The sequence below is a fragment of the Ambystoma mexicanum genome, chromosome 3p, assembly GCF_040938575.1.
Source record: "Ambystoma mexicanum isolate Mex_15411 chromosome 3p, UKY_AmexF1_1, whole genome shotgun sequence".
Taxonomy (NCBI): domain Eukaryota; kingdom Metazoa; phylum Chordata; class Amphibia; order Caudata; family Ambystomatidae; genus Ambystoma; species Ambystoma mexicanum.
Genome location: NC_090925.1, coordinates 444,356,401 through 444,428,489, shown reverse-complemented (window position 1 = coordinate 444,428,489; position 72,089 = coordinate 444,356,401).

Genomic DNA, 72,089 nt, shown 5'->3' with positions numbered 1-72,089 from the left:
CGGGCCTGGGACGGGGCATCCCTGCTGGTGCATGGTGGTGCACTCACAGGGTCAGGGACAGCGACATGCACAGGCCCCTCCACGGTGACCTGTGCTGCCTCCTGCCCCTGGCCCTGGACTGCACCACTTGCACCAGCAGGGATGCCCCCACCAGGCCCCATGTGTGCCCCAGTGGCGGCCTCCTCCTCCTCTGTGCAAACCACCAACCTGGATGGCTCCTCACCGTCTCCCACCGTAGCAGGCCCCTGTGGGGGCTCACCCACCCCTTCCGCTGCAGCCGTGGGGGCATCCCCGCCGCCTTGCTCCACAGCGCCGTACCCACCCTCTTCTTCACTAGCCGCTGCGTAGAGGGAGACAAAGAACACAAGCATCAGGGTACTGTACAATGGTCCCCTAGACAGGAAGCAATAGCAGATGACCACCACTGTCAAAGTACACTTCCATCATGTCCCTCCACAACACATGGGTCAGTCCAGGCAAAACACACACAGTAACAGGCATGCTGCATGCCATGGACATTTCCATGCATGTCCAATGGACTCTTGAAACATTCAATGATATGGAACTCACATGCATCATGGCTCATGCATTTCACATGCACACACTTCACCTCAGTCACATCCATCTGGCCCCAAACACAACAAACACAGCGGATACAAGGGCAATTTGGCTGCTTCACTGAATCTGTGCATTGTCACACACATGTGTCATGCATCCATGGCATGCACAAGTCACAGACACGCAGGTCAGCCACACAGACATGGCTACCACATATGTACCTTGCATCGCCACCCATCCCTCACCCCCACCCATGTCCCGGTACAGAGACTGGCATGCTCTCATGTTCAAAATCTGCATAGGGGTCCCCATGCGGCATTTGAACACATGCAACAACCATGTGGGTCACACATCACTGGTTGCACATGCATTACCATGATGTCCATGCACACATACATGCATACATGGCCTATGGCACACATACAGGCAAGTATCATAGACCCAGCACACAGCAACATGCCCTGTGTCACACAGTAATGCTTGGACACTTACCGCTCAACTCCAGACGGGCCTCCCTCTCAAGGATCTGGGCATGGAGCGCTGGGCGTACGCGTTCCAGGACCCTCATCTGGATGGAACTCATGTGGCCCCGGCCCCCCTCCACGAGGCGCCGGGCCTTCACAAGGGTCCTGGACCTCAAGTCCTCCCAGCGCTTCTTGATCTTCTGGACGTTGCGGGTTGCCACCCCCTCCGCGTTGATGGCAACCACACAGTCGGCCCAGATCCTCTCCCGTCCATCCTTGCTGGCGCGGGACGATCCAAAGAGGGCATCATACTGCCCCAGGACATGCTCCACCAGGACACCAACTTCGGTGGCAGTGAAGCTGGTGCCCCTCTGCCCCTCTGGCCTGGGGTTGCCACTGGTGCCAGATGTGGAAGTGGCCGACATGGCAACCCCAGAGGCAGGTGTGGGTGGGCAACTGGGTCCTGGGGCTGGGCTGTGGAGCGATGTAATCCCAGTCGGGAGTCTTCAGTTCCAGCAGGGGTGGACACAGCAACTGGACCCCTGCAGATGGCTGATGTGCAGGCACCAAATGGCAGGGCACGTTGGCAGCAGGCAGGCAGGCAGGCAGCAGCAGATGGCACGTGGGAGGCTGCTCGGGGCACGGGGGGCAGTAACTCGGCCTTCTGGGCAGGAGCGTGGTCTTCCGTGTGTTTTCGCGTGGCCAGCTTGATACGGAGTGATTTGGCACGTGAAAATTCGGCACGTCAGCGTGAAATCCGAGGAAAGGCCCTTAGCGCGTAAGCGCGTAAGCACGCATACGCGATTCCATTGGTCCAGAGTCCCTCAGCACGTAAGCGCGTATGTGACATGACCCGCACGGGTGTTCTCCACCCAGCACGTGATGACGGAGCACACGTGTAAATACTGCACGTCAGAGTGTCATCGCGTGTAATTGGACAAAAGTGCGCGTACACGCGATTGGCCTATGTACGTGTATTTCAGGGGTGCGCGGGCACTTACACACGCAAGTACGTCAGTGCACCTGTATCCCGTTGTGCGTGTGAATTTCCACACGCTATTGGACTGGGAACTGGATTCCAGGGGTGCGCGGGTCACACGCTCGCCTAGAACACGCGCAAAGCATGAATTTTTCGCACTTAAACAATAACAAGCCAGACGCCAGGATGAACATACCGTTCCTAGCAGCAGTGGCAGTGGGCTACCAAAGGAGGAGGAGGAGGATAGTCAGGGCCAGAATATTCACACCCAGAACCAGCCTTTTCGGGATGCCTGATGACCAGGTGTATGGAAGGTACAGGTTTCCACCACACATAATACTGGACCTGGTGAGTGAGTGGGAGGATGACCTCACATCACCCACCCTGTGCTCCCAAGCACTCAGCCCCCTGGAGAAGGTCCTCAATGTACTGCACTTCTTAGCCACTGGATCATTTCAGCGGACAAGTGCCATAGTGGGTGGGGTGTCACAGGCCACCCAGTCACGCTGCCTACACCAGGTCTTGAACATCATCACTGCACGCCCATCAGTCCGCAGGCACATATACCTGCCCAGAACCCCTGCAGAAAGGCATGCTGCCGCCCTGGATTTTTACGGTGTGGCACGATTCCCCAAAGTGCTAGGTGCCATCGACTGCACCCATGTGGCTCTACGTCCCCCCAGGGCATCTGAGCACATCTATAGGAACCGCAAGCACTGGCATTCCATCAACGTGCAGGTAGCATGTAATGCCAAGGGAATCATCACCTCAGTATATGCCAACTATCCCGGGTCAACCCACGACAGCTTCATTTACCGAATGTCCACCCTAAGCCGGGACCTAGAAGCTGGGCGGCATGGCGATACATGGCTGCTTGGTGAGTATGTATGCCACTGCACATGCATGCATGTTGGATACTGAGCAAGGTCACAACCCCACCAATGATACCAATCACCACCTCCACAGGGGACAGTGCCTACCCTCTCAGCCCCCACATGATGACGCCAATTCGGAACCCCACCACGCCACCCGAGGTAAGATATAACACAGCCCACATTACGACCCGGGGCATAGTGGAGCGCACATTCGGAGTGCTAAAGTCACGCTTTCGCTCCCTTGACCGTTCTGGCGGCCAGCTGTTATACGCTCCCCCAGTAGTGTGCAGGATCATAGTGGCAGCATGTGTCCTGCACAACGTTGCAACACGCCGGGGCCTGGCCGTGGACATGGTGGTGGCCCCACATCCCCAACCACATGCACAGCCGCTGCGCATGGGAGGGGAAAGGGCACGTGGGGAGGCAGCCCGTACACAGCTAGTGGCTAATTACTTCACATAGAAATCACACCCCTGTGGAGTGCACACTGCCCTGGCACATTCCATCTGACAATCAATGATGACTCAACCTGACACTGATCCTGAATGTCTGGAGAATGAACCGTGAATACCATATCAGCCTGAGATTGTTCACCTGGAAGTGTCACAATGTGTGCATCCCTACCCACACAGACACCACCAATGCAGTTTTGTGGAGTTACACATTCAAGCAGCTAGAAAGAATACCCACTTGCAAAATGCAACAAGAGGACAGTGCCATGTCAGCCAACCCCAGCACCGCCACACGACACACCGTGCCATGTCATGCTATTTGCAGGTAAACAAAGTAATCCCCACAACATGACACTAGTGTCAATATGTACAGTGTCCCTATTAGAAACCTGCAACACCTGAAATGCTCACAGCAATGCCGGACCAACAACATACTTGAGCACGTACTACCATTAACATGACATCACAAATTTTACATATTAGTAGTCTCACCACCTGGAAATGCCTGCACTCCCACCACCACCAACTGTGCAGTGTTGGCGCCATGTAGAGTTGTAGGTGCACTGCTGCCAACATGGACCCCATCTCCAGACTAGAGGTCCTTGTGTAGACATGAGGAAGGGACCTGCAAATTGGGAGGTAGACACAGAAGATGAGTTACACATCAATGCAACATGCAGTGTACAACACAACAGCAATATGCACTAGGAATGTATACACAGTATTGACTACAGACTGCCCACACAGCTCATGGGAGTCCAACGTCACTGTGTAATTCACTGTCACTTGGGCACACCCTTTGCAAGCCATGGAAACGGGAAGCAGGAGGGGTGTGTGTGACTCAAACCCAAGCATCTGAACCAAATACATTACAAGCCTGCATGTGCCCAGCCACAATGCAGCGTATGCCCACAGGAACCACGGAAGCCAACAAATCGTCCCAAAAAAATAGGGAATAAAATAAATTAAAATAAAAATAAAAATAAGAAACAATCAAAAATGGCCATTGATGGGCCCGGGGGGGTTGGGGAGGCCACCCAGGAGGTCCGAGGACAGGATGCACACCAGAACCCACCTGCGTGGATCCTGGGAAAATAAAACACCTCCATGGGCTCATGGCCCACACGGCTACCCTGTTGTGGGAGTATCACTGCTGTCGCTATTATCACCCTGTGCAGCTGCATCCGGAGGTGGTTGCACTATGGGAGGCAGCCCACGCAAGGCCCTAGTCTGCTCCTTCATGGCTGCAAGCATGCGGGTGTGGTAGGTCTGGTTCTGGAGGATGAGTGTGCGGAGGTCCCCATGCAACAACTCACGGGATGCCCGGACCTCCGCCCTCGTTGCCTGCATCTCAGCTGAGAGCGTACGGGTGAGACGCTCCAGCTGCTGTTCTGTCCTTTGGTGTGTTGAAGCCTCAAGCTCAACAAGAGTCGTCCTGAGGTGAAGGAGCTCCTGCCTCAGGGCTTCCCTGTGGCCCTGGGACTCAATGGAGATGGCCTCCTGCAGAGTCGCCAGTGCCGCCCGCCTGTCCCTGTTGGACCCCAACATGTCCTCCCTGTGTGACTGGCAGATGGAGTCGGTTGCCTGCTCTAGTCGCTCCATCAGCCTTTCTGGGGGGACAATGGAAGTGGCCACCCTATCCATGGCCTGAGCCATCATCTCGGATGATGCAGCCTGTTGGGTTGCCATACCGTAAATGGATTGCTCCCATGCGGTATTGCCAGGTGGCGTACGGCCACCACGTCGGCGGGCACCACACCTGTCTGGGGCAAGGCGAACTGCGCCTTGCTGTGCCGGCACTGCCTGAGGCTGCAGGACTGCATTCCCCCTCTGATCTGCTGGCCCAGGAACAGGATCAGATGTCGCGGAGTGTGACCCTGCATCCGTAACCACCAAAGGCGTAGCTGCTAACACTGACATCCCCATGGAGGGTTCTGACCCTGGTGCAGGTGGATGAGACAGAACAGAATCCCTCCCTGGAACACTCACCTGCGACGGCACGTAGGTCTCATCCGAATCAACACCTGAGTACAGCTCGGGGGAGGTGCAGCCAGAGACACCCCTTGAGAGCACGACCTGCAGCACTTGTGGGTTCTCCCCCACCACCACACCACGTCCCTCACTGGTGGTTGGTCGGCCCTCGGACCCCTCCTGGGTCTGCACCATCTCCACAACCCCAGCAGTATCAGGTGCGTCTTCCCCTGCAAAGACATAAAAACAAAGAAATGGAAACAGGCATTAGCACCATGGCACACAATGAGGGCTGAGAAGCAAGAGAACCAGTACTTGATTGACACATGTCCCACATGACTAAAACCCTCCCATGCATGCACCCTCACTGCGTATGAAGTGCAGGCAAATGGCACACACTGATGACACCAAGATGGAAAATGAACACATTTTCTGCATGCTGCCTGGCAGTGGCATCACACATTGGCCTGTGATTGCCAGGTGAAACACACATGCCATCACACAGATGGCATGTACCATTGCTATTGAGTGAAGATGGAGAGGAGGGCAGCACCTATTCATTCAGTCCAGTTCCCGCATGTAATTGCTTTTCTAATTCTAACAGGTCAGATTTTTCACCTGGAGCTGCCAGTCTGAAATGGTCCAATTGCACAGGGACATGTGTGTACAAATGATATCCAGGTAACAAAGTCCCTCCACTTTACCATAGCCATGTCAGACATGTGACTAGTGGACAGCGACATGACTAGTAAAAGTGGGGGAATGCAAACAATCTGACTGAATGAACAGTGAAAAATAAGCAACAATGTTGTGGCAAGGTGACACTTCAAGGGCAACTGGCGTGCAGTTGGGCTAGATGTCTATTGTTGGCAGAAGGGATACTGCTATGGCCAAATGCAGCTGCGCAGGAAGTATTGCATGAAGCACATGGCTGACCCATACGACTCAGGCGCACACACTCTCACCTGGCACACAAACAGAAGCCCTCACACACACACACCATGCACATGGATGACACACACATGCATGTGCACTCACCGGACAATGCCTCGTAATCAGCCAGATCTCCCACGCCTTGGATCTGTTCCTCCGTGACGTAGGTCCCAGCGACTGACTCATGTGGAGTGAGTTCCATGTCTACTACTGGAGACCCACCTCCAGTCACTAGAGTTGCGGCATGACTTGAGGCCAGCTTACTCTTTGCCCTGCGCTTTAGGTCATTCCAGCGCTTATAGCAATCATTGGCTGTGCGCCTCACGATTCCAAGGGCACTTACGATGTCCGCAACGGTCTGCCAGTGTGCCTGGCGTTGTGCAGGTGTGGTCTTGGATCCTGCAACAATGACCATCTCGTTGTCATGTCCGGACACATACTCGACAAGTGCATTCAGTTCGTCATCTGTGAAGCTGGGCTTCCTGGACGGGCCGGACTGTGTAGCCGTGTCTGGGGCATTAGCCTGTGCCGGACGAGCACTCTTCCTCTTCCGCTTGGAAGGTGGTGGTGATCCTGAGTGTCCTGCGCCGCTCTGGACACTAGGGGCAGGAGCCCTGGTGGACTCTGTATCAGGAGTGTGGGATTGCACACTCAGCATGGGAGTTGGTGCAGGCATTGGCTCTAGTGTGATGGTGTCAGGGGGAATGTCAGCAGCATGGACTAGGACCGACACTGTCCTGGCTGGGTGTATGAGGGCTGGGGTGGATGGAGCCGCAGCTGCCCCTGCAGCCTCTCCGCCCTGCCTCCTTGGTGCAGCAGATGACCTTGCTGCCCCAGATCCACGTGGCATGATGGCATCAACGTGCACCAGCGCACGTGTCGTAGCCCTGCTGACCTGGAAGTCAGCCATGGAGTCAGCCAGGTCTGGTGCCACAATGGGCTGGTCCAACAAGGGCTGAGCATGGATGGTGTCAGCCACATCAACCTCAACGGGAGGGGTTGAGGGGGGGATTATGGGTGCCCGTGACTGGTCCTCCACACATGGGGGGACAGGCTCACCCTGCAAGTTACGACCACGTCCCCTACCGGATCCACCACGGCCACCACTTGTGGCTCTTCCACCTTTGCCACCCTTACGGAATCCTCGCCTCCCAGCCATGGCACTGATGTTAATGTGCGTATGGGAGTGGATGTAGACTATTGTCCTGGGCAATTGGGGGTCAAAGGGGTTGGGTACCAGATGGTAATTGTACCCTAGTGCTCTAGCAAGGCTGAATGTAACCCCTGGGGAAAGATGACGGTCACGCAACGCACAGGAGGCGCAAAAAAGGGAGATGACGTGCACGCAACCCCTCCTAGACCACGTGTGCAGAAAGAAAAACCTGCACTACGCTGTGGCACCCAGTAACACAAGAATGAACGTATGCGTGTCACACGCAGCCTAGAATGACCTCTGAAGGGGTAGGCTACACACGGGGCACGCACAGATGTTAGATACGTGCGTGACTCACCGTCTGCCAGGTAAAAGAGCGTGAAAAATGAGCGCGTTTGGTTGGCAACACCCCCGCCAAAAGAAGATATGTACGCTGTCTGAGGAGACAGGACAACAGTAGAAGGGAACACTGTTTCAGGGAACAGGCCCAGGTAAACCAGTACAAGAGAAAAAATAGAAAAAGCTGTCAGAGGTAACAGGGAGTACGAACTTGAAACGCCGTGAAGTAAATCGCGTGTGAAACGACAAGAAGTACAGAATTCACCCACTCGCTCTCCACGAAAAGCAGTACAAGGAATTGGTGTTCTACACGTACCTTATATGCAGGCCCACACGTACAGCGTCACTTACGCGGCGTGTACGTGCTAGGCCCATTCCCACCAATTACACGCTTTGTCACTTCTGCGTGTAGGTCCATTTGCACCAATTACACGCTTTGTCACTTCTGCGTGTATGTCCATTTGCACCAATTACACGCTTTGACACTTCTGCGTGTAGGTCCATTTGCACCAATTACACGCTTTGACACTTCTGCGTGTAGGGCTATTTCCACCAATAACACGCTTTGACACTCAGACGTGTCACGCAACTTTTTCCTACGCGTGCACGTGACTTCATAGACGCGCATACGCGTTTACGCGCTAAGGGCCTTTCATCGATTTACACGCAGACGTGTGGGATTTTCACGTGCAAAATCACTCACTACGTATCAAGCTGTCCACGCGTTCACACACGAAAGACCACGCTCCTGCCCAGGAGGCCAAATTACTGCCCCCCAGAGCCCTGAGCACGCTCCCACCTGCCATCTGCTGCTGCCTGACTGCCTGCTGCCCACGTGCCCTGCCATTTGCTGCCTGCACATCAGCCAGGGGTGCTGTTGCTGTGACCACCCCTGCTGAAACCAAAGGCTCCCGACTGCTTTTCCGTCGCCCCACAGCCCAGCCCCAGGACCCAGTTGCCCACCCACTCCTGCCTCTGGGGTTGCCATGTCTGGCACTACAACATCTGGCACCAGTGGCAACCCACGGCCAAGGAGGCAGAGGGGCACCAGCTTCAGTGCCAGGGAAGTTGGTGTCCTGGTGGAGGATGCCCCTGGGGGGTGGGGGTGGTGGGAGACATGGGTTGGACGTGGGTGGGGGCCTGCTGGCAGGTGCCCCACAGCGCTGGGGGGTGGGGGTGGTAGGAGACATGGGTGGGGGCCTGGTGGAGGCTGCCCCTGCACTGCTGGGGGGTGGGGGTGGTGGGAGACATGGGTGGGGGCCTGGTAGAGGGTGCCCCTGGATGCTGGGGGTGGGGGTGGTGGGAGACATGAGTGGGGGCCTGGTGGAGGGTGCCCCTGGTGGCGGGGGGGTGGGGGTGATAGGGGACATGAGTGGGGGCCTGGTGGAGGGTGCCCCTGCACTGCTGGGGGGTGGGGGTGGTGGGAGACATGGGTGGGGGCCTGGTGGAGGGTGCCCCTGGTGGCGGGGGGGTGGGGGTGATAGGGGACATGAGTGGGGGCGTGGTGGAGGCTGCCCCTGCACTGCTGGGGGTGGGGGTGGTGGGAGACATGAGTGGGGGCCTGGTGGAGGGTGCCCCTGGTGGCTGGGGGGTGGGGGTGGTGGGAGACATGGGTGGGGGCCTGGTGGAGGGTGCCCCTGGATGCTGGGGGGTGGTGGTGGTGGGAGACATGAGTGGGGGCCTGGTGGAGGGTGCCCCTGGTGGCTGGGGGGTGGGGGTGATAGGGGACATGAGTGGGGGCCTGGTGGAGGGTGCCCCTGCACTGCTGGGGGGTGGGGGTGATAGGGGACATGGGTGGGGGCCTGGTGGAGGGTGCCCCAGCACTGCTGGGGGTGGGGGTGGTGGGAGACATGGATGGGGGCCTGGTGGAGGGTGCCCCTGGTGGCTGGGGGGTGGGGGTGGTGGGAGACATGGATGGGGGCCTTGTGAACGGTGCCTCTGGTGGCGGGGGGGTGGGGGTGATAGGGGACATGAGTGGGGGCCTGGTGGAGGGTGCCCCTGCACTGCTGGGGGGTGGGGGTGGTGGGAGACATGGATGGGGGCCTGGTGGAGGGTGCCCCTGGTGGCGGGGGGGTGGGGGTGATAGGGGCCATGAGTGGGGGCCTGGTGGAGGGTGCCCCTGCACTGCTGGGGGGTGGGGGTTGTGGGAGACATGGATGGGGGCCTGGTGGAGGGTGCCCCTGGTGGCGGGGGGGTGGGGGTGATAGGGGACATGAGTGGGGTCCTAGTGGAGGCTGCCCCTGCACTGCTGGGGGGTGGGGGTGGTGGGAGACATGAGTGGGGGCCTGGTGGAGGGTGCCCCTGGTGGCTAGGGGGTGGGGGTGGTGGGAGACATGGGTGGGGGCCTGGTAGAGGGTGCCCCTGGATGCAGGGGGGTGGGGGTGGTGGGAGACATGAGTGGGGGCCTGGTGGAGGGTGCCCCTGGTGGCTGGGGGGTGGGGGTGGTGGGAGACATGGGTGGGAGCCTGGTGGAGGGTGCCCCTGGATGCTGGGGGGTGGGGGTGGTGGGAGACATGGGTGGGGGCCTGGTGGAGGGTGCCCCTGGATGCTGGGGGGTGGGGGTGGTGGGAGACATGAGTGGGGGCCTGGTGGAGGGTACCCCTGGTGGCTGGGGGTTGGGGGTGGTGGGAGACATGGGTGGGGGCCTGGTGGAGGGTGCCCCTGGATGCTGGGGGGTGGGGGTGGTGGGAGACATGAGTGGGGGCCTGGTGGAGGGTGCCCCTGGTGGCAGGGGGGTGGGGGTGATAGGGGACATGAGTGGGGGCCTGGTGGAGGGTGCCCCTGCACTGCTGGGGGGTGGGGGTGGTGGGAGACATGGATGGGGGCCTGGTGGAGGGTGCCCCTGGTGGCGGGGGGGTGGGGGTGATAGGGGACATGAGTGGGGGCGTGGTGGAGGCTGCCCCTGCACTGCTGGGGGGTGGGGGTGGTGGGAGACATGAGTGGGGGCCTGGTGGAGGGTGCCCCTGGTGGCTGGGGGGTGGGGGTGATGGGAGACATGGGTGGGGGCCTGGTGGAGGGTGCCCCTGGATGCTGGGGGGTGTTGGTGGTGGGAGACATGAGTGGGGGCCTGGTGGAGGGTGCCCCTGGTGGCTGGGGGGTGGGGGTGATAGGGGACATGAGTGGGGGCCTGGTGGAGGGTGCCCCTGCACTGCTGGGGGGTGGGGGTGATAGGGGACATGGGTGGGGGCCTGGTGGAGGGTGCCCCTGCACTGCTGGGGGGTGGGGGTGGTGGGAGACATGGATGGGGGCCTGGTGGAGGGTGCCCCTGGTGGCTGGGGGGTGGGGGTGGTGGGAGACATGGATGGGGGCCTTGTGAAGGGTGCCCCTGGTGGCGGGGGGGTGGGGGTGATAGGGGACATGGGTGGGGGCCTGGTGGAGGGTGCCCCAGCACTGCTGGGGGGTGGGGGTGGTGGGAGACATGGATGGGGGCCTGGTGGAGGGTGCCCCTGGTGGCTGGGGGGTGGGGGTGGTGGGAGACATGGATGGGGGCCTTGTGAAGGGTGCCTTTGGTGGCGAGGGGGTGGGGGTGATAGGGGACATGGGTGGGGGCCTGGTGGAGGGTGCCCCAGCACTGCTGGGGGTTGGGGGTGGTGGGAGACATGGGTGGGGGCCTGGTGGAGGGTGCCCCTGGATGCTGGGGGGTGGGGGTGGTGGGAGACATGAGTGGGGGCCTGGTGGAGGGTGCCCCTGGTGGCGGGGGGGTGGGGGTGATAGGGGACATGAGTGGGGGCCTGGTGGAGGGTGCCCCTGCACTGCTGGGGGGTGGGGGTGGTGGGAGACATGGATGGGGGCCTGGTGGAGGGTGCCCCTGGTGGCTGGGGGGTGGGGGTGGTGGGAGACATGGATGGGGGCCTTGTGAAGGGTGCCCCTGGTGGCGGGGGGGTGAGGGTGATAGGGGACATGGGTGGGGGCCTGGTGGAGGGTGCCCCAGCACTGCTGGGGGTTGGGGGTGGTGGGAGACATGGGTGGGGGCCTGGTGGAGGGTGCCCCTGGATGCTGGGGGGTGGGGGTGGTGGGAGACATGAGTGGGGGCCTGGTGGAGGGTGCCCCTGGTGGCGGGGGGGTGGGGGTGATAGGGGACATGGGTGGGGGCCTGGTGGAGGGTGCCCCTGCACTGCTGGGGGGTGGGGGTGGTGGGAGACATGGATGGGGGCCTGGTGGAGGGTGCCCCTGGTGGCTGGGGGGTGGGGGTGGTGGGAGACATGGATGGGGGCCTTGTGAAGGGTGCCCCTGGTGGCGGGGGGGTGGGGGTGATAGGGGACATGGGTGGGGGCCTGGTGGAGGGTGCCCCAGCACTGCTGGGGGTTGGGGGTGGTGGGAGACATGGGTGGGGGCCTGGTGGAGGGTGCCCCTGGATGCTGGGGGGTGGGGGTGGTGGGAGACATGAGTGGGGGCCTGGTGGAGGGTGCCCCTGGTGGCGGGGGGGTGGGGGTGATAGGGGACATGAGTGGGGGCCTGGTGGAGGGTGCCCCTGCACTGCTGGGGGGTGGGGGTGGTGGGAGACATGGATGGGGGCCTGGTGGAGGGTGCCCCTGGTGGCGGGGGGGTGGGGGTGATAGGGGACATGAGTGGGGGCGTGGTGGAGGCTGCCCCTGCACTGCTGGGGGGTGGGGGTGGTGGGAGACATGAGTGGGGGCCTGGTGGAGGGTGCCCCTGGTGGCTGGGGGGTGGGGGTGATGGGAGACATGGGTGGGGGCCTGGTGGAGGGTGCCCCTGGATGCTGGGGGGTGTTGGTGGTGGGAGACATGAGTGGGGGCCTGGTGGAGGGTGCCCCTGGTGGCTGGGGGGTGGGGGTGATAGGGGACATGAGTGGGGGCCTGGTGGAGGGTGCCCCTGCACTGCTGGGGGGTGGGGGTGATAGGGGACATGGGTGGGGGCCTGGTGGAGGGTGCCCCTGCACTGCTGGGGGGTGGGGGTGGTGGGAGACATGGATGGGGGCCTGGTGGAGGGTGCCCCTGGTGGCTGGGGGGTGGGGGTGGTGGGAGACATGGATGGGGGCCTTGTGAAGGGTGCCCCTGTTGGGGGGGGGTGGGGTGATAGGGGACATGGGTGGGGGCCTGGTGGAGGGTGCCCCAGCACTGCTGGGGGGTGGGGGTGGTGGGAGACATGGATGGGGGCCTGGTGGAGGGTGCCCCTGGTGGCTGGGGGGTGGGGGTGGTGGGAGACATGGATGGGGGCCTTGTGAAGGGTGCCTTTGGTGGCGAGGGGGTGGGGGTGATAGGGGACATGAGTGGGGGCCTGGTGGAGGGTGCCCCTGCACTGCTGGGGGGTGGGGGTGGTGGGAGACATGGATGGGGGCCTGGTGGAGGGTGCCCCTGGTGGCGGGGGGGTGGGGGTGATAGGGGCCATGAGTGGGGGCCTGGTGGAGGGTGCCCCTGCACTGCTGGGGGGTGGGGGTTGTGGGAGACATGGATGGGGGCCTGGTGGAGGGTGCCCCTGGTGGCGGGGGGGTGGGGGTGATAGGGGACATGAGTGGGGTCCTGGTGGAGGCTGCCCCTGCACTGCTGGGGGGTGGGGGTGGTGAGAGACATGAGTGGGGGCCTGGTGGAGGGTGCCCCTGGTGGCTAGGGGGTGGGGGTGGTGGGAGACATGGGTGGGGGCCTGGTAGAGGGTGCCCCTGGATGCAGGGGGGTGGGGGTGGTGGGAGACATGAGTGGGGGCCTGGTGGAGGTTGCCCCTGGTGGCTGGGGGGTGGGGGTGGTGGGAGACATAGGTGGGAGCCTGGTGGAGGGTGCCCCTGGATGCTGGGGGGTGGGGGTGGTGGGAGACATGGGTGGGGGCCTGGTGGAGGGTGCCCCTGGATGCTGGGGGGTGGGGGTGGTGGGAGACATGAGTGGGGGCCTGGTGGAGGGTGCCCCTGGATGCTGGGGGGTGGGGGTGGTGGGAGACATGGATGGGGGCCTGGTGGAGGGTGCCCCTGGTGGCGGGGGCGTGGGGGTGATAGGGGACATGAGTGGGGGCGTGGTGGAGGCTGCCCCTGCACTGCTGGGGGGTGGGGGTGGTGGGAGACATGAGTGGGGGCCTGGTGGAGGGTGCCCCTGGTGGCTGGGGGGTGGGGGTGATGGGAGACATGGGTGGGGGCCTGGTGGAGGGTGCCCCTGGATGCTGGGGGGTGGGGGTGATAGGGGACATGAGTGGGGGCCTGGTGGAGGGTGCCCCTGCACTGCTGGGGGGTGGGGGTGATAGGGGACATGGGTGGGGGCCTGGTGGAGGGTGCCCCTGCACTGCTGGGGGGTGGGGGTGGTGGGAGACATGGATGGGGGCCTGGTGGAGGGTGCCCCTGGTGGCTGGGGGGTGGTGAGAGACATGGATGGGGCCTTGTGAAGGGTGCCCCTGGTGGCGGGGGGGTGGGGGTGATAGGGGACATGAGTGGGGGCCTGGTGGAGGGTGCCCCTGCACTGCTGGGGGGTGGGGGTGGTGGGAGACATGGATGGGGGCCCGGTGGAGGGTGCCCCTGGTGGCGGGGGGGTGGGGGTGATAGGGGACATGAGTGGGGGCCTGGTGGAGGGTGCCCCTGCACTGCTGGGGGGTGGGGATTGTGGGAGACATGGATGGGGGCCTGGTGGAGGGTGCCCCTGGTGGCGGGGGGTGGGGGTGATAGGGGACATGAGTGGGGTCCTGGTGGAGGCTGCCCCTGCACTGCTGGGGGGTGGGGGTGGTGGGAGACATGAGTGGGGGCCTGGTGGAGGGTGCCCCTGGTGGCTGGGGGGTGGGGGTGGTGGGAGACATGAGTGGGGGCCTGGTGGAGGGTGCCCCTGGTGGCTGGGGGGTGGGGGTGGTGGGAGACATGGGTGGGAGCCTGGTGGAGGGTGCCCCTGGATTCTGGGGGGTGGGGTGGTGGGAGACATGGGTGGGGGCCTGGTGGAGGGTGCCCCTGAATGCTGGGGGGTGGGGGTGGTGGGAGACATGAGTTGGGGCCTGGTGGAGGGTGCCCCTGGTGGCTGGGGGTTGGGGGTGGTGGGAGACATGGGTGGGGGCCTGGTGGAGGGTGCCCCTGGATGCTGGGGGGTGGGGGTGGTGGGAGACATGAGTGGGGGCCTGGTGGAGGCTGCCCCTGCACTGCTGGGGGGTGGGGGTGTTGGGAGACATGGGTGGGGGCCTGGTGGAGGCTGCCCCTGGATGGTGGGGGTTGGGGGTGGTGGGAGACATGAGCAGGTGTGCAGGGTAGTCCCCTGTTTTGTGGGCTGCCTGCAGGGGCCGTGGAGGGTGTACAGGGAACACCTGTGAGGACCCACCCAGCCTAATTGCGTGTGATAATTCCCGCACACCCCTGTAATACACGTACCTAGCCAAATCGCATGTGAGAATTCCCGCGCACCCCTGTAATACACGTACCCAGCCGAATCGCGTGTAGAACTTCCCGTGTAGCCCTGTAATACACGTACCCAGCCAAATCGCGTCTGATAATTCCCACGTACCCCTGTAATACACGTACCCTGGCCAATCGGGTGTAGAACTTCCCACGCACCCCTGTAATACACGTACCAAGCCAAATCACGTGTGATAATTCACGCGCACCCCTGTAATACACGTACCTGGCCAAATCGCATGTGAGAATTCCCGCGCACCCCTGTAATACACGTACCCAGCCGAATCGCGTGTAGAACTTCCCGTGTACCCCTGTAATACACGTACCCAGCCAAATCGCGCGTGATAATTCCTGCGTACCCCTGTGATACACGTGCCCTGGCTAATCGCGTGTAAAACTTCACGCGTACCCCTGATATGCACGTTACCCGCTTTGCGTTCCTTGTTTGGCAGCCCTGTAGACTGGTCCAGGGTTAGCACAGCCCTTTGCGATGATTTAGCGATTTTGATGGCTTTTCCTTGCGCGAGGGCGTTCTTGGGGGCGTTACTGGCGCTGCTGCAGGGTCGCTGCGATACTCTGCGCCACGGCTGGTTTGGGAGCCTAAAATCCATGAATACGCTGTGCGCGGAAATCGGTTTTAGCGCACGTGCCTGGCGCAGACAATCGCACGCAGACACTCTGCGCCAGCCGCTTGCGACACTTTTCTGCGAAATTCTATGAATTACCCTGTAAGTTTCTGACTATTTGCCTGTACTTTGAATATGACAGTGCATAGGACACCAAATATAATGGGCAATTTTTTGGAATATATACATCTGTGATTTCACTGGGAAATTTAAAGTGGGAACCAACCAATGACAGTTATATATTCAGTGTTGCTGTTGAAATGTTGACTACAAAAGGAAACTAAAGAAGAAAGGCCTATGAAGCAGATGTGACTATACTGACATATTAGGATTGATAATTCTGTAGTAAGCAAAACAAAACATATAAAAGAAAACGTTTTTTCAGAAGAGAACACAACCACATCACTTAAATCCCAACTATGCCACATAATGTTATATTGTTTTATCTTCGTTTTATCTTTTGGTGAACAACACCCATGGGATACCATTATGGCACCCATGGTTGGGGTTACAACCTTTTTATACTATACACCCTACTATAATACAGTCAGAGTTCCCAGATACTGACAGACAATCTATGATCAGGCTAACAAACTGAGTCAAACTGTGTCACATAACTAATTTTAAAAAATTGAGATTTAAAAAAATGTAATATGGCAATAAAAAGATGTAAGTCCGCAAACATTGGAAATAGCAACTTCAAAGTTGTATATATCATTAAACATAAAAGTAACATTAAAAGTAAACAATGCACAATGTACAAATTGCATTAAATCCAGCATTTCTGTGCCCTTAACTTACTCAATTTTTTGGTGTTAATGTGTCATGAAAATCATGAATTTAATGTAGTTTTTTTGGCTTTATATTGCTGTTGTGTGTTTGCTTGTTTGTCCTTAGACTGTGGAAGTTAGTTTAAGTTTGGTGTGAAAAGTAGTATACAGATGGTAATAAGATTGCATGCTGTTGTGATCTAGTGATTTTAGTAACTCTCGGTGCATGTGTTGAATGAAAAATATATGTTAATATGGAAGATGTTTCTTTTGAAATGATGTGATATGATATTTTATTTATATCGAGCTCATACACAGGTGTTTCAGAGCGCGACCAGGTGAAGGGAGGGGAGAAACAAACAAATGATCTTACTAGGCCCAGTAATTTGAAGTAATTTGGTGTAAGGTGTGATTGTAGGTGTACGTTTTGAGGTCATTTTATATACGTTGGGTATCATGGATATGATAATGTAGTTCGTCTTTGAAAACTATAGCATATTTGTTATGTGTATTTTTGCATATTTTCGTGAATGCAGTAAAGGTATAGATATGAGATGGTGTTATTCTTCTAGTTGGTTTCTGTTTGTGAAATGTGAGGGTGTGTTAAGGTTACAGCAATGATGGTTTTAATCTACATTTTATTTCATGTTATTTTTCTTGAAAAATGTTACCATTTAGTTAAAAATATAATACAATTTACCATTGATATAGTGAACATCTGTACACATCACATGTTATATATGTAGTTGTAACGCTCACCTGATTCCCGTAGAGGCGCCGGTATTGACTGGGCGTATACCGTATCTTCAAAGGTGATGTGTAACACACGGCTGGCTCTTTGGGCTGGACCTCTGTGCACTGTATGTCTGACTCGAAGGGTAAGATGTCTTAGGTAAGTGAACGAGGTGCTCTCCATCTGCCTCGGGGCAGGGTGCTGTAACCAGTTTCTTCACTGGATAAGGGGAGCAGGCCTCTTGACTTCAGAGGACTGCTGTCCGTCGTTTACTGCACGAACGGTAAGTTTCGAGTAATTCTAATATCTTTAAAGTCTTTAGTAATGATTTCTTGTTTTGCAGGGTTCCGGCGATGGCGGATGACGGGCTGAAGTGAGTTGAAGATGGAGCCCGTGTGATGAATAGAAGCGCCTGGAAGCACGTAAGTAAGCGCTTGTTGCCTGCTTCACGATGCTCTCTAACTGTCTTTTTATTTTGCAGGTACAAGTTCGGAGCGGCTGCAGGGTGCCGGAATACCCACTGGGTTAGATGTGGAAAGGAGTAATGGCACGTGAGTATTAAAGTTCCCCAATGTCTTTAGACGCACCTTGTTTTGTCTTTCAGATGCGGGATGCAGCGCCGAAGGCCTCCGGAGGGTGCGAAGAGTTGGTAAGCTTTTGTCTTTCAGATGCCGGAATGCAGTGTGAAGACCTCCGGAGCGCACGAAGAGTAGGTAAGCCTTTGTCTTTCAGATGCCAGAATGCAGCGCGAGGCGTTGGTGACAGCCGATGGACCAGGTAAGTGAAGAGCTGTCACTGAAGACCGTAATGCTAACCTGTTCTTTCTTGTCTTTATAGGTGTTGCTGAAGACTGGATTCAGGCTGGTAAGTCTTTTTCCTTAGGCCCAGGATCAGATGCAGAAGACACGATGAGCATTCTGCTGCAGAGGATGCAGAATAACGCAAAGCAAGATTCATCCATCGGGTGTGGTTTAAATAGCCTCCTGTAGTGCTTAGGTGTCTCCTTCCACAGCCACGCCTAGGTAAGAAAAGAGTTCCTGCTTTCCAGAAGAGTTCCAGTGTTCTGAATCTAGGGAGTGGCTCCTGCCCCACCCAACAGGAAAAGTAGTTCCAAAAGGAAGAGGATCAGAGGCTCAACTGGCAGGCAAGTAAGCAGCATGGTCTGCTGCAGGTAAGTCCACCCAAGCATTATGAGCCCGGCGCTTCCAGCGCTGGGACTGGGCATATTTATGAGCCTGGTGCCACTGGCGCCAGGACTGGGTCCAAAAGGTCCCAATTGGGACTGGTTGGCACTCGGAACCTGGGTTATGGATCTGCTTCCAAGGGAGTTGGGAAAACCCTGACCTTTTGGAAGCAGAGATCATGACAGTACCCCCCCTCAAGGCCCCTCCCAAACCGGGCTTCTCCGGGGGTTTTGGCTTGTCAGGAAATGTTCGGTGAAATCTTTTGATTAGGCGAGGAGCGTGGACATATTCAGCAGGTTCCCAGGATCTCTCTTGGGGGCCGTAGCCTTTCCAGTCAATTAGGTAAAATAGTTTAGATTTGGAGATCTTGGAGTCCAGAATGCTTTTGACTTCAAACTTGAGTTCTCCATCAACTAGGATAGGTTTTGGAGATTTAGTTAGTCGGGTTTGAGGTTGCACGGGTTTTAATAGAGAGACGTGGAAGACCGGATGTATCTTCATGTGCGGGGGCAAGTCCAACTTGACCGCTACTGGGTTTACTATGGTAGTGATGGAATAGGGACCAAGGTATCTTGGGTTGAATGTCCGTGGCCCTTTTAGAGGTAGATATTTGGTGGATAACCAGACTTGATCCCCTACTTGATATTGAGGGGCTTCCTTCCGATGTTGATCTGCTCCTTTCTTGTATTGTTCTTTAGCCCTTTGAAGGTGAGAAACAGCTTCCTTAAAGGCTTGGGTTATTGTAGAATGCAGGTAGTCTACTGCTGGTGTTTCAAGATCTTGGAGGGGATCCAACTCCGAGGTTCGAGGGTGACTGCCGTACAAAAGAATAAACAGGGTTTTCCCAGTTCCCGAATGGACAGAGTTATTGTAGGCATATTCGGCTATCCAAAGGATGTCTTTCCAAGTTTTTTCAGTTTGTTGCAGCATGCAGCGTAAATACTGTTCCAGAGTTTGATTGGTCCTCTCGGTTTGTCCGTCGGTCTGAGGGTGGTGACTGGTCGATAGTCTCACATCAATTTGAGCCGACCGACAGCAACTTCGCCAAAAATGAGAAATAAATTGACTACCTCGATCCGAAATTAGAACCGAAGGAAAACCGTGCAGTTGGACGATGTTTTTGAGAAATTCTCGGGCCAGAGTTGCTGCTGTTGGCAAGCCTTTGAGCGGAATGAAATGCGCCATCTTGGAGAATAAGTCCACGATTACTAGAATCGTATTGTATCCGGAGCATGGAGGTAGATCGGTGATGAAGTCCATAGAAAGCGTATGCCAAGGGCGAGGTGGGATGTCAATAGGGCGTAAGAGGCCTGCTGGTCTTTCCTTTTGACTCTTGTTTTGGGCGCATACTCCACAGGACATTATAAAGTCTCTGATATCTTTTTTCCAAGACGGCCACCAGAAGTAGCGCTTGATCTTTTCTGAGGTCTTGGCCATACCGGGATGTCCTTCCATTAAAGAATCGTGATAACAAGAGATTACTTTTTTCTGTAAATCTGTGCTGGGTAGGTATAATCGTTCTTGGAAATACAATAAGTTGTCCTTTACTGCAAAGTCCTTTCCCTGCAGATGCCAATTCTGTATGTCTGCTGGAGTTACAAGTTGCCTGGCTTTATCCTTAACTTCCTCTATGGATTCTGTAGCGATTACACCCAGAATTCTTTGTTCGGGAATGATTGGTACAGGTTTAGGGTTGATCAAGTGTTCTTCCACTCCCATCCGAGAAAGGGCATCAGCTTTACCGTTCTTTGTACCAGGTCGATAGGTAATTATGAAGTCAAACTCGGCAAAGAATAATGCCCAACGGAGTTGTCTAGAGGATTGGGCTTTTGCGGTTTTCAAATATTGCAGGTTTCGGTGATCCGTAATCACAGTAACGGTGTGTCGGGCCCCCAGCAGATAATGCCGCCAAGCCTTAAAGGCAGACTTGATAGCCAGAAGTTCCTTGTCAGTAATCGTGTAATTGATTTCAGGAGGCAAGAATTTGCGGGACCAAAATGCCACGTGATGCAACTGATTGGTTACCGGGTCCTTTTGTGATAGAACTGCCCCCATGGCAAGGCTTGAAGCATCAGTTTCCACGATGTAGGGGAGTTCGGGGCGAGGGTGTTTTAAGATCGGTGCAGAGATAAATTTAGTCTTCAAATCCTGGAAAGCTTGTTCCGCCTCGGTAGATCATTCAAAACGTTTGTTTTTCTTTAACAAGGCAGTGATGGGCTGGACTATTCGAGAGAATTTGGGGATAAACCTGCGGTAAAAGTTAGCGAAGCCTAACATGCTTTGCACACCTTTTACGGAGGATGGTGATGGCCATTTGAGAACTGCATCGACCTTCTTTGAATCCATACGCACTCCGCCAGGTGATAATATGAATCCCAAGAATTCAACTTCAGTCACGTTGAAAACACATTTTTCCAACTTAGCGAAAAGTTTGTGTTGACGCAATCTTTCGAGGACCATTTTCACGTGTTTCCGATGTTCAGATTCCGATGAAGAATAAACGAGGATGTCGTCAATGTAAACAACAACACATACATCTATGAGCTCGCTGAGGACATCGTTCATAAAATATTGAAAGGCGGCCGGGGCATTGCAAAGTCCGAAGGGCATGACCTGATATTCAAATAGCCCAGACTTGGTGCGGAAGGCCGTCTTCCATTCATCGCCCTCTTTTACTCGTACCAAGTGGTAAGCTCCTCTAAGATCCAGCTTTGTATATATGCATGCTTTTCTGACTTGGTCCAGGAGTTCAGGGATCAAAGGTAACGGATATCTATTCTTAACAGTGATCTGGTTCAGGGAGCGATAATCTATACAAGTTCTAAGGTCTCCTTCCTTTTTTGGAACGAAGAAGAAAGCTGAAGAAGCAGGGGACTTGGAAGGACGAATAAACCCATTTGCCAGGTATTGATCCAGGTATTGTCGAAGGTGAAGGTTCTCAGGCTCGGTGAGGGCATAAATTCTACTACAAGTAGGAGTAGATCCAGGTATCAGGTCTATCTGGCAGTCATAAGACCTATGAGGAGGTAGAGAGTTAGCCTGATCCTTCCGGAAAACATCTTGGTATTCTAGGTATTCGGGAGGTAACCGGGGAGTCTCTGAAGAAATTGCTGCCAGTGCAACACCAGGTGGAGGGTGACAAGTAGAGACACATTCTGGAAACTGGACCGTTCTTGCTCGCCAATCGATCAGAGGATTGTGTTTCTCTAACCAAGGTATTCCTAGAATAATCTGAAACTGAGGGGCCTTGATCACATCGAACACGATCTTCTCATGGTGTCCATCTTGACTTACTAGCGTCACCTCTTGAGTGGTATGCGTTACTGGCCCGGAGGCTATCTCCGTACCATCCACCGTAGTAATGACGTCCTTTACAGCCTTGGGACAAAGAGTTAGATTCATCCTCAAAACCATCTCATGATCCACATAATTGCCGATGGCACCGCTGTCGACGTAAGCTTCAATTGCATGTAATCGATCCGGATTATCAGGGCTAATGAGGACCATAGGTATCACAAAATGCGAGGTCACGGAACTGGTTTTCACGCTCGGCAAGAGAACCTCTATTCTTGTTGGGCGAGGTCGTTTCCCTGCTCAGAGTTTGTAACTTTGGTAACTGCAGCTCCTACTGCCTTCTTGGCAGGTTTCACCGGACAGTCTCGAAGAAAGTGCCCTGAGTTTCCGCAATAGAGGCATAATTGCAACTGTTTTCTCCTTTCCCGCTCCTTTTGTGTTAGAGGACCTTTCAGACCCCCTATTTGCATGGGTTCCCCGGAGTCTACTCCTTTGGAAGGAGTTGGCGGTTTGGAAATACTCGAGCATCAAACTTGGAACGATCGGCCTTCCTGTTCTGCAGTCTGTGATCTATTTGAACAACTAAGTCTATATAGTCCGAACTATCTTGTGGGGGATTCACTACTTGGGCTAACACATCTTTGAGCTCTCCACGTAGACCTCTATAAAACAGCGTAATCCTTTTGTCCTCAGGCCATTGAGTTTCCACTATCAGTCTGTTGAAAGACCCAATATAAGCCAAAAGGTCTTGATTACCTTGTCGCAACGAAAGAAGCTCATTGTCCAAGGCCTGCCCCTGTGAATGTCTTGCGAACAGTTTTTCCATACTGAGCTGAAAAGCTTGAAAATCATGGAGGACCGGATCATCTTGATTTACTAGAGGGATCGACCAGTCTGCCGCATTGCCACTAAGGTACGAAAGCACGAAAGCTACTTTAGCTTGATCAGTTGGAAAGGCTGCTGGCCGGCATGAGAAATGCAACCGGCACTGATTGATAAATACTGCAAACCTCTTTGGGTCACCAGAAAATCGTTCGGGCGGAGCCAGAGGTACATTCCCAGGTAGGTTGATCTGCACTGGATTCATAGAGGATGTAGAAGGAAGATTTCCCCCAGATGCGGGTAACGGGGTCTGTCCGGCTTGTGACTGTAGCAATTGTCTAGCGAGATCATCTGTTCGCTCCTTGGAAATAATCAGTTCCCTTCTTCGAGCGTTCGTTTCCTGACGGGCTGCATGCACTTCTGCCCTTAGTTCCCCAAGTAACTGGGCTAGCTGGTCGGTATCCGAGGTTTCCATAGCGCCTGGACGGGAGTTTTGTGGTAGGCTTTGCGTTCTGTAACGCTCACCTGATTCCCGTAGAGGCGCCGGTCTTGACTGGGCGTATACCGTATCTTCAAAGGTGATGTGTAACACACGGCTGGCTCTTTGGGCTGGACCTCTGTGCACTGTATGTCTGACTCGAAGGGTAAGATGTCTTAGGTAAGTGAACGCCGTGCTCTCCATCTGCCTCGGGGCAGGGTGCTGTAACCAGTTTCTTCACTGGATAAGGGGAGCAGGCCTCTTGACTTCAGAGGACTGCTGTCCGTCGTTTACTGCACGAACGGTAAGTTTCGAGTAATTCTAATATCTTTAAAGTCTTTAGTAATGATGTTTCTTGTTTTGCAGGGTTCCGGCGATGGCGGATGACGGGCTGAAGTGAGTTGAAGATGGAGCCCGTGTGATGAATAGAAGCGCCTGGAAGCACGTAAGTAAGCGCTTGTTGCCTGCTTCACGATGCGCTCTAACTGTCTTTTTATTTTGCAGGTACAAGTTCGGAGCGGCTGCAGGGTGCCGGAATACCCACTGGGTTAGATGTGGAAAGGAGTAATGGCACGTGAGTATTAAAGTTCCCCAATGTCTTTAAACGCACCTTGTTTTGTCTTTCAGATGCGGGATGCAGCGCCGAAGGCCTCCGGAGCGTGCGAAGAGTTGGTAAGCTTTTGTCTTTCAGATGCCGGAATGCAGTGTGAAGACCTCCGGAGCGCACGAAGAGTAGGTAAGCCTTTGTCTTTCAGATGCCGGAATGCAGCGCGAGGCGTTGGTGACAGCCGATGGACCAGGTAAGTGAAGAGCTGTCACTGAAGACCGTAATGCTAACCTGTTCTTTCTTGTCTTTATAGGTGTTGCTGAAGACTGTATTCAGGATGGTAAGCCTGTTTCCTTAGGCCCAGGATCAGATGCAAAAGACACGATGAGCGTTCTGCTGCAGAGGATGCAGAATAACGCAAAGCAAGATTCATCCATCGGGTGTGGTTTAAATAGCCTCCTGTAGTGCTTAGGTGTCTCCTTCCACAGCCACGCCTAGGTAAGAAAAGAGTTCCTGCTTTCCAGAAGAGTTCCAGTGTTCTGAATCTAGGGAGTGGCTCCTGCCCCACCCAACAGGAAAAGTAGTTCCAAACAGAAGAGGATCAGAGGCTCAACTGGCAGGCAAGTAAGCAGCATGGTCTGCTGCAGGTAAGTCCACCCAAGCATTATGAGCCCGGCGCTTCCAGCGCTGGGACTGGGCATATTTATGAGCCTGGTGCCACTGGCGCCAGGACTGGGTCCAAAAGGTCCCAATTGGGACTGGTTGGCACTCGGAACCTGGGTTATGGATCTGCTTCCAAGGGAGTTGGGAAAACCCTGACCTTTTGGAAGCAGAGATCATGACAGTAGTAACCTTAACTTCAAGTAAATATCAGTTTTATTAGTATTCCTTTTTTTTAAAACGTATTCTCTAAATGTTATTTGTCAACAGCTAATAATCCTACATTTTCTTACGGATTTCTTTTAATGTGTAGGTTACTTGTTAAGTGCATATCATAATGAAGGTTATTGTATGGGATAGCAAATTAGGTACAACGTTTCCAGCCGTTTTAACCAACAACAAGTAATGGCAGAATTATCAGCGTTGCCAATGCTTGTTAGATTACGTTTCTTGGTATATGTTTTGTAAGTTTGTTGTATATCATGTTGCACTTTATGAAACAAGATATGAAACTACAACCTTATGTTCGTTAATGAACAACTACTAACACTGAAACTATTGCCTTTGGTCATTCTTGTCATTTTATAAATGTCTGAGCAAAGTGATTGGTTGTGGAAATGGAAGCTTATAGCCCTTCTGTTTGCAAATGATGAATTTCAAATGGCAAAACCTTTGTCTTTGCCAATGCTTGTATCTTGATGCATTGTTTATACTAGTAATTGGTTTTACTAAATGAAGATAAAAGCATTTGTTTGCCAGTGGGCAATTGCACATGCCAAAACTATTGGCTTATTATTTCATATGTTCTTGCTAATGTATTGGTTGTTGTAATTGAAGATATGACTATTTGTTTATGAAGGGACACGTACAGATATACAAATATAGGGTTTGCGACGTCTTGTTATTTTGTAAATGTTTACATGGGCGATTAGTCATAGTAATTCAATCAACACGCATCTGTTTGTCAATAAACAAGTACAAATGGTAACGGGCCAGTTTGATATTTGTTACGGTTTTAAGGGTTGTTTTGTCATACTAATTGAAGGTACGACCCTTTATCAATGAACAACTAGAAATGGCTAACGCTGATGGAAAGCATTGTATAGAAACATAATTATAACAGTCCGTAGGGGTTTGGATAGGTGGGATGGGTGGTTGCCATGGGTAACAAGGAGTAGATACGTCTTATTGATTTATAGAGACATCCATATATAGAAAATTCTTCAAAATACAATTAAAAAACACACATGTTGTACTCATTATTTTGTGATGTCTTTATACTTCAAATATGTATGTATATTCAAACAGATATGCTGTGATATGCCATGTCTGTGACCTTGAATTGCTTTCCTTAGAATGAATGTGTTGGGCAGTGCTTCATTGTGTGTGCATGCACTCTGTATAACAGATGGCGCCATGTCGGTACACTGATGCTCTCATTCGTTGTGTAGAACTGTAAAACATGTTGATGCATTTACTATGGGGTCACAGAATGTTGTTTTCTTGTAAGTTGCTGTTTCCCTACATTACACACTATTTCTTTACACCTCGTGTTGAGATAATAAGCATGCCTAATTTGTTCTGTTATTGCACATGTTTTTTTTTTCTGAGTTTGGGTTTTGCTAATTCTTTCAGCATGTTTAATGTTTAAACAATGATATTCAGCCGTGTTGGATATAGGAGCCAATAACCTACAGGTTAATGGACATGGCAGCCTAACAGTCTAGAAAAGGCAATAGATGCTGTGAGACAGTATTAAACTCTAATCATCATTATTTTTGACTGGCTAGGAGCTTAACTAACAGGCAGAGATAAGTTCACTGTTGATGCAAAGCTTGGATACCCATGGACCCTACCTGAGTTTTGCACCAGTAAAATGCAGGTGGAATCCAAAGGAATGCATTCACTGTAAGGTTCTGGTAGTTAGCATTACCACTTGCTGTGTGTTGGGGTGTAAAAAGGCAAGAGAACCAGAACTGTCTGTATTATCATTACTGTTTTAACCCCCTAGCACAGCACTATCAAAATGACATGGAGAGGGTTGCAGACACGCAAGCGTTAACGACTTTAGTACCCTCTGTGTTATTAACATCTCACAAAAAATGACCCTGTACATATTAGAAAAGCACATTTAATGAATACATAGTATATGACTTGAAAACCAATCCAGTTTAAAGTCTAATGAAATCATGAGCTATATCGGTTTGAGGGCCCAATTCAGATGTCCATGTGCATTAGAAAAGTATTGTTCCGTGGAGGAAGAACACTTTTCCTAAAAGCACCATATTCTGGAAAACAATGAGGTGCATTGACATCAAAGCCTTCGCTCTTGGATGACCCTGATTTCCGGCCTAATAACGGTCCAATAGACTGCCACTAAAGCATGGCAGACACTGCAATGGCATTCTCCTTGCAGAGCCCTACTTTTGCTTTAGACAATGGAGGAGTTAGAATACGGAACCTGTTTGGTGTCGTTAGCAGCTACTGATAAAGAACGTATTTTGTAAAGTATTGCATTTTATGAAAGGTTGCTTCACTTATCAGTTTTACTGACCGAGTCACGATCATCTAAAGGCTCAGCAGCACATCTTTCAGAAAAGCGCCAGACTTTCCGTGGATGCTCGCAGTAAGGCTGGTGCCCCAGCCGCCAGCACAACAGATGAGTGCTCCCCTACATTCATTCCCCCCATCTCAAAATAACGGTGCTGTAAGCGGAAGGGAAGTATGTCGCCTTACACGCCAGTGTTTGCAACAGCTCAGAATCTGGCCCTAGGTCTGGGGTCAATGCTTCCTGTGGTTGATTAGAAAACCTACAGAGATACGGGATTGCTAGTACATCTAGCAAAAGTATTTATGAGAGCAACAACACACTATTATTAGCAATAATGTGAAAACAGATTGCATAGGAACAATTCTCCACTTTGAAGATGGTATGTTCAAAAATATAGATGACTAAGATGTTTCCAAAAATATAAATAATAACACAAACCTAATGTTTCTTTTAATTAAGATGATTATATAATATTATATTGCTGATGTGAAAAGAGAAAGCCATAGAAACATAAATGCATTCCTAATGTTTTAATTGCTATTCATAAGGAAGTGATAATTGACATTTCCATGTTTTTCTTATGCACTTTTTCATGTGGAAGTTATGTTGGCAAAAATATGTATTGCTTTAGCTCCCCTGCAAGGTAAATAGTGAACATATAATCCACAAATGAAAAATCTTTACTTAGTTGATAATGTTTATTTCAGACATTTGTCAATAAAACATACAAAGAAAAAAAAAATAACGAATTACTACATTAAGAAAATAAGTGATTCACATGGAAATAAAACGTGCACCCCCATATAACAGCATTTTCCAATACATTTAAAAACAAATGATAGCTTTCAAAATATTTGGACTCTTTTGCATGATAACTGTAGTATGCGCAATACACCAGCATCTCATCAAAGCTGTTTAATAAAATGTGATGAGGACCTGGGGCCAGATTAGCAAAAGGTTTCACGCACAGCAAAGAAGAACGCGCTGTAGGAGCTGTGCTGCGCTATCGCAATCGGTGTCATTTGTGTCGTATTACCAACAAATGAAGCATGTAGCCTGAGGCATAAGAACACTGAGCTGCTATGGACGCTAACACAGTGCGCATGCGGTAATACGCAGGAGAGGCTGACAATGAAGAGGAATGGGCCACTTTGCGCTTCATCCTGTCAATGGAAGGAAACCGTGTTGCTGTGTAAACGGTGTTCAGCTGTGATCAGTTAGTGCGGGAAAAGTGCGTGGCAGTGAATGGTAAAGCAAGTGTTGATTGAAAATACCAACTGCAAGGAACCTGTGGGTAGAAACTGGTATGGTGAGGCACAGGGCTGGTGATGGGGAAAGTGCTGTAATGCTGTTTGTAGCATATGAGGAAAGTGTGCGTGTGGGGGTAATGGGAAAAGAAGCACAGAAGGAGGGTATGTGTTTGTGTGGCATACAAGAGACATTTTTCTTTTGCAGTGTGGGTAGTTATGGTATATATAGGATGTGGGATGGGGGACTGCAAGCTCCATAATGCAATGCGGGAAGGAAGCAGGGTTATTAGAACAGATAAATAGTGTTTGTGTGTGTTTACATTGCGTTTTCAGGAGAGAGTAAAGTGTTGTTTGTGGTGTGGGGAAATCACTGACAGTCATGAACAATGATGGTAGAAGATATTTTGTATTGTAAGTGCGTCCACGCCATCAGCTATGCAGTTGGCCTGTGGGGGTTGAGCACAGGTGACAAGGCAGGGCTACTAGCACTTACGCGGCCACTAGGTCGCAGATAGCTGAGCAGGCTGGTAATTAGCAGCCAGGTACATAGCTCTGCGGGTCCACAGCTAGCAAGTCACAGAGAAGGTAAGGTGGGAGCTGACCTTTTAAAGTCTGCCTACACAGTCCCCTAAACAATGTAACACTAACACTGAGAGCAAGCTCTCAACCCTGTCACTTGATGATTGCAGCAAACTTCACTGTCCCACCACTAAGCCTTGCACAGACCTATCGAAACGGCTGGCCCTCACTTTCAAAAGCACTACACTAAACCCATTGCTACACACCAGTACAAAACACAACCTTTCCAACTGCTAAAAGCAAACACACAGAAAGCATTAAAAAAAATACAAAACCAACCTACATAACACACTAATCACGGCCACTTACCTTAATTTGTACATGTCGCCAACACATTGCGCCTGCTCCTTGCTGCCGTAAAGCACAACCGTCGTCCTAATTGCAAAAGCCTCCAGCTCTCCATTTCCTGTATTAGCGTGTGCGCATACATCCTCTGCACACACGCTAATACCATGCATGCACCCCAATGAACCCTTGCCCTGCCGCACATCTCTAGTGAGCGCGTCTGCCCTGCATTTTGCCACCCACAGCCTGACTCCATAATACCAGGGGGCGCACAACCATGCGCACAACACAGCGCAAATGGGCTGTGTGCCCCCACTACCTTTGCTAATCCTGCCCAGGATGCAAAGGTATGCAATATTTTCAAATTAATAGGATGTAAGACAGGTGTGTGTCTTGACCTACTTTATTTCAATGATATATTAATGACTCAGTTAGCAATTAAGTTGACTAATCTGGAAGTAGATGCACCAAGTGATAGCAGCCGAAATGGGAGTTCTTCTTTTCGCACACCGTGAGTTTTACAAAAACAGCTAAATCAGTTCAGGACCAATGCTCAGCTAAAGATCTTACCATCAATAAAAAGACATTTAAAAAAAGTTATGGTTTGCCACTGGCACAGGGTACCTACAACACACTGCTTACAGTGTTGTACAGGGGCTGAAATAGTAGAATTTGTACACATCTGTGGTTATTTGCAAGTATGGTTTGTTGGGATGATGTGAGATAGACAGAAGGCAGCAAAAGACACACACACGCAGAATTTAGGCAATGAAGAATGAGGGTAACAATAATTTATGAATAGGCAAACATTAGGCTTAACCAAACATGCGCAAACAAATAATCAAGGCTGAGGCACAAGGAATGCTTCAAATAGTCATATAAACTTTCATGAAAAACACTAAAGGGAGCAAATATAGAACATGATATGCACTACATAATGCCATTTAGGCATGTAACATATAGAGTAGGCCTCAGAACAAGAGCAGATGCATAGGGCATTAAATTTACAAAGCCTCAGGAATCCATGGATAATTCCAAACATTAAAAAAATTCAATTTCCAGTTCACATAAGAGAGACATACACAGACACAGTCAGCAACCCTGGACAGGGTGTAAAGTTGTACTTCTATTGGCCAGCTCAAAGAGGCAAAGCACTTTCCCGAGATCCAGATGAGGACCAGTGACTTTATTAGGTGTTATAACTTTGTGAAAAGCACATGAGACAGTGTTCTAGTTATGCAAGGAATGGGCAAGAACAGAAGGGCAGAATGTACCCTGGCCTGGAAGTAAATGAAACAAGTAACACATGATATCCCTACCGTTTGCTTTAGAAACTAACAAGACGAAGGTCACAGCAGCAGAGAATGAGACATGAGCCAAAGAGTGCTCAAGGCGAGTCGATCAGAGAAAAGCTACACACTGCCCCCTGTAAGAAAATATCTACCTAGTAGTGGATTCACAAATGCAGAATAACATAAGTAGCCCAGCCCAGAAAGAGATCGATATCCAAGAACAAAGAGAAGTTAAAAGGTCCTTCTACATGATAGTGAATATATTGAAGATTAACAATTCTTGACCATCCCTAAGGTATAAGACATGCACAAGTAATTGGACCATAGACTTCCACACATTCATAAATACACTATTTAGAGGTGCACATGGTTCAGAGCAAGAGGCCAAGAAGCACACACCATGAAGTCATACAGTACATCACGAGAAAGGAAGGGAATGGGCAACATGCTTCCTACGAGAAGTTGCAATATTAAACTGTCAGTTGAGCAGTCACAAGGGTGACAACGGTAAGTTGGTGCCAGCCTTTGGGTCTCATGGGAAAGGATGTGAAGTATTCTTTTTGCACTGTTCACACCTCACAATTCTATTGGTCAAACATGATTGAAGCGGCCTGCCCCAGGACATCCGATGGGGTCAAGCAAATCAGCCATTCAGTTGTTGCCCCATAATGAGATCATTATTTAAAGGTAGTCATTAGACTGGTCAATAGGGCTAAGTATGGTATAGAATCACCTATGTAGCAACCAGGACTGTCCAAGCAGTGATGGTGAATTTATAAACATCTTGAAATATTGTGTAAAACTCAATTTCTCACTATATACGCCACCCTGTAATGATGTAGTGTTAAATGATTTGTGGATTGTTCGCAGCTGCGGTGCATATAAACATTTGTTTTTCTTGCTACCATGGTCTTTTCATTGGCTCATTGGATTACTTTTGCTATATTGATTTTGGGCCTTAAACTACAGGTTACCCAAACATACCTGGTGACATGCTTACATTGTTAAAAGGGCCGCATTGCTTGCTAAGAGAGGGGATGCTGCCATTAGTTTCTTAAAGAAATTTGGTGGCAAGACAATTTTGCAAGCAATTGAGGTGTACAAGGCACAGGCCACAGCAGCTGTTATCTAGGTCTGGGATATTGGGTGCCTTTGTATTATTTTTGTGCTGGAACTTACGGAAATTCAAGGTTTAAAGATGCTTTTAGATACAAAAAAGGTAGCAGTCGCCCCTCTCTAGAAAGAACATGGCATGATAACCTGTTCTGTGTTTTTTTTCCCCACTTTGAGAGTCAGCAGCCATCGCTTTTTGCTCACTGTACTTTTCACAAAGGAGGAATTACCATCAGTCTTTGTCATGCCCACAAGGGCAGACCAGCACCGAAATGCCAGGCAAACCCACTTTGAACAAGAGTACCAACAGCAACCCCATGAACATGTTTCAGCCTTGTTGGGCCTGTAGGGTATTTTGTGGAGATTTGGGGCCTGACGGTATTTTATTACCGCCGAAAAATAACTTAGCAATAATCACTCCTTCTATTCAGATTGGGCCATGTGCAACAATAATAGAGTGGACATGCATTATTTCAGCACCCAGATATGCATATTTGGTATGCGTGGTTGGTATGCGTGGTTGGTGGTATTTTGGTGAGCATAATTCCCTTTTTTTATTTGTGGCCCCAATGTCCAGAATCCCTTATCTTTGCTTATATTTTTCGTGTAATCACTAGAGAGACCTCAGACCTACATTTTAGGAATACCACATTTTCATTGTTAGTGTTAGTGTGCCACCATGGGCGATCTCACTGACTTATTTACGACAGAGAGCTATATTTGGTAATGTTGTGGTAATTTCCACTACCTTATATACGGTAGGGAACTATGTTCAGAGAGTCCCTCTTCCCGTTGGCTCATGTACCTCCAACGAGCTATGCTACAAACAATCACTCTCAACTGTCCATACTGAATATGATCATGCACACATCTGTCTTAAAATGACAATTGCATTGTTTAAAAATCTCCCCTCATCATCAGCACTGTATTGGTAAATATAAAATACACCACCCGTCTGCTTTCAAATATTTTTCGGTATTATAAAAGTTGCATTTAAACACGATCTCACTCTTTACAGAAATAAATAAAATAGCACAGTAACAGCATTGTCTGTGATACACCGAAAAAAAGAGTGGCGGAGAACAGAACACAATTTGCAACATTAACGTGTGATTAAGGCACCGGAATCTCCTTTCCTACTCTGACTGAATATTCTCGTACACACTCAGCTCCCACACTTATGTAATTACCTTATCTGTTAAGCCGAGTTTTCTTCAGCTGTTTTATTTCTGAATGTGGCTCCCTTGAAGATTAACCCCAGTGAAAAGGAGCGCCTGTCCTTCTCAAACCGGGGTCATTGCCTGGAACTCTCAGCTTTTTCAGCAGAAATGCTCCAACCAGGAAAAAATAGGTCCTTCTCCCAGCTCTCCAACCTCCACTGTCCTCCTTCCTCCTCAAACTCCCCCCAGCAAAACTCTGATCACTCCCTCTAGCATGATACTTGCTATGACGCTGCTCCAATCAGAATCAATCATGCCATCTCCTCCTTCTCTACACAATGGCTCATTTTTATAGTAATACTTTGTAACCAACTGATTTCCTGTTCTTTCGAGCTCTTTTGCTTCCTGTAATTATGTGGACAGGGCAGCAGAGAAAACAAAAATAAAAATGGATGTGCGTTTAAAAGTTCACTTTCAGAATAGGCCTAATTCTGCAGTGGAGACACATTTTTATTAGTGGATTATGTTAACTTCAGTTTCATTAGTCAGGTTAGTTATGAGTAATGTTAGTTATTAATTTCCAAATGTGTCTCTCGCACCATAGGCATTTCAGGTGAAAAATAGTGTGCATTTTTGAATGTGCACGTGTGCTTTTAACTGTAAAAATAGATTTGCATCTTATATGTTAAAATCGTTTTTGACTGAATAGCCTGTCTTTCCTTGTTAATCTGGTAACACATATAGCAATGCACCATAGGCATTTGGTGCTGCATCAAAAAAAAAACATTGCTACCTGTGCAGTAGTGCTGTACTCTGTGCTGGTTGCTACCTGTGCAGTAGTGCTGTACTCTGTGCTGTAACACGCCAAATATCCTTACATACCCTCCTTTTGTTTTTAGAATTTGGCTACGATCCAAGCCAATTCCTAAAAACAATTTGTTCTTTTTCTTCTTTTCACAATATAGCAATCCAACAAAATTAATATTCATGTGCATCAATGAAAAAGTTGCAATCAATACAGTTTTCATCTGAGTTCATTAGTTTACAACATGTTCTACATTTGCCTTCTCAGTGGAAGTGGCATTACTCTAAGTTTAGATTTTACAAGTCAATTAAAAACAATGAAATAAAACAACTAACCAAAACAAATAATTAATATAACAAATTAAAATAAATAATTAAAATAATAAATACGTAGAACTCCGTATGTCAGGACTCTTGTCTGCCTCTGATATGTCCCGACCAGCGATGCTATTTGGTTCATTCGAGTACACTTTCATCTTGGCAATCTTAGATCCATAGGAGTCATCTTTTTTAGCATTCTGGTTATCTTGTCTTCACCTCCACCTGGAGGCAGGCATCTTTTGGTCTTCATCCAGGGGAATCCAGGACTCCATCGTCTCCCGTGGCCTCTGATCCCGGAACCTCCGACCAAATAATGTTAATTTTCTAAATCAAATAGAAAATAAACAAATTAAGTACATAGCACAATACTAACTTCACCCTTTTGCCAAAAATAAAACATGCTTGGTAAAAATATTTCGTTTTTTTTTTTTTTTTCTGAAATTAAACACAAGTTAAAAGAAAACAAGCACATATAAACAGCATTCAATATTTAATACATTTTCTCTCTGCACACCAACCATGAGCTTCAATTATATGTGCATTTATTTATTTATTTATTTATTTATTTATTTATTTTATATTATATATTTTTACATATACTACAGTGTTTATGTGCCATCATAACAATCAACTTTTTAACTCCTTTGTCACTGCCTCCTGATTGTACCCATTTATTTTCTCTTTTTGTGTTCAAGGGACTTTATCTGTTTCTACATGCTCCAGCTGCCTGATCTCATGTTTGGGATGGCATGGTTTGATTTGATTTACATGGACAAACTGCTCTATTGCTGTTTCACCTTCATTTTTCAAAATTTTATAAACTACAGGAGAGACCTTATCTATAATTCGAAATGGCCCCTGCCAGGCTGCTAGAAATTTGGAATTTCTCTGTTTACTTTTTCCAAAATGAAACTTGTACACCTGATCCCCTACACTGTATTCCTTTACTGATGTCTTTTTATCATAATACGATTTTGCACTGTCAGCAGCTCTTTCCAGATTTCTCTGCACAAAAGCAAATGCATGTTGCAAATGCCTCCTCAGTTCATCATTATATTCATGAACTGTGGATGCACTCTCAAGGGTTTGCTCATGTGTTCTGTATAGTAGGTGTTGTGGTAACACCATTTTCCTACCTGTTAAGACCTCATGGGGGCTAACACCTGTTGCTTTGGCAGGAGTCGACCTGATTGCCATCAAAACCAACGGTAAACGTAAATCCCAGCTGGAACCTGCTTCTGCCACAAATTTCTTTAAAATATCCACAACAGACCTATTGCTTCTTTCAACTGTACCTGAAGACGCCGCCCGATATGCGATATGTAGTTTCCTTTTCACACCTAGTATTTGCCATACCTTACTCATTAGAGTACTTGTGAAATGACTTCCTCTGTCTGACTCAATTCTTTGTGGCAACCCAAACCTTGAGAACACATTGTTCACCAGCAATGTGGCTGCTGTTTGCGCACTACAATCTGGTGCAGGAATGCATTCAATCCACTTTGACATCAAACATACCACACTCAAAATATAACGGTGTCCCCTGCTCGACCTTTTTAAAGGACCTACATAGTCTATTTGCAAATCTGACCATGGGAGAGTTAGGCCTCTTTTCATCAATGGTGCTCTATGCATTGGTGAAGCAGGTTTAAATTGGGCGCATACTAGACATCCTCTAGTATATAATTCCACATCTTGGGACATATGTGGCCAGTAATCATAATCTTTTAGTATTTCTAATGTTTTTTGTGAACCTCTATGTCCTGCAGTTATGGCATCATGTGCATGGTGAGCATTAGTCCTCTGAATGAAAGGGGTACTACCCACTGTATTTGTCCTGTTATGGACTCTCTAATCATGAGTCCATCCTGTAATCTAATTCGTGTTTTGTTCTTTAATAGCACCCTCAACTCTTCTTTTCCCATACAATCATTTTCTGTTAAAGGATTTTGTTCGGGGTCTATCAAATGATTATAATAGATTCCCAAAATTTGATTATTCTTTTGTGCCTCAATCAAATCTTGGTCTGGCGTGTCATGACTCCACTGCACCACCGGTTGATCTACCTCCTTTGGTGCTTTAGAACGTGTGACTGCATCAATTTGTATTTCACCCATTAAATAATCAATAGGTAGCAATTCTCCCATCACAGCCCCAATCTTAGCCAGGTGGTCTGCCTTATCATTTCCCTCCTTATCCTCTCCTGGTGTTTTTAAATGCCCACAAATTTTTCTCCAGTATATTGTTAACTTATTCTCTGACACCAATTTGTCTATGGCTTGTATCATTTTTCCATGCTTAAGTGGCTTTTTGTTATATGTAACCATGCCTCTTGCTTTCCAACCAGGCAAATACTCCACAAAGCTATTCCGTGCATAGTCAGAATCAGTCACCAGGACAATTTCACTGAACTTTTTATCAACTGCAGTAGCAATTGCTTTATAAATGGCTGCCAATTCTGCCACCTGACTGCTCCTATCTCCAATCCTCATCCCTATACTGGGGACACCTTCACATTTCAACCAGACTTTTCCTATTCCTGCCACTAACTGTTTATTACTGTCATTTTCAATGTGAAAAGCACAACCATCCACATATACAGTTGGCAAATCCTTGCATGTTTTTTCATCAAAAGCTTTGTGTGGTGATTGTTCAAATTCCTGCAAACTAGTTTCTACTTCCATTTCATTTGGTATTTGTTCAGCTGCACAGTCATGTAAGTCAGCTAACCCTTGAGCAATTGGGTTCTTTTTATTTTGTCCATATCTCACTTCTACGGGAAAACCTTGTAATGCTAGCGTCCATGAAGTGATTCTGGATTGCGCTAGATTACCTGATCTAATTCTTTTACTCTCTAAAAATTGCAAAGGTTGATGATTTGTTTCAATAATTACCTTTTCTCCCTGAACAATGGGGCGGAAATGTTGTAGCGCCCACACAGTGGTTAATAGGGCCTTTTCACATTCATTAAATTTCATTTCAACTTGGGAAAATGCCTTACTTGCATATGCAATGGTTTTGTGATTCAAATCGTGTTTTTGTGATAACACTGCTGACATACAATGTTCAGAAAAACCTATTTCTATAAAGAAATCCCTGTCCTTTATGGGGTATGCTAAACATGGTGCCTTTACAAGACATTCCTTTAATGTAGCCACTGCATCAGACTGCCCTTTTTCCAATTTCCAGGGAGTATTCAGTTTAAGCAGTTTAGTCAATGGTTGAGTGATTTCTGCATAATTTTCAATGAACTTTCTGTTATAGCCTGTCATCCCTAATAAACTTTTTACTCCTTTCACATTTTTAGGATCTTTTAATCTTTGTATGGCCTCTATTTTCTTCTTTTGTGGATTTAGCCCATGTTCAGTCACTTCATGCCCTAGAAAGTTCACTTTTTTCTTGCACCATTGTGCTTTTTGCAAAGATACTTTGGCGCCTGCTTTCTGCAATTGGCCAAGTACATGTCTAATTTCATCAAAATGGTTTTTCAGGCTTTCATTTTTTATCAGGACATCGTCCACATAAACCATTGTTCCTCTTTCCGCTGCATCCGGCATGGTCTTTCTCAAAAATATGCCAAATTCACTCCCACTATTGATGTACCCGAACGGAGCTCTAAGCCAGGCATATTGAGTCCTGTCAAATGTAAAGGAAAATAAATGTTGTATCTCCTCTGCCAATGGCACGCACCAATATCCAGAGGTGAGATCTAATGTGGTAAATACATTTGAACCATGTACCTGAGCTAGGCCCTGATCAATGAATGGCAGTGGCCATCTAGATATTGGTACTCTTTTATTTAACTCTCTCAAGTCTGCACATAGCCGCCATTGACCATTTGGCTTTAACACACCTAAAATAGGTGTATTGGATGTGCTATGAATGGGCCTGATGATTCCCCGCGATTCCAAATTTTTAATAATCTCTGCCAATGATTCTAAACATGCCAGCGGTAGTCTATACTGGCGTACAAACACTGGGTTTCTGCTACACCCTTCTGGTAGTGTGGCCACATGTAAATCAGTTAAACCACAATCATAAGCATCTTTTGCAAATACATCCTTAAACTCCATAAATATCTCCCTCAGATTGTCCCTCTCTTCATTGCTTTCACATGCATCCGCTAAGGAGATCTGCTCTTCTACCATTTTGGAAAATTCTGGAAAATCTTCTGGTAAGGGAATCTCGGTGCTTTCCTCTAACTGTGTGGCTGTGTCTTTTTGTAAAGCTGCCACTTTTAAATATTTTGGCATATCAGCTTCCACTTCAATGGGCTGATTTTCTGTTTCATTTTCATTTAAATTAAATATTATGCAATCCTCTTGATGGCAGCACACTGTCTCATTTGAATCATAAGGATACACAGAATGAATTTTAAATATTCCTTTGGGCTGAGAGTCCAGGTGTTCTGGCAACTCGCCCTTGGCATCTACATATTTTTCAGGAATATTCCCAATCACCATGTTATTTAAATCTGCCGTATAATGTGATTTTTGTATGGCCATTCCTAATGGGGAGTTTTCCTCTAAATGAATATCCTGACAACCTTTATTATTTACCATGATTTTTACAGATCCTTCACCAATGTCTACCAATGGAATGCATTCATAATACAGGCCTTGCTGTTTTATGGATTCATTCAGGCATACAAATGCATCAGAGCCTTTCATCTGCTGTCCATTTTTGCATTTCAATGTTATTGTAAACTGTTTTGTAAATGCAGGAATAATAGTATCTTTCCTCATTTGTAATTCGATTGCATAAGGAACCAGTTGTGCACAATGATAAGCCCTTCTTTTGTCTTCAAATTCAGGTGCCGGACCACCTAGGCGTGACCATATTTTTTGATTAAGGAAATCTAACACCATACACATTCTGTGCATGATGTCATTGCCCATGTAAAATTCATTTTGTGCTCCACTCACTATCCAGACATTATGATAAATTGTTTTCTTCCCAATGCTAATTTTAAGCATGCATCTGCCTGCAATTCGGTTTTCAAAGTCTGGACTGTCCAACCCAGAAACATATTGGTTTTTAACCCTAAATCTCGGGATTTCTTCCCTTTCCATTATTTTTTGCAACAATTTCTCATTAATGAAACTCCTTTCATGTTCAAGCGCTAAAGTGGCTTTTATTGTTTTAAAATAGTCATTTATACCAACATGAACCCATGGTTGCTCATCTTCCATGTTTATTTCTGCCAGAGTGGTAATGTGTTTTTCTGAATCTGTTTTAGGAACAATATTCTGTTTGCACGTTTTCTCTTTTAAATAAAAACGTAATGTGTGCTCATCTATGGCAGTCTGCCAATCTTTCCTTGGGTCCAAGTATATTTGTACAGGTAGTTTTTCATTGTCGCTCTGCATTTTGTCTTGACACATTAATATGACAGTGACACTAGGTATGCAGCTATTCTGGAGATATACCTCCACAGCATCATTTGTTTTGGCAACGGTGTGACATTCATTTATATTGCTGTTTTGTGATTTTAGTTTCTTAGGCCTCAATGGTTTTTTGGTTAAGGACCACAGCACTCCATTCACCCCATCTATGAGAGGAGACAATCTTTTCAGGCAATCTGTCCCCATCAGAAATGGAATTTCACAAATAGATGTGATCAATACCTCTTGTTTCATTCTGTGCTTTCCTATTTTTATGTCAACCTCAGTTACACCTATGATGGGCACCTCCTCCCCATTAAAGTTATGCACTGGGCCTTGATTTTTCTTCACTGTGATCTGACTCTGTGGAGGTCTCCCTTCATTGATACTCTTTACCAGCTCCTTGGACATAATTGTGGCCTGTGCGCCAGTGTCAATCATAGCAAAGGTGTGGCATTTTTCTTCTACAGTGATGGGTGCATAATATCTGTCCTCAACTTCCTCTAATACACATAAGAAATGTGAATTCTTACTGATTTCAGGGCTCACCTTTCTCAGGTCTTTTTCACTTTTGGCTAAGCACATTGGTAAATGAAAAGACATTTTTCCCTCCATTTTACCCATTTCTGTGCGAGAGATTTTATTCATTTCTCCATGTTCAGAGGTTTTTTGGAGTGTGGCCACTGTTCGCCCATCCATCTGGGTAACATCAGAGACCACATTACAATCCTCCAACTGAACATGTGTAACAACATCATTCAGCAATTTGTCATTTTTTAATTCTGTGCATTTGTGATCATTTAGTGTGATACCAGCCCTTTCAGCCTCTTCAAAAATATGTGGCTCAAAGAATTCTTCAGGTGATTGAACTGTACCCTCCTTTTGAGTATTTCCTTTTTCTGTCTGTGTTTGGTCATGGTTTTGCTTGCCCAGGGAAGGAGCTATAGCATCCTCACTTACTCCCTGTTCACTGGTATTCCCCATGCATGAGTCATTTTTCTTAAATCTGTCCCTTTGTTCTTTTGGAATTCCTAATGTTTCTTTTTCATTTGTGCAAATCTTTACTATTTTATTTAGCTCTAAGTTAAACCGTACCTCTTTTTTAGAAGTATTTGCACTTTCTGTCACAATTTCATTTACTGGTACTTTCATTTTTAATCCATTAGGCATCTCAGAGTCGTTATGCAAAATTATATCAGAGCAATCTGTCATTTTGGCACTGCAGTTATCATGAGTACTTAGTCACTTTTCGGAAGCCCCCCGGTCATTGCTATGGCCATCAGCCCCCTCTTTGGAAGGTTGTTTTTGCGCTGTATAGAGCTTTCCTATTTGCTCAGCTAACATTTTCACTTGGGCCTCAAGGCACTGGAACCTTTCCATCTCTCTAGGATCCTCTTTCTGTGGCCTAGGTCGATATTGGTTGTTTTCCACCTGATTGGATCTATTCTGATACCTCTCAGGTGATTGATGTCGGTTGGGATGGTTTCTGAACTCTTTATTCATTTGTGGAGGGGAGCGGGTTGCACCCATCCTTTGATTATAGTCCCCTGGTGGGGAATCATTGTACTGGCGTGGACTGCAGTTCACGTTTTGCCTCATGTCCTGTCTCTCAGATTGTGGGTACTGGCCCCTAGGTTGATTTCCATTATCAGTAAATCGATCCACATATCGGGGCCTATCCTGATTACCATATATCATGGTGCTGGGATCAAATCTGCTCTGTGTCCCCAATGACTGGTAGGGACCATCATTTCTTTGATCTTGATTTTGTCTCTGGTTATTGTTCATACCTGCCCTATCAGGCCGGTATCCTACCCGGGGTCTGTCCCCTAAATACCTAGGGCTGATGTAGCTCTCTCTATTACTAGGATCATGTGATTGGAACATTGGTACAGGAAATGGCGATCTTTGTTGATTACCCCTTTGTTCAGGTGTCACATTATTTTTACCTTGGCTTTGAGCAGACTCAAGGGACATTTTGGCTGACCTGATTTCCATTACTGTGGCTGAGGGTTCTTTAGATTTAGGTCTAGTATCTTTCATTTTATCACTTTCTCTACCCTGACAATAGAGTACCTCATATAGTTTTGTGCTTTGATGTACAATCCATTCAAGGGACTTGTCACGGTCAAATTCACGGAACAATTGGGATATGATGTCTTTCTGTAGCCCATAGAAGTATGCAGTTTTAAACTCATTGGAATTTGAGTCAAAAGATACATCAAAGCGAGAAAATGCTCTTTTTAAGTCTTGTAAAAATTGGCGAGGAGATGTATTAGGTCCAGCAGTAATTGTGTACGCGACTTTCTTTGCCTCCTGCAATGACTGAAAAGGAGAAAAATGACGCCTAATTTCTTTTTCAAACTCCAGCCATGTCATATTCTGCTGTTCATTTAATCCCCTTATGATGCTGGCCGTCGGGGCATCTAAAGTTAAATGAAAATATTGTCTGTACTGTTCCTTAGGTATCTGGAGTGCTTTAAAAATGTCATGCACCGCTTCTAAGTGATCCTCAATGCAGCATTCACCTCCCTTTTTAAATGGTTTGATCAGGGCTTTAATGGATTTCATTATTTTTATGGGGCTACTTGTTGCAATGCATGGAATTGCACTATTTTGTGATTCAATCCTGTTTTCAGGTGTATGAGATTGGTGGCTGCCCCCAATGGGAGTATCAGATCCCCCAAGGGCGCTGCAACCAAGTTCAGTCACCGGCCCAGTCACTGGAGCACTAGCTCTTTGGGCAGAGCTAGAATTCACCTCCACTCCATTGAATGGGGTACCCTGCCGCCTCTCCTGGGACCTGGGAATGCACATTTGCTGTTCTAAGTCCTTACACTTTTTAAGGAGTCTGTTGGCTTCATCTTGCAAATAGTTGTTTTCACCATTCATCTTATTAATCACCTCCTGCATGTCGCACATTTGCATTTGGCATTCATTGAACTCTTTATTTCTCTTGTCTCTTTCTTGAATCATTTTAATCATTTCTTGTTCTGCACTCTGGAGATCACCTTCTTTTTCACAATGTTCTTTTTGTAAAATATGCATCTCTGAAACAACCTCATCTTTATCCCGTCTAATGTGATCCACTAAGGCTTTTAAGTGTGCCAATTCTTGCTCACTATCTTCAAATTGTTTCTTGCTTTTGGATAACTGAGTATCAAAGTCTCTGCATTTTAATTGCATGTCTTTTTGGCATACATCCAATTCTGCTCTCAACATTTCCTGATTTTTACTTGCCCCATCTAATTCAGTCTTTAACCTGTTAATTAGCTGAGTATCATTCTCTTGCATTCGCAGGGACTTGTTTAAAATAAACCATATTTTGCCGCATAGCCGTATTAAACAGTCTTTCTCTGCACTTTTATCGGCTGCATTCAATAATCTTGTAAGGCAGACCTGAATTATGCTGCCTTCTGCAAAAATATTGTCTAGTTTTTCTTTCTGCACCTCACCCTGAATGCGGTTACTCCATTCTAACGTGCTATTTGACGACCAATTCCCATGTGCAAACAACTTTGCCTCTAAATATTGCACTAGATCTGAGAATGCGGTTTCCCTTTGTGACATTCTGAAATTCGTTTTTAGTGGCACACTGCTATTATAAAATGGGTTCCCTTTAATGTGCAAATGGCAGTGTGAGACACACTTGCCACGCCCAGTAGGTACTCTATGATCACTTTCCCGGCCTGCAACGCACCATAAATATGTAGGGTATTTTGTGGAGATTTGGGGCCTGACGGTATTTTATTACCGCCGAAAAATAACTTAGCAATAATCACTCCTTGTATTCAGATTGGGCCATGTGCAACAATAATACAGTGGACATGCATTATTTCAGCACCCAGATATGCATATTTGGTATGCGTGGTTGGTATGCGTGGTTGGTGGTATTTTGGTGAGCATAATTCCCTTGTTTTATTTGTGGCCCCAATGTCCAGAATCCCTTATCTTTGCTTATATTTTTCGTGTAATCACTAGAGAGACCTCAGACCTACATTTTAGGAATACCACATTTTCATTGTTAGTGTTAGTGTGCCACCATGGGCGATCTCACTGACTTATTTACGACAGAGAGCTATATGTGGTAATTTTGTGGTAATTTCCACTACCTTATATACGGTAGGGAACTATGTTCAGAGAGTCCCTCTTCCCGTTGGCTCATGTACCTCCAACGAGCTATGCTACAAACAATCACTCTCAACTGTCCATACTGAATATGATCATGCACACATCTGTCTTAAAATGACAATTGCATTGTTTAAAAATCTCCCCTCATCATCAGCACTGTATTGGTAAATATAAAATACACCACCCGTCTGCTTTCAAATATTTTTCAGTATTATAAAAGTTGCATTTAAACACGATCTCACTCTTTACAGAAATAAATAAAATAGCACAGTAACAGCATTTTCTGTGATACACCGAAAAAAAGAGTGGCGGAGAACAGAACACAATTTGCAACATTAACATGTGATTAAGGCACCGCAATCTCCTTTCCTACTCTGACTGAATATTCTCGTACACACCCAGCTCCCACACTTATGTAATTACCTTATCTGTTAAGCCGAGTTTTCTTCAGCTGTTTTCTTTCTGAATGTGGCTCCCTTGAAGATTAACCCCAGTGAAAAGGAGCGCCTTTCCTTCTCAAACTGGGGTCATTGCCTGGAACTCACAGCTTTTTCAGCAGAAATGATCCAACCAGGAAAAAATAGGTCCTTCTCCCAGCTCTCCAAATCTCCACTGTCCTCCTTCCTCCTCAAACTCCCCCCATCAAAACTCTGATCACTCCCTCTAACATGATACTTGCTATGACGCTGCTCCAATCAGAATCAATCATGCCATCTCCTCCTTCTCTACACAATGGCTCATTTTTATAGTAATACTTTGTAACCAACTGATTTCCTGTTCTTTCGAGCTCTTTTGCTTCCTGTAATTATGTGGACAGGGCAGCAGAGAAAACAAAAAAAAAATGGATGTGCGTTTAAAAGTTCACTTTCAGAATAGGCCTAATTCTGCAGTGGAGACACATTTTTATTAGTGGATTATGTTAACTTCAGTTTCATTAGTCAGGTTAGTTATGAGTAATGTTAGTTATTAATTTCCAAATGTGTCTCTCGCACCATAGGCATTTCAGGTGAAAAATAGTGTGCATTTTTGAATGTGCACGTGTGCTTTTAACTGTAAAAATAGATTTGCATCTTATATGTTAAAATCGTTTTTGACTGAATAGCCTGTCTTTCCTTGTTAATCTGGTAACACATATAGCAATGCACCATAGGCATTTGGTGCTGCATCAAAAAAAAAATTGCTACCTGTGCAGTAGTGCTGTACTCTGTGCTGGTTGCTACCTGTGCAGTAGTGCTGTACTCTGTGCTGTAACACGCCAAATATCCTTACAGGCCTCATCAGTGAGGGGGAGCTGTGCCTCTCTGAGCAAACTTTGGAAAAAGACGATACACCTGAGAAGCAATATCAGGATTCCTTCTGTTTGCATTTATCTCTCCAGACTTTCCATTGGGAACATTAAGGAATTACTTCCCAATCATGGTAGCACAATATAATGTTGACCGTATTGATTTGTTCTTGAATTTGTGATAGGACAGGCAGATACACTCCTGTCCTATTTTTTGCTGCTACTGCTCACTATATGTTTCCCTTCCGTAATTTCAGCCTATCATTCTTTCCTTTCTCTTTTCTGCATCTCTGTCTATTTCTTGACACCACCGCTTTGATGCAAACGCATTTTTTCTGTGATTAGATAACAGGAAAAGTTTAGGTGTGTGCCACATTATAACAAATTGCTTTATGTGATTTGAGACCTATGTTGTTTTTCTCCTTTTGTTCCTTGTTGACTGTTCCTTCATTATTTTACATATATTACAAATATTTTTGTATGATACTTGCCTCTTTTTGTCAAGAGGATTAGATTCAAACAAGATATCGTAGCATTCATTGCTTTAACATTGGGTTGACAAGGGGAGTTTTAGGAATCAATTAACCCCCGTCGTTTTTTTGAAACCCCATGGCACAGCGACACCCCCTTTTTTCATGATTTATATCTCTGAGCAGAGTGAGCAAGGAGTCCACATCTGGGTTGCCCCAGGTAACCTAGGGTTGCCAACCCCAAGTTCCTTGCAAAAATACAAACAGTATTCATCATAGATGCTAGTTAGCTGTACACCCTCTCTCAGAAATTGGTAAATTGGCTGATTCAAATCACATCTCTCTCCCAACATATAGATATACGTTAACTTTTAAAGTCAATCTTATTCATGTTTTCAGGTGGATAATAAAAATTAGAACTAGTATCAACTGTACATTTACAAGTTAAAGATTTATGATCACTCTCAATCTTAACCCCATAGTTGGTAACAATGGCCCTTATAAACCAAAATAAGTTCTGTTTGTTAAATGTTGATAAATGACCTATAAGTAGGTTTAGGGGTTTGAACATGTGTCCACCTTCCATTGGTAGACCATTAAGAGTGGTTGGCTGTCATGGAAACTATTTGAGAGTAAGTAATACTTTCATGTTGCTTTGGTCTCAGAAAACTCCAGATTTTGTCAGTGTCATGGCTTAAATATTTGGTCTGTATATCAGGTTTTCTATAAGAAACGGACTTGAATGTTGGCTATTCAATGATGTCAGTCTGCATCCTCCATTTTCCACCATACCCACAATAGTTAAAGTAAGTGGTTTCATAGTATATATTTTATAGGTTATATGCACACCATCTCCAGATGGAAAATACTTGGCTGACAGCACTCCCTGAATTCACATGAAATCACTTAAACCAGACCTATCCAGCTATCTATGATTCCACACGTCCATATTGCAAGTAACAACATCAGTGTCAACTCTTTTGAATGCTTTTGACACAGTTCTTTTTGTTTGGGTCATCTATTTCAATAGCAATGGTAAAGTCATCTTGGATGTCAATTTATGTAAAACCACTTTGCTAGACTTAATATCAGATAATAATTGTAAAGTGATCATTTTGTCTGTGGATTTTAATACATTAGCATTAACAGGTTCCAAATGCTCATATTTTCATTTTAATGCGACTGTATGAACACGTTTAACAGGTACGCTAGTTTCTGCCACTGTTTTCAAGCAATTAGCAAAACAGTGATGAAGGTTACTAAGACTGTCTACCTTTTGAAAATATTCCATGCTGTGCCGTTCTATCCTTTTTTCTTTTGTGACAATGATCACAAATCTGTGAGGAGAACATTGTGAGCTAGCAAAACATGTGTTCATGTTAAACTGGTTAAGTGCTTAATTAACCAATTCTTTACTCTAATTCTGCCTACAGCAATAATGTTGCAAGCGATTATTGATAGACAACTATGTATATATGTCAGAACCAGTGGATCACTCTATCCAGGGGCGTTGCTAGGGGGGGCTAAGGGGGCTTTAGCCCCTGATCTTTTGGTTGTAGCCCCGGATAGAATCTCAGGAGCTACAGCCAAAAGACTAGCTATCCCCCAGTCCCAACAGTTCCGACATCAGCGTAGCCCCAGGTCTTTTCCAGACCTAGCAACTCCCCTGACTCTATCCCTTAATTAATTTCTGACTTCTTATTTTCCAGTTTCTAGTTTAGGTCCCTCCTTCATGAACCATAAACAGAATATTATTCTTGGTTGGAAGAGTTTGTCTGGAATGTTATTCTTTTCTTGTCCATAGGATAGCATTGGTCCAGTTATTTTTACTATGCATCAGTTGGGAAAGGAAATTAGGGAAAGGAACAATGATGCATTTCAATTGAATTACCCAATCACTACTAGTTGGGTTCATAATATTCCTATGCTCCTGGTATTTTTTGAGAAGGCTTTCTTTTGAAGAGATGGAATTACACCATTGAAAAATGCTTTTGTAAATCAGGCTCTATATGTTTTAATTGTTTCCAGAACTTTCTCAGTTGGAATAGCATTTACTGAGCCCATGTTGACTTTGTTACAAACAATAATGTTTGCTGTTTACTGGACTATCACCTCAGGATTATCTGCCCAGTAGTTTAATAATGTATGTTTCGGCTTATGAATACTTTCTCCAATTCAAGTAGAAACTCCACTTTGGGGACCATGAACAGGTTGGTTTTGATTGTCTGGGGAATTGGTGGGGCTGACACCATAGTTATACCACTATTATCAGAATCAGGAGAAGCTTCCCTTACAGTTTCAGAGATAGAAATAGGTGCTTGATTAATCAGGAACTTGACTATATTAGAAACTGTTCATTTAACCAATCAAATTTGGGGGTGGAAACAACTTTGTTATAGGTTTTTCAAAAAATGAATTTAGTTTGTAAGGAACTCACATTTCTAATAAACATGAATTGTATTCGATTTGGTTATGAGAACTACATCACCCTTACGTTGCTTCACTACCTTTTCCTTTATTTTTGGATTTTCCTGTGCCATATCTAAAAATACAACTTAAATACATTTTTTATTTAGCAAAATACTTCCCAGTGCTAATTGAAATTGTATATGAGATAAATATGTCAATGTCCATACATGGGTCTGTAAGAAAATGTGCTCCTTGCTCCCCCAATCCTGCTTGGCAGGTCACTGCACAATCCTCTAGCAGCTCACAAATAATTTGCGGTTCGATAGAGCAGGATCAGAGTGGTTTGTTATTGAACGAGCTCTAGTTATGTACGTTTATTGCTAAATTCATTGTATTTGGTAATAAATAGTACTTTTTTGTTCATAATATTAAGTTTGTCATTTGGTGACAATAGATTGTTCCTTTGACATGATTGTTGCCATTCGCACACTTCACTTGGCAAAGATTGCGAATATATTAAAATACAATGCAAATAGCAATACCTTGTTGAACACTGTACATAGACAATGGGATTTATTGAAATTGGGTGATGTGTTTGTACAATATATATTCATCAGAAACCGTGTATAGTGTATGGTAAAGCTTTGACACTGTAACAGCTACTGAGTCCAAGTTATTTGAAATGCGTACCAGTACCAAACTATTCATAGTTAAATAGGTTAACCAATGATCTGTACAAATGTGGTCAATGTAAAATGTATGACTATGCATTGGACAAAACAGTATCCATATCAGACCAACTAGTCAAAAGTGTACACATTAGTCAATTCCTCAATTGTCATAGAACTCATATGGCATATGCAATAAAAATGTGTTTGCATGGAATCGTACACTGATAGCTCTAATCGACAATTGAAACTTTAAATGCATGAACACATTTGCTTTGTACACTTACAGGACTCAAGATATGCACTGGCAACCCACTCGATTGAAAATCATGTACAGAGAAGTTTAAAGATATATAATTTTCTTGGCACTAAAGAGAGTCAAAATGTGAGAATGAAAAGGCAATATTAAACAAATATTTAGACAAACGGAAGCACGGACAATCTTTCACCTCAATTCAACAGTATATGGATTAAACAAGGAACATGAATGTGATAATTATGAACACACTAGTGATTCCTGTGCAACACAACAAAGTAACAGATCTAGTCCATCTTCTATGTTTACTAAACCAAAGAGGAATGCAGAGAACATAAAAGAGCAGTGGAGTTGTTGTAGCATTCTCTACAGATTCCCTCAACGAGACAGTTACCATACCGCGCTCACCACTAGCTTACTGGATAAGGTGTACACATGATACATTTACAAAAGGTTAGAATTTAAATGTTAATAATACAGACTCCCTCTTCTATAGTAGTTGCAAAAAAATAAACAAGCAAGATCTTGTTTCGGGATATATTTATGTTTTTTGATGTTTTATTGTTATAGTGTTAAAATAACTTTTAACAACAAAAGAGAACAAAGAATCAATCTCATTTCCCTATACATAAAAACATAAAACATAAGATCAAACCACTATTCCTTTTAAATGCATACATTATATTTAAATAGGAACATCATAATACAGCACATAATTTTCATAAAGCTAATACGTCTTTTAAAAAGTGCATTGCTGCAATGCAATCATCCGTTGCTTCAGACCATAGAAAATAATGATAAATTGCCACACCAGTTCACCGGATAAAAGTTTGTACTGCCGTGATTGATGACCAAAATAATGGGAACGTCTGTCCTTCAAAGCCTGAAAATATATTAAAATATGTCTCAAGGTTTCCACCTGCTCAGGAGTAAGACAGAATCTACATATTCTTTTCTCTCTAGGCTCTCTAGCAAATGGGAACAGAAACCTACAGGATGAGTGGTATCATGTCTGTCTACAGTACCCGTTAAGAGAACAGATACTTCTGCTAGTACTGAATAAAATATACATCGCAACTATGTGATTGAAGTAAATGATCATCATCATTATTCAAACAGCATGAATTAGCATCACATTACTGCTGAAACATCTTTGTTTTTATTTACAACATTTTAATTAGGCTCACAGAAAAGAAAAAAGAAACAAATATAACAGATTGCAAGGAATCAAAGCAAACAATAACTAATTAAAGAGATGCAAAAAAGCAGCCAGTTCAATTACAAGAGATCTGAAAATAGGTAATATACAATAAAATGAAGATAAGCTTAAATATATGAAATATATAATATTATAATGAAATAATGAATTTGATAAACATTAGAGATTAGAAGTATCTATTTTTCATTTCTTTGGTTTCTGTATGTTGTATTCCTTCTTTGCGGTATATTTGCTTTGCTCATATAGATTAATTTTAATTCAATCTAGACCCGGAGGAAGCTTAAATAATGTATTTTTATGATATAATACAATATGGTTGGCCATGATATAGCAAACAATGACACTTGAATTTGTTATTACAAACTAATAAGTATTGTTCTGATAACAGTTTACATGATTGAAACCATATACATATTTTTATTAAGAGATTGTGTATTTAGGTATGACATATTATTTTCACAATTGTATACTACTGAATGATTTCAATATTTTTGTAAAATATTTGTGTTTTTATCTTTTTGGAAGATAAATGAAAATAAATGACATAAATAATTAAATGTGTATGTGTACGTGTATGTGGTTCATATAAAGGGTAGGTTACGCAGAATGGGTGAGAGGAGGTGTTGGGTGTGTGATTGAGGAATTCTTTGCTCCACACTAATGGTCCCTCTGACCATGCAGATGTGTGCGATTAGTCAGATTGTGCGAGCCAGGAGTCGCAAGGGGCATAGTTTAGAGAGGTGTCGATTGTGGTAGCAGAGTGCACTGATGAAAATGAAGCCCCCTTTATGATCTCAATAAAGGAAGTGGAATCATCAATTACCTGTGTCTCCAAGTCTGTGGGAAAACATCAGGGTCCATCACACTTCATATTAGTAAGTCCATGCTACTACTGGAATTCAAGTGCACACCACCTTCTTTGTTTAAATATGTAACTAAAACCTAAAGAAAACTTGAGTGTATTCAGTGTGCTGACACTATGGGCCTCATTACGACCCTGGCGCTAAGGGATTACAGGTACCGGTAAGGGTACCCGTACCGGTAATCCCTTACCGCCTGATTACGAGGTCCCTTTGCGGGTTGGTTTTCACCGCCTGCAAAAAGCAGGCGTTAAAGTCTCCAACCCGCAAAGGGACCTTGGTGCTAAGTACGGTGCCGCAATTTGCGGCACCGTACTTAGCGCCTTCCCCATTCCCATTGAGCCCTATCGGGCAAAAATGGGAATGGGGAAGGGCCATGGCGGCATGGGGAATTACCGCCCCACCAACCTCGGAATGGGGCGGTAATTTCCCATTCCGCCATGGCGGAGTCGGTAAGTTACCGGCATGGACCATGGTGCTATGAGCACCATGGTCCAACGCCAGGGTCGTAATGAGGCCCTAAGTTGTTTTATGTTTGTTTTAGCATAAACACAATATAATGATGTGAGATTAAGTTCTTCTGGTACAAGTATGTTTTCAATTCTTCTAAAAAAGAGAGAATTCATGTTGTGAGTTTTCAATTACAAAAGTTACTTTTAAAAATATCCCTATGGCTAACACATGTTTTACAGTTAGGCAGACCCCTTCTACCACTGTGTGTGCTTCATTGAAACTTCCTATTGGCCATACAAGGTAATCATTATTAATATAATATAGAAAACATTTTCAATAACAATATTGTTGTGGACACGCCAAACGAGAAACAAGACCAAATAAATGACACATTTGAACAAACTCATGAATATGCAAATTGCAATTAACTATTTATTTATTCAGTCAAAACACCTTGGTTAAAGGGATGTTATGGTTAAGTTGCACTAATAAAAACCTATGTAATTCAGTGAAAACACGTTTGTTAAAGGGACGTGTTGGCTGCCAGGTAAAATTGAAAACCAAACAAAATTTGCCAGTTAAGGTAAGCTATGCAACCATAACTAGTGCCACCACCAAAAACTGCTAGCACTAACAGCCGGGACATCAAAGATTACATCATGAATTACATCACTGCCAGGGCCCACAAGAAGAATTTCCCCCTATCTTAGTTTTTATGCCCAGTGCTCAACTTCCCTTGTCCACATGCCCCTCCATTATGGTGGTTGGTGCCCCTTCCAACCCCAACCTCCCTCCATCTGCAAATAAAAACACACAAATACATGTGAGGAACTAACATTCAAAGTCTAAAAATAGAATATAAAAACTTGTGCATTCTTATAGACTACATCTACATTGTATTGATGTATGGACTTCATAAGAATCTCCACAATTTTCATTGGAAAAAAAATCCATGCCAATACAAATAAAGGGAGCATTTGTATAGCACAGAAGAAAAAAGGTGACAGACATAGTGTTCTGTTCCAACCCATTTCTCTGCCATACAAACAATTAAACATACAGTGGGACATGACTAGAAGGTGCTAAAGCAGTACTCAAGGCTTTTGCACCTTCCATTCACACTACACCACCAAATACCGTAAACTCCCTTGCTGTGCTTCCTCACCGCTGATGTCCGCAGATGCAACAATATATCTGCAGACTATACAATCAAAAAACAAGATATCAACTGTATTATCAGGAGAAGAGGAAAAGGTCTTGCCATCTGTTGCATACCTGATTTACTTGATAGGATCCAGAGCCATAGCTGGAGACATTCTCGGAGCCGTGGAAGACTAGGCCATCAATCTCCTTTTTAGGTGAGCCAGCAGGGTTAAGAATAAAACTATCAGGAGTTTACCCAAAACAGGTGGGGGTGGCAAATTAAATAGGCCTCTTAGAGATTCTTGGTAACTGGGGACAGGAACTGTAGAGGGTGATAGAATAGTATCAGAGCATTCAAATGTTCAACTCCCCGCTTTTACCCCTTCCTTATCATCAAATACAATAATTACCTTAATTAAGGGTGACCCTATCCTGGACCACCAATCATCAGATAAAGCAATTACATGCAGGACTGTGAATAATAATAACTTCCCAAAAGTCTGGAAATCCTGGACAAAGTAAATATGAACAAAAGATAATTACCTAGAAAGGAGTACTATTCATCTTCTACTCTCTTGTAAACTGTTGTGTTCAAATAGGTTTGCCTCAGTCACACAGTGGTTGAAGTGGGTGGGAGTAGTTGGGACCGGTGCTCCTCTACTTTTTTTAATTCAGTTTTACTGTTGCTATACTTTTATTTTAAAAAGAAACCATTCCGGAATGGTTTTGGCTGAAAATGAAAGTGTAAGAAGAAGTTGAAACTTGTACTTTAGAGCACTGCACTTAATGTTCCCTTAAACAGCAGGTGCGTTTGTTTTAGGGTTTGTTTGGAGCATGGGAGGGGGTGTGAGATTTGTAAGGAGCAGGGACAGACCAGCAGGGAACATAGTTCCACTACTTCTTTTTGTACACTTCGACTACTGCAGTCACATGTACTTCACATGGACAGGGACTACAAAGGAAATGGCCATCTTGGTGTAGGCTTAGCGTCCTTACGGGAATGCCATGGTGGAAGGGAGGTCAGGCGATCCATTACCACACTAGCTGTAGTGATGGCTGCAACAGGGTAGACAATCTGGCGGAACAAGGTAGGATCCCTCATTCTTGGCAAACCCTGGTGAACTCTTGCTATAGCAGCAAGTCCATCAGGGTTGTCACAATCTTATGGCAAGCAGTGGTGCAGATGGCCAAGTACGTCCAGGGATCCTAACAGTATGTCAATTTCTAACCCCCCCCCCCTTACCTCCCTGATGTTCCCCATGTCAATACCACCTGGTTTTCCTGCTGGTTGTAGCTTTTAAATGTTGGGGTGTCTGGATGTCTTTTCAGGTACCCATGATATATCTTCGGGACTGTAACTTTTACAATCTACAGGATATTCAACTCTATTCCTATATCTCCTGGAGTGAAGTATTTTTGTGATTGCATACTCCTCATCAGGTCCTGTTGTAGGAGGATTGGAGGGGAAGCAATTGGGATAGATTTGGGAGTGTAGGGCGGGCTTCAGTAGAGATACATGGAATACTGGATGGGTCTTATAAGTTTGCGGAAGAATCAATCTCATTGCAATATCACTCAATTGAGGAGAAAAGGCTTCAGTTTTCTGGGACAGGCTGGAATATGAGGATGTTTGGTTGAGAGCAGACATAGTCACCAGGAACATAGACAAGACTAATAATCCTTATTTTGTCTGCTTGTATCTTGGCAGATTGTTAAGATTGGAGTAAATGGAGTTGCACCTGCCATAACCCTTGTTGGAGATATTTAGTCATATCTTGAATGGCAGGTATGGCCATAACAGAGGGCAGGGAAACTGAGTGATGACCATACGTGACATAAAATGGGGTGTTGTAAAGAGAAACATGATGGGTATCTTGTTATGTGAATTCAGGCAGGGATGTTCCATGGAATAACAAGGGAGGTATTGGCCTATTGTTTGGTTCACTCTTTCTGTTTGACCATCACTCTGAGTATGGCATGGGGTGGGAAAAGAGGTAGTAACTCCTAGAATGTTATTGAGGTTTTTCCAAAAGATTGAGATGACTTGTGTACCCCAATCTTTTATAATAGTCTGAGGGAGGCCATGAACACTAAAGATATGTTAAAAAATGTTTCTGCCAATAGCAAGGCTGTAGGTACTTGGGATAATGCTACAAAGTGGCCTCATTTGGTCAAAGAGTCAACGATGGTCCGTAATGAAGTCATGGAGCAGCTTTATCTAGGAATGGTAGGGACTGTTAAAGGATGCAGAAAGCCCATTGGAGGGTGATGCATTCATTTGGACCTAGCACAAACACCACATATCTGTGGATAGTCCTTTACATCTTCTTTCATGGATTTCCACCATACCACCCTATCCATCTTTTTCAGCCATTTGTGTATACTGAAATGTCCTGCACTAACAAGGTCATGCCCCCAACAGAGTGCCTATAACTGGTATCTCTTGAATGGTAGTCATAAGGAGGTACTACTGAAACATAGTCCTTGGTAGACATGATGAGAGGGATGTAATGCTAGGAACTCTTGGATCATAAGGGGCATGTACATGTTTCATAGTTCTTGTTCCAAGTTTTGGAGTAGACTAGAGATTGACATGATGATCTTCTCAGGCTTAATGAAAGGGATACCAGCAATATGGTCCTCTGCTTCAGGATACCATCTAGATAGGGCATCCACCTTGGTTTTACTGGACCCAGGTTTATAAGTGACCAGGAAATCAAAATGTAAAAAAATAAAACGTATCTATCTGTTAAGGCATTGTTTTGTGGCCCATTGCCATTTTGAGGAATTCTAAATTCCGATGGTCCGTTGGGGCCACACACGGATGACGTGCACCTTTCAATAGGTGTCACAATGTTATGAGAGCATCCTGGCTGCCCAAGAGATCCCTTTAAAAAATGTTGTTGTTTTGTTCATGCTGATGTCAATGTTCCGGAATGGTAGAAATCCGGATGAGTGTGTTTAGTAGATGGATTGTCTTGGAGAAGGATGGCTCCTAGGGCCTATTCAAATGCATCAACTTCCACAGTGAACGGCAGACTGGGATCAGGGAGGCAAAGAATGGGTACAGTGGTAAACCCGAGCTGAAGAGTTTGGAAGGCATCTTGTGCTTGGTCGCTCCAAATATAGGTCATGTTCTACTTGAGAAGCCTCGTCAAGGGTATCAATAGTTGGGAGTAATCAGGAATAAACCTTCTATAGAAGTTAGCAAACCCAAGTAATCGCTGGAGTCCCTTCAGGTTGATAGGTTGGGGCCATTGGAGAATGGCATACATTTTGGAAGCATCCATTTCTACCCCTTAGGGTGACAGAATATAACCCAAGTATGTGATCCTAGTGTGGTGGAAAAGACATATTGAGAGACTGGCATAGAGTCGGTTCTTCCGTAGTCTAATGAGTACTTCCTTCATGTGCCGGACATCTGAGTCACGTAAGTCATGTGAGAAAACCAGAATATCATCTAGGAATATGACAAAATAGTTATACAAAATATCTCTGAAAACTTTATTCAAGAAGTGCTAGAGGGAAGCTGGTGCATTACACAGGCCAAATGGCATAACCAAGTTTTCATAATGCCCAAAATGGGTCTGAAATGCTGTTTTCCACTGATCTCCTGAATAGGTCCTAATAAAGTTGTATGCTCCTTTGAGATTGATTTTCATATAAATGCTATCCCTAGCTTGATTGAGTAGAGCTTGAATGAGGGGTAGAGGATAGTATTTTTTTATGGTAACAGCATTTCATTGCCTGCAAGCAAGACAAGGTCTCACCTCCGTTTCCCCTTTTTTAGGTTTAAAGAAAATGGTGGCCCCTACCGGGGAGGAAGACCTTTGCATAAATCCTTTCTTAAGGTTGTCTTCGATATATTTCTTTAGGATGGCATTCTCTTTTTCTGAGAGGGCATATGTTCTCCCGTATGGAATAGTGGCCCCTGGTAGTAGTTCAATCCAGCAATCATAAGGTCGTTATGGAGGCAGATTGATAGCTTCCACCGGAAGAAAGCTGGATTTATATTCAAGGTATTCTGGAGGGATGTTGTTAATAGAGGACACTTCCAGCCCAGGTTTTGACTTGAATGAACCGGCAGAACTGAGGACTTGATTATTGTATACAGTTCTTTGGTTGCAGTGTTCTTGACACAGGATGGGCTGAACTCCAAGATTCCTTTCTCCCAATCTATAAAGGGGTTTTGGTGCATTAACCGTTGGATTCCTAGAATGAGTTGATAGTTGGGAGCAGTGATAGCATAAAAATGTTTATTCTGTTTATATCCATAAATCATAGTCATCTCTCTGGTCTGCTGAATGATAGGACCCAACGTAAGGCGAGATCCAGTCACAGCAATTATAGTTTTAGCAACATCTATGACTAGCATTTCCATACCTGAACAAATTCAATATCTACAGTATTACTGGTAGACCCGCTATGTAAAAGTTATGCAAACAAAGAGGAACTCCAGATACCCCGGGAACAAAATGGAGTAGAAGACTGGAATAGAACAAAAGTGTGTTTCCCGTGTAAAAAATATTAGACAATTGTTTCAAAAGCTTCCAGCAATTACTCAACTGGAAGCTGTCACGAGTGAATCATATAATTTAGTAGAGAAATGTTTATATATCACCTAACCTCATATGCTTGTGCAGTATATAATATTATTGACACAAATCAACAAAGACATAGTGGTGGAGACAAAATTATGTAATTGTTGATACGCAAAAAGAAAGCAAATATTAGCACCTGTGTAAACTGTTTTTGAAAAGGTCAGGAGCTGTTGAGGGTGATAGTTAGAATAGTATCAGAGAATTCAAATGCGCATCTCCCCACCTTTCCCACTTCTTTCCCATCAAATACAATGATTATCTTAATTAGGAGTGATCCTAGCCTGAATCACCAATCATAAGTTGAAGGAATTATATGAAGAACTGTGAATTATAACTTCCCAACAGTTTGAAAATCCTGGACAAAGTAAGTGTGTACAAAAGCTAATTACCTAGACAGGAGTAGCGGTCATCAGTGTTTCAGATTTGCAAGACACTGCTGGCTTGTAAACTCTGTGTTCAAATCAGATTGCCTCACTCACATGATACATCACATAGACACGAGCTGCAAAGGAAGTGTCCATCTTGGTGTGGTCTTAGCAACGTAACCGAGAGGCAATCTGTGACCACACTAGTTGTAGTGACGGCTGTGACACTGCATATAACAGGGTCAACAAACTGGTGGAACAAGGTGGGATCCCCCCATTCTTGGCAAACCCTGGTGGACTCTTGCTATAGCTGCTAAATAGCAGTGAGTCAATTAGGGTTGCCTTAATCTTCCCAGGAGGGGTGGCGTGGATGGTCACGCCTGTAGAGGGATCCTAACAGCTCTGATCTTAACATGAATATGTACAATGTGTACTAATATATTTTTTCAATTACATACTCTTCATCCAATTTCATTTCTCTCATTACATTATGAATATGGGAAAGAAAACGATCATTTCCAACACTTGCTAGATGTACTCCATCTTTTCTGAAAATGTTCACTCCATCATGTCGTATATTATCTTTTTCAAAAGATGACATTCCAAAATCTCGCTGAAATGCACTTATAACTTTACTGATATTCCAATTAGCTTTTTCTATTTGTGGAAAAAACAGCTTTGATCTTTTCCACACTTGTCTGATTGATTTGTGAAAAAATAAACATTAGCCATTAGCCTTGTGAAAGTGTCTTTCATGGCAAACTTCAAAGGTTCACCAGATAGAGAACCTAAACTACTTCCTCCACAATGTGCTACAATTATTTCTGGATGTTTCAAACGTACCATATTTTCACACATGGGTAATAGTTGAGTCTATTTCATTCCACAACCTCCATGCCATACCACCTCCACATTTTTGAATCTAAGATTATGTGAGATGGGAAGATCTTCTGCATATATTTGCAGTGAAGCTTTCCACAAATCTATAATCCAAACAGTATTCTTTTTGAGCTCCATGCTTTCAGCAATTCAAACAAGAAAAAAGCCCTTCCTACCCTGTCCTCCTCTGCAGTTCAACTCCTCCTCCACAAAGAGAACACCTGAATGGCTGAGCCTCCCAATAACTGCGGACATCATGGATATCCATGACCTCCGCAGTCCTCTTTCCATGCAGTACATGATGAAAGGGCCCAGGTTGCACGTGTGATCTGTCTGTGAACAGTCGCGTATCTCCTCGATTGTCAAGGCACAGGCCAGCCCTTCTTCCCTTTTTACCTTTATCTCTTTAACACTACCCGATTGGCTACATTCAAACAGTCACAGACCCCTCCACCAATCACATCTAAAAACTCTACATCTATACCTGTCAACTTAGTTCAACAGTTCTGATGTATATTTCAACTCTGAGAGTTCATGTGTGCTGTCATACAGAGCCTACTTTATCACAACCTACTGTGCAAAGGTTTACAGAATTGTACTTCCAGATTCAATAGAATCTGCATTCAACAATCTACATCTAAGAAGACATACTAAAGGCATTCTTTCATTTTCAAAAGTACATTTCGATACCACCTTTTCTTATAATATAATCTAAAGTACAACTATGTGCTGTGCTGCAAAACATAATTCACTGCAGCACCTATCAAAATACCTAATTGCTTTAGAAACTATTTCTATATACATACTGAATCACATGTCCTACTACTTATAGCACTCCACAATGCCATAGTTGCAACATGACACATTCTAATCTGTAAATGCTTATCCACACCTATTTCGTTTTCCTTTCCATCCTAGAATGTATACGGATGAATGTTAGCAACTATGCAATGCAATAATGAAAAGTACCTCTATTATCAAACTACAGTAGAACCAATATTGCCACTTTCTATTGAGAAATGGCCCGCCTTCTATAAAAACTATATTAGATCTTCACATTACACTGCATTACAAAACATTGATTTGACTTTTCCTCAACTGCAAGTGGTTTTCTATGCAACAAAACATGCTTCAATGCACCACCAATCCCAGTAGCTCATTACTACTTTGAAAGGTACTTCTGCTTCTGTAGTGAATGCATTCTTCTACTAAGTATGCCACAGAACAACTCCATTATTAAAAATATCTTAATTATAAAACTACAGTACACAACATATTGCCACCTTCTTTTAAACAACTATTGGCAAAGCCAACAGGTTTGCTTTTGTGCAGGCATGTAGAACAAACTTGCCTTACCTTAATTATCAATTTATAGTACAACACACATTGCCACCTTCTTTTATGCAACTATTGGCAATGCCAACAGTTTGGGCTTTTGTGTGGGCATGTCAAGGACACTTGCCAGACACTTCCATGGTGATATTAACTGGCAATTGATGGTAGCAGAAGTATGTGTCCATCTAATAGCAGAGTCTACCAAATGCCAAATACCTGTACATATGCCAAAACTGTTGGCTTTGCCAATGCTTGTTTTTAACAGGTCTTCAGTAAAGGACACACATAGTTCTTATGCATTGAGTGGCTAATGATATACCTACTCTACTGCACCAATTAAGTCATTAATTCCCAGAAAATTGCTTTGAAAAAACACTGGCAGCCACTTAAGAGAAAACATTGATGGTAAGGCTTGAGTATAACAAGCTGACACAATTCCTATGAGTTTGTTTTTAATGGCTGCGGAGTGCAAGAACTGGGTGATAATGGCTTTAGGGATGAATATGGCCACAGGCAGTCAATGGGTGAGCAAATAACCAAACAACAACTACAAGCTGTGTGTCCACCTCATTTACCATTTCTCACTTTGTGTACTCTAATTCAATCGTGTTGGCCTACAGGTGGCTCTGCCAAAACTGAAAATAACCTTCCTCTGTCAAAGCTATACCAAACCTTCCTATTCCAACCTCAACTTTAAAATACTTCACTGCATGAGCCGTCACAATACTTAATGATTGCTTTTATATTTACATCTGCTTCCATAATAACTGCCAAGTCTTATTACTTATACCACTGCACAATTATCACATTTGCCAACTACCTTTCTTTTACATTTCCAAACAAAATTAGATTACCAAAGAAACCTACAGAATAAAGAAAGCATGTCCATATCTACAAAGTGAGTATATGAATGTGCCATGAATGTCATAACAATTATAATAACATAACTATATTGTGCATTATCCTAAACTATCAATTCATACTATACTCTATTGTATTTCGCATGTCCTCATTCCATTGCATCAATCACACTCTTGTCCATTAAAAGCACAACATTCCTCCTTATTCATTAACACCACTACCCTCCGTCCTGTTCAAATATAAATACTTTATCACACAATCCCTATCAACTGCACAATCTTCCTCCACAACCCACGTCCCAATTACAATCCATCATTTACCCAAAACCACACAATTCTGCAACCTCTCACTCTGCAATCGTTTTCTACCACACCTATCACATTTACATCTCATGCTACTTTCACAACAACCTTCCTCCCCATTCCAACACCCAACAGTATTCTTTATCTTCATTAACAACAATCCACCATTCATTTCAATATTTTCCTTACTCACATTGCATTATTTTCCATTATTTGCACATCCCTCTACTTCATACAACTAAACAAGATATCTACAACGTATTTGTTTCACTCATACCTCCCATTAAATATACATTCCTCTTACACATCCTGCTGCACAATTCTAATCGTAATATTATTCCAACACCCCTCTTCCTCATTCCAGGACCCAGTGTTAACCTATATCTTTATGCTTAAAACACTCTCCCTCATATGACTTCCCTAACAACAATGTATTAATTCCCATATTTCACACTTACTCACACCATTAATGACATATTATTTACTAGTATCTCCACATCCCTCTTCTTCATAGCACTACAACAGATGGCTTCCTCTACAAATGTTTTACTCAATACGTCCCATTATCTATACATTCCTCTTCCACATCATACTACCCAATTCTACACTATATTATTAATCCAACACCTCTCATCCTCATCCCACTACCCAATAGTATTCCACATAATTATCCATGCACCACTCTTCCTCATCCCTGTACAATAACACTCACAGAACCCGTCTACAACATTAAAGTACACACTTTCTTTTCTCTAACAGATAGAAAACTATGCATACTAAAACTCAGCTCCATAGAAAACAAAGAAAAGATTGATCAGATAAAAAGAAAGGAAATGCATCTACTCTCCCTTCACTAAAACAATTCATAGTATGTGTACAACCAAGCGAACAAATACTGTGCTCTTGAAAAGTACAATAGTCCCCACTAGCAAAACTATTGCTCTTGCTTCAAAAAAGAAAAGTAAGCAAACATGTAGCAAATAAATTACAACTCAAAATGAACCTCAAACTATAAATAGCAATGTCGATGTACCCAGAGTAAAGCAATAAAAACATCAATTTGACAGAACATGTTCCGGCTCAGAGTTCTTAGCAATCTCATACAAAAATCTGAAAACTCACCTTCCACACATACAAATAACCACCGAAAAAATGATACTTGAAGCTCCTATGGGCTGCACATTCAAACTAAAAAGAACATTCTTTGTCTTAGTTTTAAACAGAATTAAATCACTAACTAAATTAATGAAAAAACGACAGACAACTTTAAAACATGTGGACATTCATTAGCCTGCATTTCATGAACTGCTTCTAAAAGCAACTTCCATTATATTAAAATGTTAGCAACACAGCATTTTACAATGCAAACCCTTGTGCATAGATTTTACAATGCAAAGAAGTCATCCTCTAGAATTACAAAAACCCCATCACTATATCCTTAATGGAGCAGATGAAGAACCCTCAGACAAATAGAACGCATGCAAAGTAAATATTTTGGAAATAAAGTAGAATTAGCAAACAGTTAACTTAAAAAACATTCACCAACAACTTTCTAACAATAACCACCTTAGAAAAACACATATGCTGAAATTCCAGACAAAGGGCTCTATCAGAGCCTTGGCGATATCCGGTTGGTAATACCAGCGGTATACCGCCAGTGGAAATAACTTTACTGCTACTTGGTCTGGCACTATTAGCATTACGAGTAGCAGTGCAGCGGTAAGTTCCCATTCCCCATTGGGTCCATTAGACGCAATGGATTTGTGTGGCGCTATAAGTGCTGCGCTAATTACACCGGAAACCAGGCAGAAAGTGTTGTGTTTTACCTCCAGCAAAAAACTCATGATGTGGCCATCCCTTAAATGTGGCGGTAACAGTGCTAACTCCAAATATAAAGGCTGAGGCCAAACGTGTAATGAAACCCAAAGTATGTGTCTGTTGTCACAGAAGTTTCTATAAGAAAATAACAACAATAATAAATATGTCCTACGAAATAGAAAACAATGAGGAATCACAATAGTTCTAATTTGCTTTTTATCTAACAGCAGAACATAACTACAATATAACTAATCCCTAAATCTAAGCTTGATAATAACCAAACGCCCCCGAGCTGTCAATAATAACTTGGAAATATTTCCACTTGCAAAAGCTCTCCAACATCTTAATCTATATTAGAGTATCATAATTTAAACAGTACACCCATTCCCATTCCAAGCTAATACGTGTCCAACCCAAAACTCCCAAATTGCCTCCATCAGAATTACTCAAAGACATGTGCGTGGCACAATAGTATACTTACCATTAGAGCTTAATGAAAATGTAGAAACACTTGGAGTGGGATGACCAGTACAACCATTTTTGATTGTACTAGATAATGGTGTGCCAACAAAAGACACATTTGGCAACAACTAGTTGAGTTAAACAAATGTAAAGAAACCCAAAAGTATTTTAAACAAAACAATGAATACTACAACTATATAAGCATAGAAGAAAACTTTAAAAACCAACTTGTCTGAAGCCTACCTCTCTCTGAAGCATACCTCCAAGTGCAACTCTTAGTATGACTGCGACCTCTCTGCCCTGAAACGTAAGTGAAGGGTGGCTGAGAGGAAGTGGAGGGCCTCTGGTGCATCCTCTGACAAACTTGCCCGCGCCTGCTCCAAATGCAATAAAGACTCTCGGTGCTGTCCAAGAAGAGAGCCCACATCCAAGCCCACATCTCTGCATCTTGGAGGCCTCTAGCAACATGGTAAAACCCATTAAAATCTGTAAGGAGCTGGTCAATCCTTCTGCAGTCTCTACCTCTCTTGTTCCTTCCCAGGCCCGCTGCAATGCTCTGGCTTCTGACTTCACCACTAAAACTCAGGAAATCCTGTCCTTGCTCTCCTCTTCCTCTCCCTCTACTTCTTTCAGCCCCCATCCACTCCCCTCTCCCTCCCCTCATCTTTTCTACTCTTTCCCCCTGACAACAGCTGACAAGGTTTCTAGACAATTACGATTTATGAAACTGTTGTCCAAACATGTGCTCCCTTGTTCCTCCAGAACCATCAAGGACCACATTGACACCCTCACTCCAGCCTTGTCCAATTTCTGAAATCACTCTTTTGCCACTGCATCTTTCCCCTCTCTCCTCAAACACTCCCTTGTTTACCGCCTCCTCAAAAAACCTTCTTCCGATCCTACTTGTCCGGCAAACTATCGCCCAATCTCTATCACTCCTTTCCAGGGCAAAAAGCTGGCCATCTCCCACCTCACTCAACACACTGAATTTGTTGGTTTTCTCCATACCATCAGTCTCCATACCATCAGTCTGCTTTCAGAGGAGCCAGAGGCATGGAAACTGCTCTCCTGAACACCTGTGAAGATCAGGTTGCTAATCTTGACTACACTATCCTTATGTCCTCATCCTCCTTGACCTTTTCCTCTGCTGCTTTTTACACGGTCAATCAGTCCATCCTGATCAAGTAAATTTGTGTAAACCTGGACATCATGGATCAGGCTCTGGAGTGGCTGACCTCCTTTCTCCTAGACTAACCCTCCCAGGTCCAACTTGGGCCCTTTTTCTCTACCACTTCTCTCTCCACTTGCCATCGTCACTGGGGATCTAACTGCTCACCTGTCAAAATCTACATGGCCCCCTTAGCCCATCTGAGCTCTACCATCTCCTCTAACTTTCAACTTTATGCAGATGACACTCAGTTCTCCTTCCGGCACCAGTGAGCCCCCCCCCCTCTCTCCCTCATTCCGGACTGTCTATCCATGATCCAGGATTGATGCGCCTCCAACGACTTCTGCCTTAATGCCAGTAAAACAGAGATCCTTCTGATTGGGACCACTGATCCCACTTTCCTTCTTTCACTCTGGCCACCCTCCTTGGGCCCTCTTTCTTTGCCTTTCTGTGAGGCAAAAAACACTGGTGTCATCTTGGACTCTACCCTCTCCTTCTCTCCAGACATCATAGACCTTGCCAAGAAGGCCCACTACCAGTTGCACCTCCTCAGAGGTATTCTTCCTTTTCTCACTTTCCCCCTGAAGTTCACTTTCTCTCGAGCCCTGGTTTTCTCTAGGCTGTATTACTGCAACAGCCTCTTTCTCAATTGTCCTTCCTCTAATCTCTACCCTCTGCAACTAATCCAGAACAGTACTGCAAGACTTATCCTTGGGTACCGTATCACTTCAGCCCTGAAATCTCTTCACTGGCTCCTGGTGGCTGCCAGGATTAAGTCCAACCCCCTATTCCAAAAGACCTTCTTTCTCAAACCCTTTGATCAGCTTTCTCCAACTCTCTGAGGGTCAAGAGGTTCTCCAGGCAAAGAGTGTGGGTAGATCTCTCTCCTATGCAGGTGCCTCCCTCTGTAATGGCCTCCCTGCCCCTCTCAAACTTGAGTTGGACCACCTGAAGTACCTGAAGCATCTAATATTTTCTCCTCTGCTTTCTCGCTTTCCCTCCCTGCTGACACCCTGTCTGTGGCTCCAACTGGTTCCTTGGCTACCCTCAAAGTCTCACTGGGTACCAGGGTCCTTTATGATCAGTCACCCATGCTCTGCCTCCAGGCCTACAGCCACCTGGGAGATGTAACTGTAACTGTAACGGTAACCTCTACCATTCCCTGCCTCTGTGCACTTACCCAGAGCCATGCTGCCCTGTCTGTACTTATTCAGAGCATTGCTTCTCTGTTTGCACTTCCTCCACCACTATCCCTGACACTTCCCCTTCTCCCTTCCCCCTTTATTTGGCGTTGTCGCACTTGCACAATCTGATTGACACAAGGCCCACTCTGTCTTCCCTTTCTTGTCTTGTGGCACCCAGAAATGCTTATGAACAGGTGTGTTCAAAATGACTTATCATATCATAACCCAAATATATGAAAATACACCACAAACTGATCAATTTGACTGTATTGATCCTATCCTAAACATATTAAAAATGGAAAGCCAAAGGATCTCCAATGAGCATATGGGAAAAAAGTTTAGAAGCACATTGTTTTTCCCTAATCTTTCCTACAGTAAAAGGAGGAAGACACAGTGAAAAACCTATACAAATCAGTGCATCAGAATATCGTTCTCTACAAAGGTATTCTGAAAATTCAAGTTGCCAGCAAAATGCTGAATCCATTTTTGATCTCTTGTTTGAAAGTGAACTAGCACCTCTATGTTACAGAGTTGTAAACACACTAAAAACAGGAACCCATTTCAGAAACATTCCACCTACTCAACTCCTTCAGAAGGTAAAAGACCAAGATGAAGTGTTGCAGTCAAGTATTACCAATCTTTTGTCAAATATGCGTGGTACAAAGGAATACTGGTTCCAATGGCATGCTGACATACATTGTATGTTAAATAATCTAGCCCCCCCCACATGGTTTGTTACTTTAATTTGTGCAGATATGCATGGAATAGCTTGCATGACTTTCTATACACTGCAAAGCAAAATAAAGAAGGACTGGGCACAAAAGGTTCAGGAGAACTCTTTTCTCTCGATCCTGTCAATGTCTCAAAATACTTTCCCCATCATTTCATTGCCATGTTGCACTTCATCTGTAATACACACTGTCCTCCACTTGGCGAAGTAGAACATTTCTTTTGAAGAAAAGAATACCAATCCAGAGGGTCATCATACATCAGCATGCTTTTGTGGATTGCAAATGCTCCCAAATTTGTCCACAAAACTATAATACCTGTGACATCCCCTTAAGAAGACATACATAATTAGCTACAGACACATATCATACATTTCCAATGACATAAGTGAGGCAAATGTAGGCAACATCGATACAAAAACCAAGGTAAATACTTCACAAATATCTGTTTGGATTCTCTAGATGAGTGTGTGCCAAAAGTCAAGTAAATAATTTAATGTCTTCCGTTAGGCACAGTGTCAAATGCAACATTCCCCAAAACAAATCCAACATTAAAAGAGATGAAGCATCCAAGTACATCACTGATTACAATCATATCATTGCCCTCTTGTGTAATGCATGTGTAATGCTAACGTAGACATTGAATACATTGCTGACAATACAAATGCTGTTGCAAGATATGTCACTGCCTACCTCACCAAAGCTGAGAACACTGAGCTAAAATACCTCTAGGATGACATATCATCTGACAAAACCCTTCCACAAACATTGTACAGCGTTATCAAAAAGCAGTCACAGAGAGAATGTGGGTCCTTCGAAGCTGTAGAACATTTAACAAGTACATCTTTGTATTGGAAATCCGAGAATATTCTTTTGCTCAACCTTGGTCAAGTGTCATCATCAAAAAGAGTACTTAAATCCTACCAAGAAATCCAATCTATAGCCACAAAAGATCTCAACAGCCAAGACATCTTAAGAAATTATCTGGTTGGCACATACCTTCCAGAAAGAAGTACTGCTGTGGAAAACATGTGCCTCTTATTCGAGAGATACTTGGGCGTGTGTGAAGTTTACAGTTATTTTTAGTGCTGTCTGCATTGCATCTTAAAACCATTGATAATACATTTTGGGCATGGCATTCGAATCTATTTGTATGTTTGCTAGATTGTCTGAATTGCAAAATTAGCATAATATTCCATGATTTGCATTTTGGAGAAGTTGATGAAATGGAATTGAATTGATTAACAGTAAATGTACAAAATGTTTTTTTTTCCATTCCATTCAATGATTACAACATATTAATACAAGAACAGTGTATCACACACACATGTAGAAAACATAGTACATACAATGTACTATATATGACAATTGTATTACAGACAAAGAAACACATATATACCCTTCATACCATTTGCAACTAAGCACATTATTTTAGCCCTGGCCAGTAGCCACATTGTTGCTCCCATTAAACCCAAACTAAGCATTGTGTTCTGCCCATAATCACAACCCCCATTCTTCTATTCATTCAACCTATAGTGGCAACCATTGAAAGTTGGTAAACGTAATATAGTGAACATACTATAGTGACCATAGCCAGTAGCCACACTATTCCGAACATTCTACCCAAGGTAAACATATTGTGTTCACAATGCCCACATCCATATTGTTCAAACTAAACATATTGGCCTGTGACTATGCCCCCAACAATCTAGACACTTGCCATGGCCACAACAATATGCCTCGACCATATCACAATCTATCCACTAGTATTACTACTATACATAAATATTAGCCATACTCAGTAGTTTCATTACATATCACATAACACCATCATATCCAATGGATGTCCGTGGTCTCATGGGCATGTCCGAATAGGCTGCAAGCAGTACAAATTACCACAAACTCGGCAACAACCCCAGGGCCATTTAACACACAATCCGTCTTCCGTGTTTCCATTTCTCCTCTCCCCCAGCCTTCCCAGACACTCTTTAATCCTCAAAATAACCATAAATGTACATTTCAAAGGGATTTTGTGCCATGCTGCCCCATGACGATGGACGTGGTTTGCATATCCAACTTGGCGTCCTCCTAAAATGTTATGACTCACTTTGCATTTTTATTGACAAATCAGTGGCTATGTATCATGTACGCAAATATCACAAGGCTCCCTGATTTGCAGAGAGACATCTGTGGATTCTGAACCAGGAAGTGAGTCCACGGACCGGACAGAGATATCACAATTTTTCTTGGACCTACAATTTGGGGACTTTTAAAAAATCTACTGGAAGGATTAACACTAAAGCACACTTGTGGTACCCAGCTGCTGCTCGTCACGCATGTTTGGTGCAAATCTGTCCACCAGTTTGGGATGTAGCTGCCAGCACATTTTTTTTCCATTCATGTTTATCTGGAGCTCAAACGTTTTGGAACAACCCCTGTATAATTTTGCCTCACCCACCCTTGACGAAACCAAACAAATATTTGAAAAATAATTCAGAGGTGGCTCTGTACATTTTTTGCAGTGTTTCATGAGGATCCGTTGAACGTTGAAAAAAAAAGCCACCCGAAAACTGCTCTTCCTATGGGTTGAGCAACTTAACCATAACTACCACAGTACATAGCTACCACAGATCCTGTAATAAACCATATACTGTGACTCTTTACAATAAAATATTTAGTTTTACCTTGTTGATTTCATACTTTATGAACTATATCTATGTAGCGCATAATCCAATTATAAAATTTGTGATCCTTATTTATTTCTAAATGTAATAGCATATTCTGTGGAAGAAACACATTTTCGAGATCAAATATTCCAACCATTGGTTGCATTATGTGGAGCTACATTTTCAAATGTTCTACTAAATAGTAAAAGCTCAGTATATTTTTCCCAAGACCTAACCACATAAATTGTCTTTCCACTTGTTTAACAATAGGATATTTCCTCTTATAGCAGATTTCAAATGTTGTCAGTACTTTCCTCAGACCTACGCAGTACTCGACATAAACATGGTGTAATCAACATACAGTAACACAGATGTAGATATGTGAAGTCAGCGGTAAAACTTGACAGGTAATCCACTTTATCATGTATTTACTGTTGACAAGAAGATTAGCCAGTCGGCATCACTGATGTATTCCTGTTCCTTATATTTAGGGTGTTGTCTTTTGCCCTTGGTCACCAAAGCACACCTCTCCTGTGGTGTTTAGCCCTTGCCCGAGATATACTCCTGTATGTTTTGCAGAACAACATGTTTAAAGTGACATGGCTTTCTGGGGCCTGGGGCCAAAATACCTTCAGCTATCCCTCCGCAAATATCTCCTCTCTCGAGCTCTTCGCTCCTCTACCTCCAACTCCCTCAAGGTCAGTCGTTTTTCAAAGAAACGAGCTGGGGGTAGATCTCTGTCTTCGGCTGCGGCCTCCCTCTGGAACAGACTCCCTGCCACTCTAAAACATGAGGAGAAACATCTCCGGTTTCGGAAGCACCTCAAGACATTCCTCTTTTCTTCTGCCTTCGCTCCCCCTCTCCCCTGCTGATCTGTTCTCTCTTGGCACTGTGCACCTGGCCAACCTCTGTCCTTCGGGCCCAGATACTTGATCACCCTGCCACCCTCCCGCACTGCCTCCGGGCCACCCGTTGCACTGGGGTCTGTATCTGTACCCATACAGCCCCCCTTTTTCTTCCTGCACTTATCAGACCTACCCTGTCTGCTGCCTTAAACCTAGCACTTGCAAATTGCTGGCTGCATTACCACTGTTTGTTGCCTTTATTATTTATTTATTGTTATTTATCTGTTTCTCCTCTGCTTCGCACTTTCCACTTCTCCCTCCTTCCATGCACTTTTCTCCTCCCCCTCTCCCATGCACTTGCACATTCTCAATGTCACTGGGCCTAGTAAGATTGCTGTTTTGTTCTCCCCTGTTCCCCTCCCTTGCCTTGTCGCGCTCTGAAACACTTGTGTACGAGCGCGATAGAAATAAAATATCAATCAATGTTTGGCAATTACCATATCCAGGCAGGACTGTTGTTGTAATGTGCAATTGTATCTTCTGAATCATGCCTGCACACAGAAAAGACATCATGTGCCTCTGCCCACCCACTAATCCTGCCTTTTTGTAGTTTCGCTATATTTCATTCATGGTTTTTGATAATGAAATAGACACATCACTACAATATTCTGATGTATGTCCTTTTTATGAATAAGAAGGATTTATGCTTTATTCCACGAAACAGAGAAAACTCCTCAACTGTGCATTACTGTTGGGCAGAGGCATTACTGGTGGGCAGAGTCATCATACTATATAATAGTATAAAAGGCCAGATTTATGTTTGTCCAAAACCGCGCTTCACCTGTTGTCACCACTAGAGGGAGCTGTTGCCTAAGGACATATGTATTGGTCCGGCTGTGTGAAGGGAAATCTAGGAGACTACCAGATGCACAGAATGCTGGAAGGTAGGCTTTTGGCTGCTTCAATGGGGATTTCAATTAACGATAGACTGCCCAAGTTCACAGAATTCTGGGAGGTGCAATACGTCAGGCTTTCGGCTATTTCGGCAGGGATTTCAATGGATGTTGATGTGAAAGAGAGAGCAGCCCTGTCACACTAGCGCACCGGATCAAGGTCAGGAGAAGAAAGTGAGGGGCATAAGGGCCAGTTAGGAGAGAGCATCTGTGGCACCGGAGCAGAGAGCACCCATGGCATGACGTTAAATGCTGATGGAGAGAGCAGCCCTGTCACACTGACGCAACAGGTAAGGTCAGGGGTATACCACAAAGCAGATGGACACACTGAAAATTACTTTCTTTACGCATTTTGACCCGTGTACACATGCTTTTACACTAGTATTATATATTTGGACAGATAGATTAGAGTTGTGTGTGGGCTGGGTGACTTGCCTGTTGTCATATTCTAGATTGCTTAATTAATCACTTAAATTGAAAAATTCAAACAGATGAACTGGATCTATCTCTAATATATTATTTGCACTATTTACCTGCAGTCTCATATTTGAATTCAGATCTGGGTCTAAATTATCTCTGCTGTCATAAACTGCCTGAAAGTGTGAAAAACAAATGTCTTCTAGGATAATGCCCCGGGAACAGATTGTACTGCTTAAAGTTGTACAAAGTGAATTTGTATCAACATTCTTACAATATTGGATCAGCTGAAGGCAGATGTCATGGTTAAATTGATTTTCATTCCTGCCTACTGGATATCTGTACCTCCTACAACCTTACTGGCTCTGACGGTTTGTTAAAACCTTTGGGCCCGATTCATGGAATAATTTGCGCTGACAATCACATGCAAGTCCTTGTTAGTCGATTCATAGAACACAATGCGCAGGGCTTACCTGGGACTTCAGAGGAATCTGCGATGGACCAAGACGTTACTGCAACACCACAAAAGCCTTGTGCATGACTCCCAGCGAAGGGCCGGCCGGGCCTCCACATGAACTTAAAAAGGGGGAGGAACACATGGAATTGGGAAGAAAAAGCACACATTTGGGCGTTACGAGGGACGTTACACATTAAAAAAATTGCACAGACGATAAGCGCCCAAAACACTCATATTCATGGAATTGAACAGGGTTCGCCGGCATGTGAAAAAATATGTGCTTATTCTGAAACACGTACGCCACGCGATAGCAGGTGTAAACGTCATTGCGCACACAAACAAATGCATAAAAAGAATGCACAATGAACAAACACACGTATACAGCTATGATGAATGTACCATTTGTTGTAGCAAAGATTGTGGGACACCGCAGGAGGAGGATGACCAGGGCCCAGATCTTCCACCGAAGGACCATCCTTTTTGGGATGCCCGACAACCAGGTCTATGCCAGGTGCAGGTTCCCCCCTCATATCATTTTATGGGAAGATTATCTTACATCACCCACCCTGTGCTCCCAAGCACTGAACTCCTTGCAAAAGTTGCTCACTGTACTGCATTTATTGGCCACTGGCTCATTCCAGCGGACCATCGCCATAGCTGGGGGCATCTCACAGGCCACGCATTCATGCTGCCTACACCAGGTTTTGGCAATAATAATTGCACATCCTTCTGTCTGCCTGCATTTGTATATGCCCAGAACACCTGCAGGATTCATATGGGGTGGCACACTTCCCAATCGTGCTCAGTGCCATTGATTGCACCCATGTTGCTCTACGTCCACCTTGAGCAAAATAGCATATATACCGCTACCGAAAACACTGGCACTCCATTACCGTTCAGGTTGTGTGTGATGAAAAGGGCATCATTACTTCCTTCTATGCCAACTATCCCGGCAGCACCCATGATAGTTACATCTTTAGGATGTCCTCCCTATACCGGGCCCTGGAACCCGGGAAGCATGTCAACACATGGCTCATTGGTAAGTATGAATGGTCATGCACATGCATGCATGTTGCACATCTACAAATATGCACTGTCAAGAAATGACAGAAATGACAAACATTCTCACTTCTACAGGTGACAGCACCTACCCTCTGAGCACATACATGATGACGCCAATACGCAACCACAACACACCTGCCCAGGTAACATACAACACTGTCCATATTGCAACTCGGGCCATGGTGGAACGTACATTCGGAGTGCTC